This window comes from Mytilus californianus, unplaced genomic scaffold (assembly GCF_021869535.1).
Source record: "Mytilus californianus isolate M0D057914Y unplaced genomic scaffold, xbMytCali1.0.p SCAF_64, whole genome shotgun sequence".
Classification (NCBI taxonomy): domain Eukaryota; kingdom Metazoa; phylum Mollusca; class Bivalvia; order Mytilida; family Mytilidae; genus Mytilus; species Mytilus californianus.
The window spans coordinates 683,872-755,960 of NW_026262717.1; the positions used below are offsets into that span (position 1 = coordinate 683,872).

The 72,089-nt window shown below is 33.3% G+C and overlaps 1 protein-coding gene across 4 annotated transcripts; it reads right to left on the reverse strand.

The window, feature by feature from the left end:
• Window positions 1–7,596: 7,596 nt before the first annotated feature.
• Window positions 7,597–60,193, reverse strand: LOC127707325 (hemicentin-1-like). Of its 4 annotated transcripts, XM_052211838.1 has the most exons (14): window positions 60,115–60,193; window positions 44,240–44,614; window positions 39,859–40,122; window positions 34,697–34,957; window positions 32,672–32,935; window positions 21,952–22,263; window positions 20,809–20,934; window positions 18,432–18,462; window positions 18,019–18,095; window positions 16,713–16,737; window positions 10,446–10,519; window positions 9,760–9,784; window positions 8,884–8,995; window positions 7,597–7,828 (listed from the first exon to the last, which is right to left on the reverse strand). In XM_052211838.1, exons 1-13 carry the CDS (start codon window positions 60,167–60,169, stop codon window positions 8,923–8,925), a joined length of 1,962 nt encoding a protein of 653 aa, XP_052067798.1. In that variant the 5' UTR covers window positions 60,170–60,193; the 3' UTR covers window positions 7,597–7,828; window positions 8,884–8,922. The 4 variants fall into 4 exon arrangements, with proteins under 4 accessions (XP_052067798.1, XP_052067799.1, XP_052067800.1 ...); XM_052211839.1 differs by lacking the exon at window positions 9,760–9,784; XM_052211840.1 differs by lacking the exons at window positions 7,597–7,828; window positions 18,432–18,462 and having other exon boundaries at window positions 8,887–8,995.
• Window positions 60,194–72,089: the final 11,896 nt, after the last annotated feature.

Sequence of the window (72,089 nt, forward strand, 5' to 3'; positions counted from 1 at the left end):
ATACAACTAACTCTCATAAGTCTTGTAAATAGAAACATTTGTGCATCGATAACCCATGACCTACCTAAAAAAAGGTCTTTGATTCTAGCATTGACCACTGTTCAAGAGGGACAGAAGATAAAGATGAATTAATTTATGCTTACTGAACGTCTAAAAACCAAATATGTTATGCATATCAGAACGAGAATGACTTGCCAATAAATCTGAAAAGTGAGTTCTAGAAAGTGAGTAGACGATACGGAATTTTGGATCCTCGGACAACACACAGAAAACAATATCGTGAATAAAGGCAAACGTTTGGACTTGCAACATGCTATGTATGGATCCATTTCTTCACAAAAATCAAATGTAATGATTGCTTTAAAATATGACAAATTAATGCAGATAAGCAATTTTTTTAAATGCACTCAATGGTGGAATAATCAAGGATTATTTAACGGATTTCTGCTCATAAGAAAGCCGGAAAACCAAATATTCTTGTTGAAGTTGAAGTCATCAACGCTGTCACCGAAGTAATTGACACTCGTTCCTAGTAAACGACGTGTATTACTTAGGTATGAGTTACCATCATATGACTTTAGCATGACATACACAATATTATCAACACGTTAGGCATACAATATAGAGGCAGAACTGTTTCTGGGTTCCCAAGCTCTTATTTTAACAACAAAACTTGATGTGATTTGATATTAAGTTTTCTGTGGAATGTAAAGCTGACTACTGTATGAATAAAACGAAATGTAGGGTATACGTCAATGCGAGAGCAAAACCGACAAAAATAACCAAAATAAATATAGAGGACTGCATTGACATGTTAACAAATATACACATGTCTACATTGCGATGTCAGGGTCTAAATCGTCCCGTCTCTATCTATACAAGTGGTCCGGAAAATAACAAAAGTAATCAAAGATCAGCCACAAAACAATAAATTTAAATATTAACACAAAACATTGACTTGTCACAAGGCAACTACTTACTAGATTCCTGACTTTGGACAGGTACATGCAAATTAAGCAGTGTTAAACAAGTTCTTTAAGATCTATATGCTCCTCTTTTACAGTCTCGATAATTAAGCTAACAAAACTTACATCTCGTCGATATTAATATTATCATGTAGGGCACAATGCACATTGTAGTGCAATCTTGTTACTTTTACATCACTGTCTTTGGTTAGGGGTCGTTTTGGAGACCACAAACATATGTTTAACCCTGTTGCATTAGGTAATTACTTATCCCAAGCCAGAAATTTGTAATTCGTTTGTAAATCATTAGTGGCTGTCTGCCTTTTTTTTGTATTTCTTTTCATTGTTTTAATATCCATCTGGGCGTTGGAGATCTTCTTTAAAATATTTCAAATTTTGTCATAATGCATGCATAACATTTGCTTAGTCGACGCAACTGGTTTGGTTTATAGTTGAAACATATTGTATTTGATATAAAAGCAATATTTTTGTGACACAAGTAAATCATACGTATGAAGTCTTCTCTCTTCTTAATAAAACAATATAAAAATATACAGTACGTATAATGATATTACGAGAATGCTTGTATTGCTAACAATATATTGGATATTATACGAACTAAACATTAAAAAAAGAAAAGAAAAAGAAGAAACAAAGATTGAGCAAATAATATAATTCTGTGATGATAACTAAGGTTTTGATGATGATGATGTCGACGATGATGATGGCCCTTGTCCGTATCAATTACACTTATGAAAGTTCAAGAAATCTGTCTGACCTTATCTAAAAAAAGTTTACGGAAAGCCAATACAGTTTTATGGTTTGTTCTTATATGTGTGCTGTTGAATAGATATCCAAGGTTAGGGGAGGGTTTAGCACACCACATTCTGTTAAACATGTTTGTGAGCGCTCAACACAACCCCTAACCTGGGACAGTGGTGTTACAGCACAACATAAGAACATACTATAAAAATCAGTTGAAAAAGACTTAACTCGTCATTAGATGTTTGTACTTTGTACACATTGGTGGACAATATTACATAGGTACTTTGGTGCGTGTTACTTAAAGACGTAATACTCGTTTTAGGAATTTTTTATTCTGACATACGTATGTAATCTTAATCGAAGCGTCATTGAGCTTCGATGGCGTTTCGCCTCAATGTTTGCCTATCAAGGACCCTTACACTGCATGCAACGACACGTGTTAAACTTGAATTTCGTGCAATGAAGGACTTTCGGGACTTAAGAAAGGTAAAAAAATATAATAGCACCAGGGGGAAGAAAATAACTCAACAAAATTTCCTAAAGATAGGCTCGTCAGGAGAAAAAAAAATACCCCTACAAATAAAAAATTGTGCTCCCCCACGCCCTAAAAATTACAACTAGCATTATTTTACCTTAGAAAATACCAAGGCAAATAAATTGGCTTCTCCTCACACAAAAAATAAAATAAGATAAAAAAAAAACAAATAATTCCTAAGTTCAAAAATTTGCAACCCTAAAAAAGTAAAAATGAAGAAAAAAAAAACCAACTCCAAAATATAACATACCGGGGTTTGTTTAATAACTTGCAGAGATTCCCGCCTCCCATTTAGTAATACTCATTGTCGCCTTGTGGTGTGTCCAAACACCCGAGTTAGGGTCACCTATGGAATCGTTCTTTTAGCGTATAATTGCGTTTTTGTCCTGAACATTCATGAATAATCATAAATCTGACAAGCATGTTTTCCCTTTAATCGTCACCTTCAAATCCAGAATATATATTAGTGTAAGATTGCACATTTATTTTGAAATTCTTGATATACATTTAGTTGTGAAAATGTGTATGTAAATGAATAAAACATCTATAATCAGTCGATCTATTATTAGAGCGCTCAAGGGCGGATTTAGGAGTGTATGCAGCCGAGTGTCTCTACTCATCAGACATATTCCTAGCCACCTATTCTAGATCTTCGCCTTGGTCTGTTACATGCACAGCTAAGTCAGAGACAGAGACGGTTTAATTTTCCGACAAACCCAAGTTTTCCGCTTTTTCTCTGAGTATAACTTGTTGTTTGTTTTTCTTTTTTTTTACCATTTAATGCATGTTATATAGTGTGCGCGTGAGTGTGTGTGTGTGTTTGTTCTCCCTCATGGAATTGACATTGAACTTCACATATTCGCTCGTGTTAACATCTTCTGTGAATTCTAAATGCACCACTGATTGGTCCACAATTATTAGATGATTAAAACAAATTAACGATGTTTAATTAATTGATCCCACATCAGTTGATTATCTAGCATTAACTGCGGATATAGAAAACAGCCCATGAAAATCATCTGTGGAATACTAAGGCAACGACCATTTAACTTCCAAGAAGGGACTATAATTTTTGTTCCGTTTCACATTTGTTTCCTGCGATCGCAAGTGTCACATCACAAAAAAATATTTCCCCAGATTTATTTACATTTCTTTTTCAAAACATTGTAGTATCCTTGTCTTGCAAATCTCCATGATCCGCAAAGTCATTAAAATAAAAATAATTGTTTGTCTTGTCGTTAAATTTAGAGAATCACACTTCAATAATTTCATTAACATGTTAATGGTGAAACGCACGCTTGAATAATTCCCGCGCAAATGTGTGTAATCGTGGTTAACATATTGTAGTGTATCGGACGAAAGTGTATTTGAAACTATTTTTCTTTATTTTTAGATATCAAAAGCATGTTTTATTTGCGATATGCTTAAATTTTTTAATATACCTTTGACTTAGAAAAGAATGTTGTTTTACCGGATAAAACATAGAATCTCAGTGTTATCGTGGAATTTTATACATGCTCCCTTTACGTTTGTTGGTACCTTTCGTCGAAATGTAAGAAAACTCTATTATAACACATCTGTAATTTTCTTCTTCTTCTCTCAATTCAAGATTCCCGACCAACCTCAAATTACAATTTTTCAGTTTTAGTGAAAATTGGCAGACCTTTTAAATTAGTACGGTTTCCAATTGCAACTGGTTACGCTCCGTTTGAAGTTCTTGCGATTCTCATAGGTTTTTTTTATCTTGATTTGTTATTATAAATGGAGTTACAATATGGAAACATTTGAGTTTTAGCTAACTATTTCAACGCTCTATTATAATTTAGTATATTTCTCATGCTTGTGTTTCTTGCATGTTCCTTTACACAAATCTAAGGAGATGTGGTATGATTGACAATCAGTTAACTTTGCATAACGACTTAAGGTCACCATATCATTTCCAATTCGCTATTGTGTTATCCATAATAACTTAATATAAATGATCAGAATATTTCTCATGCTTGTGTTTCTTGCATGTTCCTTTACACAAATCTAAGGAGATGTGGTATGATTGACAATCAGTTAACTTTGCATAACGACTTAAGGTCACCATATCATTTCCAATTCGCTATTGTGTTATCCATAATAACTTAATATAAATGATCAGAATATTTGGTGGGATTCCTGTTGCTAAGTCTTTAGTTTTCTATGTAGTGTTTTGTGAACTTTTTCGTCTTTTCGACATCTTTCTTTTTTTGCCACGGCATTATAAGTATACCTCGATTGATGAGTTGTGAATGCCACCTTTCGCCTCTTCTTTCCAAGCATACTCATTTGTCTCTTCTATGTACCCTTTTGCTATGAAAGTAAAGGCAATTGTCTCTGTGAAATATTTCTCCCCTTCTAAACTGGTCAAATGAATTATACGTTTTTTTACGCTGCTCTATGTGCAATATGTGTTCCTTTGCTCAATATATGAAAAAGGAGAAAGGTTGATTTAAAACAAAAACACATAAATAACGCTAATTGTTAAATAACCCGTTTTGCAGTAAAAGAATAACATGCATGTAGATTTATTGTAGTGTGCGATTTATAAAAATAACACTTTGCTTTAATAAAATAGACATCATCAATTCGAATTTAAATTATTTATTCGGAATATGTAAGAACGAGTTTGATACAATTGATATACTATTAAAATAGAACTAATGTTATAAATAGTTACTGTAGAATAAATGCATAAATTAAAACAATTGGATAATATATAGTACCTTAATCCAGCAAAATATGTAAATGCGAATTAAGTAGGGTAAGTTGTATCATGGCAATATTTATTATTTATATAACTAGGTCAGCATAATAAGACCGACATGCTTAGTTAAATTTACAACGTACTAACTCGCACATTAAAAATCAGCCGAAACCATAACGCCCTACCCGAATAAATCATGGTTGTTTCTTATCTTATACATTGTATCATGAAGTCGTCAAGTATTCAGAGGTTGAAACCACAACAATCAAACTAAAGGCGAAGTCACTACAATATCATCGGGTATTTATGAAGACATTCAACTGCCTTACTATACTTATTATCGCAGTGAAGTAATCTCATGGTTTTTTTTATAAAATGTTTTAGTTTTTAGATAGACCTGGAAATATTAATGCAATATGTATAGCTATAATCTGTCCTGGTAACGTTAATGGGATGTGGAAGTCTGGTAAAAATAATTCGATTTGTATGATATATACATCTAAACTGAACAAAATACATATATCCTACATAGTCTGTTATGTATTTAACCTGATCGGACGAAAACCTGGTGGCTTAGGCGATTTATTTTGTGATCATTTCAACAATTATAATGTCAGAGTTGTATAAATGCACAAGAATTAGGGGTGTCAACTCGGTGAACAATTACTAATCGAGTACTCGTTGGTTTTATTGAGCGATACTCGAGTACTCGCTCGGGAATATATCTACAACATGGAAACACAAAAATACATACTTTATATTCTATGGAGTGTTGTTCAACGGACGAAAAACCATCTACATAGGGGCAAGGAGTTACACCATAATTAATAGCTCATTACCTACAAGTACTAATTAAGTAAAATACAATAATTTAATCAATATAATTTAATGAACACCTATTTGAAAATTATAGCAAGGAAAAATATTAAGCAATAGTATTTGGTAATCGTTAAGAAAACACATTTAATGTTTACCAAGGCATAAGGATTAGAAGTTTTAACTATTCACTGATGGTCACCAGAGGATGCAACGAATTTATTTTATTTGGAAACATTTTCTTGTAAACTATTATTGGGTCAGTCGGTTTTGCAACTTTGTAAATTACGGTCTTGCAGACGAAAATATTTGCTCTGACGGTACCAATGTGGCGGAATGGCAAAGACATGTTTAGTTTAAAGTGTTAGCCTAGGTATAGCCCACGTATTTTCGGAGGCATTTTAGATGACAATTTAGCACAAAAATTCGAAACAAAATGTCTTTTATTTACTAGTATGATTAAGCAGTGATACCTATTTAATTTTCCGAAAGAGGTTCGCAAGAAGATCAATTGTATATAAAGAAAACAGCAATATTCTAAACCGATTAGTCGAGTATCGTTTTGGTATTCGATACTCGGTACTACCGAGCGATACTCGAATACTCGAGTACTCGTTGACATCCCTAATGAAAATACATATCCAAATCAGATTGAAAAAAAAAAAACCTGCCAAAACCAACTAAATAAAACACTCAACATTTGATCGGCAGAAATACTATTTGAAAGACTTGAAATATACGCGGCATGATAGTCTTCATTTACATCAGCGATGCATGTAATGATATGATTATTTCAATAAAATTCGGTACATATTACTTTGTGGATGTTTCTTGTTTGTATTGTATACTAGTTAGATAATATTATTTTCAATATAAAAAAAAAAAACTACTGTGTAATCTGTAAACATGCAATTTAATTTCTGATTAATTTCTTATGTTACAATACTGTATTCCAAATCCATCTTATTTGAGTTTGTACTGAAACCCTGGAAATTGCCTTCTGCAAGCATAAGGGATTTCAGCGTTAAATGTAACTTAATACTAGTCGGATAATAACAATGTATAGAAGATGCAAGTATGAAATGGCGATTGAATCAAACCGAAAGAGATCCACATACATTTTTACAAATACAGAATTGTTTTATTTTTATTTATTTTTGTTTTCAACTTTGCCAAATAAGGGACATAACTCAGATAATTTAACTTTAATAAAGGAATATATTAGGAATTTATTTGTTTTGTTTTGTAACAAAAAAAAACAAGGCCGGTGACCCCAATTTTAATTTTCATTTTCAGAAAGCACATCATTCGAGGTATCTTCTATCTTATCCTAAAATTCTATGTTTTACTTTTCTTTCTATCATTGGGTTTTTCATGCATAATTCATACAAAATCTGACAATTTTAAACAAGCTGAAGCTTAAAAACAAGTTCGGTGATCTTTTTATAATATTAAAAAAAAGCATGACATAATCTGCATTTTGGCAAAATATCCAAAAAATCTATGGATCTTGATTAAGATCCCCCCCCCCCCCCCCCTCATTGACCTTAATCTATTTTAATAAGAACATTTATGCAAATAAAGAGTTTCAAATTTTGGGACACATAAAAAACACCAATACAAAATATTTTTCGAATGATGGTACATTGTATTAATTGGATACAAATTTTGGCTGATATTGTTAGTTAAGGTAATCCATAACATTTCAATTTGCATTATAGTAAATGAAACTGTATAATATATGATAATATATGATATCATACAAAATGTAAAAGTGACAAACAACATTGTATACGTAATTCTGGCAACAAAAACATTCTAAATATTGACACGATGCTTTGAGATTTTAAATATTATAAAAAATCATACACGTTTCAGTATAATCAGAAGTTAAATACACAGTCTAACATATCGAAATAAGCCTTTAAAATGTATACACAAATCTCATTTCAATTTATAAGATATCTAAATCTTTAAATTCCAAATACCCGCTACTTTTTTGGATGTCCTCTTGCCCTGAAAAAATAATATTTGCCATCATATATGATATTTGACAAAAAAAACAGAAAAATGATAATAATTGTTTTAAAACTACTGAAACTGGATATGCATACACCAATATATAGTAGGGAATTAAAGTTATGAAAAATGATTGTTTCTTCCTAAATGAAAAACACACACAAACAATAAATAATTTCGTTAGACACCATGACCAGTATCCGAGAAAGTTTATACTACACGTGTTTTTTGTTGAGTTTTACAGGCTTATTTTGTACAGTTTCTCATGAATTTGTAGCTATTTTGACACTCTACGAATAGGAGTGTTAAAATTCTTTCGAAGCTTAGTAGATAAACAGTGTTCTTCAGAGGGTCGCTTTATCATAAACTTTAGGTTTTCTTTTATAGTCATTCTATTATCTGAAATCTTTGCTGAATACGTTAATACATAGGAATGAGCGCTAACAAAAGTGTTTAACCCCGCCTCATTCTTGATTGCCTGTCCTTAGCCAAGAGCCTGTAATTTAGTTGTTGTTGTTTAGTTAGTGAATGTCTGTCATATTTGTCTTTAGTAAATTGCATTGTTATATATGAGGCCGTTGGTTTTTTTCGTTTGAATTGTTTGCCATTTTTCATGTCAGGACTTTTTTTAATTACTATACGGTATTGATGTTTCTCAATGTTGTAGGCCGTACAGTGACCTATTATTGCTTTTATCTGCGTCACGTTAACTCGTTTGGATAAGCGTATCATTGGCAATCATAACACATCTCTCTATTTAAGTTCTTTTCAAGTTTATGTTCTGAGTAAATATACTCAAACAATTAACAACATGCACATTTAGTTGAACATCTGTTTTTATATAAGTTTTTTAAAACATAATTTTCCATGCATTACACTGATACATGCAGAAATTTTATACGTGAACCAGTTTTCATTGTGCATGCACTGTAGACGCGTTGGTAGTGAACAAATTGATTGTAGATGTTCATACGCACTGCATGTGTTTCTCTCATAGTCGAGGTCAAAAGTTTGTATAGCCGAAAATGTAAAAGTTTTGAGGACATACAAACCTTATTGAGCATAGTAAGTATTTGTTTTCTCATCTGTCTTTATTTGTCTAAAGTATCATAAGCATGTGCTTCGAATTCGTTTCTTTTCCCACATTCCTCATATGTATTAACACTGTTAGAAAATAATATACTTGATACATAATGATTGCAAAATATTTCCGTCATTATTAAAAGAGATACAAATAAAAATTTCAAGCTTAATTGATGCTCTTGACAAAACAAACACACGGAACAACAAAAATGCAATAGTCATTAAGGTAGTTTTTAATGAAATTATATCACCAAATCACAGTTTTGAACTCATTGCATTGTTCACTAAACATAGAAATGTGAAAGAGTATACTTAGTACGCAGTAAGGTGAATTTTTGAATTATATGCCAAAAATAATTATTATCCCGACTTCATTGTTCACTGAACATAGATGTATGGTAGTACGAGTGGGGCATGATGTCCTATGAACGCACATTCTTGTTACACTTCTAATCAAATATGGTAAAAAAATATTACATGAGGAAAACATTTAAATCATCCCAATAAATCAATATGAAGTTTCAATGATAAAAGCACTTAGTTTTAATCTTGTTGTGTACTTGTATTTCCCGATAGTTAGGTATTTTTGGTAGTTCTCTCCTTATCTATTTTCTTTTCAATATCATCGTTTATTTCTATGAATCTGTACTACTAGTTTTCTAAACTTAATTGCAAATCACAATTTCCATATTTTTACATGGAGACGATTATAAAACCCGAAGTTTTATTGGAATTGACAGTGCAAATATAACCTCCTTGTTTTTGTTTATTAGTTATCTACGATGTATCGCAACATATCGTTTCCGAATATCAAATACACAATGAACAGTATTCAGTATACATACCCATGATGTTGAGGTTGACTTGGGTCTGGAAAAAAATGTGGATTTTTAGAGTTACGTGCTATTCCGAAGGATCTTATTGTACGTGTTTTTTTATTTCGACTTTGGGGTTCTACTTATCATGCTTATACATAATTAAATAGGAACAATTGAGATAAAAAAAAACTTGAAAATGACTATGTTCACGTACCTGTCCAAAGTCAGTGACTCTTTCACAAAAATATCTTACGAGAACAAATACGCTATGAACATTTCAGTATAAGTAACGATCGGGTATTCTTTTTTAAAATGTTTTCAGGAAAAGCCCATGTACCCTTATCAGTAGTTATCTTTTGGAATGTTTTAGTTATCAATGACGACAGAGGTTTTGATATCCATAATAAGTTTAATTTACAATCTGGTGGATTAAGATAGAGCTTGTTATATTGTTTACACACTTATCTATATTGAGTATTTATTTACGAGCCTTAGTCAAAGAGCGATTGCGCAATTCGTGATCTGGAACTTTATAGACAACACTAATTATTTAAATCGTATACTTATAGAATGGTTTATTGGCATATGGTAATTTATAGGACTGATATTCTGCCAGCAAAAATATTGACCCAGTGACATAAAAAAACGTTTGCAGTGAGTATTTCTGGTGCTTTTAAACCAGGTTGGCGGCCCCTAAAGAGTAATTTTCTCACCAGACTCCATTTTGTCTACTGAACTGTATGTATGTGCTTCAGGATTTCTCTCACATTCCTCATAAGTGTTAATACTGAAAGAATATATCAGCTTGATACAGTATATGTTATGTCATGGTAACATATATAGTGCGCATGTCGTAAAATTACAATATAAAACAATAGAAACATGTACAGTATAGCCATCAACAGCAGGAAGACCTCTAACTTTAAGAAGGAAATAAAAAATGACACCACATAAATAAGACAAAACAGTGTTTGCTTCTAGAGGAAGCTTTCAATTTTGTATAAAATGATGTGTATGTTATCTTTTATATTGTATACCAGGAGAAGAATATTAATTTATATTAATGTGTACGGTATAAAGCTCTTTAATGTTACAGTATTATTTCATTTCGATAAGTGTACATGTACGTCTGTTCGAGTATTAAAAATTTTCATATTATACTGATATGGTCCGAGGACACAGTTATCTACCTTCAATTTTCGTTGTCCACAAATGTAGTTCCCTTTAATTTCAGTGTTTTTTTTCTTATTTTTTTTCTTTGTCTTTTTTTGGAATTTTTCATTATTTGTTTGCATTTAGGTGAAAGATAAGACTTCAAATATACTGTCTGGAAAAAATCTTTTTGAAATTTTCTGTAGAAATGAGTGATTTGGTCAGGTAAATAAAGGTGGAATTTCCTCTTCTCGGAAGCTCTCTGGCTTCATCCTTACCGGTGTCCTTATGTTTGGGGTTACCAGGAGAGAATGAGCTGGTAGACTTTTCTGAATTTTTGATATGTTTTGGGATAAAAGTCAAACTTTATGCACACCAAATCTTTTTAGAATAGAGCAGGTGGAATTTTTTTTAATTGCCATTATGTTTTAATAGACAAATAGGGGAAAATAACTGTGTTCTCGGGCCTAAGAGGCTGAACCCACTGTACCCCAAAATGGACATTTTGGTCCCCTGATTTGCACAATTTGCCTCAAAATTGAAATGTAAAGATATTTCATTGTTAATTTATAGTAAATAATTGGAAAATATTTTTAGATGCCAAAAAAATCCTATTTTGCCATATTTTTGGATTGTTATTTATATGTTGAAACTTTTGGGGCAAATCTCAAAACAGGGGCTCATTATTTTTCTATTTTGAGCAAATTCCTACTCATTCTGATAAGAAATAGTTCTTTAAAGTTTAAATGGAGGGATTTATTCAAAAATATTTAGCAAAATTACAAGAAAAATCTGCCCCTGGCCAAAATGGGCACTGTCTGATTTGGACAGGGACTTGTACGCCTAATGGCAAATATGGGGTGATAAATTTCAAGCATCCCAATGCCGGCGGGTGGAGACAAATACATGTGCACAGACTTGCGTACATGATAAGGCATCTAAATTTTCATTTACCTAATTTTGATGTCTCGCATCTGTGCCACAACTCAAAATGCATTAATGTTGATCATCTGGTGTTGGAGCCACACGGCTTCAACAACAGTAGAAAAACTTGCATTTCATGTGGCCATTGCTTGGGTCACCCAGCTCCATTGCCACCTTGCAAGTTGGACTTAAAGATGGCAAACAATAACCTTGGTATTATTCATGTTTTAGGATTTACAAATTAAATATTTACTTTATTTTATTTTATTGATGTAAACAACAATTTCAGATATCTTTTTGAAAGATTTGGGTGGTCCTTAAAAGGACCTTTGGTTGAGTTACTGTGTTGCTGGGTTGCTGTCTCATCTATGGTGCTGGTGGTAGTTTTCTCTTGCAGTAGGTACTATGGCTAAGTAAGGCAGGCACTGGGTCCAACTGCCCTTTTCTGTAGACATCGCGCTCTTTACTTTTTACCTTGGCCTCTCTATGTTCTACTATTTTTTCACCACTCTGTGTGAGACGTCTACGTTTAACTTCAGGTTTTTTTTCATACTCTCGCTTGTAGGTAAACTGTTTATCCATACTGTCGAGGAACTTTAAACTGGAATCAGATAAATTAACCCCCAGATGTTCACACTTTTGCTTTGCTGAGGTTCCTGGCATGTTGTTGTTTCTGTGAATTCCAGATGCTAATCTGGCCTCCATGCCTCTTGAGAAGATTACATTCTTGGGTAAATTCACACTCAAGGATCTGTGCACAGCTTCATTCTTGTTTGTTGTGTTGTAAAGCTTCATACTACTAATCGCATCTTCACTAAGCTTCATTTTCAAGATCTCTTGCAGTAACAACTTGTCTTTTTCGTCCATTTGCAGGATAGTAATGTTATAGCAGCCAAGATACTTGGAGCGGGTCCACCAGTTGTAGCTCTCATCACCTGCACATACCACTGAGTGCTGTTTACACATGGAGCAGTCACCATCATAACACCTGATTGTCGCCTGCAGAGCCTTGGGTAAGTCTTTACATACGTCATCTGTATTTCTTTTGTACTGTTCCATTAGCTGTCCCACTATCATCGAACTCCTACATTTGACATCTTGACTAAAAGCTTTCTTCATTTCTTTCTTTATCTCTTTTGTACGCCCATAGAACATGCCTTCGCTGAACTGAGCTCTCAGGGATGCTCGGAACTGTGACTGGCCAAGGTGGACATAGTCAGCTAGCCTTTCGACCTTCCACATGGGATGTAGGGCTCTGGTTGCGTCATCTATCCCTTTGGCAGCCCGTCCGTCTCCATCTGTTGTGGCATTCTTTACAAGGATGTCTTGAAGTGCCAGCTGTGAACCAATTTCTTTACCCATCTGGTACTCTGACACTGGAGCTGCTCTGTATAAGTTTGCAGTGCAGTCTTCGTGGCCATTGGGACAATTAACATCGAAACCTTTACCCCTCAGCCAGGCTCCTTTCCAGCACATCTGATTTTGGGCAAATGATGCAACAATATATTGCCTCTCTGTCATTGTCTCAATGGCAAGTGTGAAAGCTTGGGTGGCATTCAGTCCCGGTTTCTTGCGGCTGGTAATGGTCTGACTGTTGTACCTTCCGTCGACTGTAACATTAATCACATTTTCTGGTAGCCCCCTCTCTCGATTTACTGACTTAACAATCTCCAGTTTTTCTGACATGTCTGTCCTGTTAAGTTTTACTAGCTCCTTTCCAACATTATGTGACATTCTCTGCATGCTTGTTCTGGATGGAGGAGGACAGTTCATTCTAGCAAACAGCTCCTGGAACTTTGTACTACCAATGGGACAGTCATGTAGGACTGCAGCTACTGCAACATTGGGTGCTCCAGGGTTGGTACCAGGTTTATTGGTGACAACTTCTTTGTATAACTTTATAACTGGGCTCATGTAGGTGCAGTTCTTACATCTAAGGGTATATTTCCAGCAAACTCCCCATTTAACTTGTCTGTGTGCCAGTATTTCTGGATTTTTGCAGTACTTGAATTCTTTTGTGTGAGCCTTTATAACAATGTTCAGCATCTTCATCATCTCTTCATGATCGACGAACCTCATACCAGAAAGTGAACTCCAATCTTCTTCTTCTGTTTTCAGGTCATAGGATGATACCAGTAGCTGGGAACGAGTCTTTATGCCATCATTGTGTACAGCTGAAGTAGAAGTGATTGTAGGTTCATCTTTAATGTCCTTCTGTTCAACATTCATTTCAACAACAGGAGCATTATTGATATCTTGGTCTGGTGTAGTGGACAACTCTAGTACAGGGACAGGAACAGGAACATTCCATGGAATTCTGCCATTCTGGAATCTACACACAGGTGCAACTCTCCTTCTCTGCAGCCGTCCAGCTAAGCCTTTGTTGAATGGCCAGTAACCTTTTGGATACATGTTGAGACAAATATTTTGGTGGTGCAGTGTAAAGCGTCGAAAGAAACTTGGATGACAGACCATAGAAGTGTTAGTTTTTATACTTTTTGTCATTATGTAACTTTTGATTCAGATTTTTAATTGGCTAAGTGATGCTGTCAATCAATTCTGTGGATTCTTTTGATCTATTTTTAGCTGCAGATTAAAGAAATGACCAACTCTGGCTTCAAAGGGTTTGGTCCAGTTCAAACAAAATTCCTTATTTTGGCCTTTATTTGTGAAATAAAAGTTCTTTTCCTATTCAGATTTTACAAACGTTAATTTTCCAAATTTTAGAAAGTTGTTTTGCCATTGAAAAGTGATTTTGTAATTTATTGTTAATTTTTTGGTTCTATTTTTGTTTGATTTTGAAAAAAAAAAATTAATTCTAAAAATCTGTTGAATTTTTTACTTTTTTTAATTGAAATGAATTTTTGGCATCTTAACCTTTCCAAAACACTTTATTTCATCTCAAAATTGCAAAAAATAAGGATTTTACAGCATTTTAAAGTTTTTATGACATCTTGATTTTGCCTTTGGCAGATGGTGTAAAGGGGGTGTTGAATATACAGGTAAATAAGCCAAAAGTTTATTCAAGACCCCCATAAAGTTAAATTTTGTGTATTGTAGTATGACTGTAGAATTTTTTAATGCAATTCTGAAAACTGTAGGTTGAGTTTTGAATTTTTCATTGATTTTTTTAAATATTCTGGTTTGGAATTTTCGTGATTTGAAATGAATTTAGAAAAATAACCTTAGTTACACAATAATGCGTTCTAATTTTGGAAAATTTTATCAATGATTAAATTTTATCAATGTTTCTACTTTAACAAACACTTTAGTTTTTCGTAAAAATTGCACTAATAAAAAAGTTATGAGCGTTTGAATAAAGATGGTATTTTGAGGAAATTGAAAATTCCATACCAGAAAAATGATAAAATTTGGGTGTGAAGGTAGGGGTGCAAGAAATGCATTTGCTGGTGCATGCATTGTCTGATTGGTCTGAAATTTGGTATGTAGTCTTGATATATATTAAAGTTAATGTATGTAAAATTTTATTTCATTTGGACTACTGGAAGGGTCCTATTAGGTCCGAGGACACAGTTATCTACCTTCAATTTTCGTTGTCCACAAATGTAGTTCCCTTTAATTTCAGTGTTTTTTTTCTTATTTTTTTTCTTTGTCTTTTTTTGGAATTTTTCATTATTTGTTTGCATTTAGGTGAAAGATAAGACTTCAAATATACTGTCTGGAAAAAATCTTTTTGAAATTTTCTGTAGAAATGAGTGATTTGGTCAGGTAAATAAAGGTGGAATTTCCTCTTCTCGGAAGCTCTCTGGCTTCATCCTTACCGGTGTCCTTATGTTTGGGGTTACCAGGAGAGAATGAGCTGGTAGACTTTTCTGAATTTTTGATATGTTTTGGGATAAAAGTCAAACTTTATGCACACCAAATCTTTTTAGAATAGAGCAGGTGGAATTTTTTTTAATTGCCATTATGTTTTAATAGACAAATAGGGGAAAATAACTGTGTTCTCGGGCCAAAGAGATGTCTATATCGATATCCAGCTAGTTTTGAATACTATAACTGCAACCACTTTTTATTACATTACTGTTGAAAAATATACATGTACGTGTATATTTAATCAACTCATTCTCTATTCTTATCTATAATAATTTTCACACCTATTTACCTTTGTTGTTCTCTGCAACTAATTGTATCGAATATACAACTGTTACAACATATTGTTTTCTATTGATGGGGAAATAGTCGAAATATACCGACGGGACATTCAAAACTCATAAGTCGATAAGAAACTGACAATAACCTTGCCAAAAAAAAAAAAAACAACGACGACAAGACAAACAGGTCAATAGACACTACATAGAATAAAGGTGATATCAGGTGCTCAGAAAAGGTAGGCAAATTATGATTAACTAGTGGCACCCATCATGTTGCTCATGCTCAAAGTCAAGATAAATTCGGAGAAAAGTCTCATTTGGAGATGTCACAATCAAGGGAAAGAGAACGGGATTGTGATTATGGCAATTGGTACAAAGTTTACAGTGATCTGTGACAGATATTGATTACGGTAAACCAACTCGTGATGGCTTCCGTGAAACTATTGAAGAGTGATGATTCCTACTTTACTACGCTAAATAGTGTCTTTAATGTCTTCCTTATAAGTAGAATCCTCTATTAAGAACATCATGATAGAAAAACAAACATAGGCTTTGAAATATCGCATCAGACTGGAGATATAAACTCCATCTGCAGGCACTGCTTGAATGTTTCAATATTGAAATAGAAAATTCAGAATAACGAAGTTGAAACTATTCCTTGTGTCGTAATGTTTGTTCTTGATCGACCCTGACTATAAATTGCTTGAATTATGTCAAGATATAAGGCTGGTTTAACCGTATTTGTGGTATCATTTCGTTACAAATTGAATTTACAAAGGTATTCGTACATACATTTGCTCTGAAGGTACTGTTGATTCTAAAAAGTAAAGATAGGAACATTTACAAAATGACTCTTTTTTTTTCTTCCACATCCACAAGATCTTAGACTGGTTACTTATCTGCCTCGAATAAAAAAGGAAGGTCGATAGATCATGTAAAACCCAGTAAGCTAAATATTGATGATCTCTGTTAAGTACCATTTCAAGTGGTGTAAGAATAATAATGTGTTCAAGTACAATGACATTTCTTCCCGAAAAGTGTTAAGGCCATAACTAGTTTGTAAAATATTTTGATCAGCTAGTCAGTCTAGTCAAAAAAACGGATAGCAGTAATTGGACATGAACAAGTGATTGTCTTAAATTGTAAAATACAAGTCGTATTATTTTTCAAGCACGTTATTGCCGCAGTAACTTTCAATTCAAAATATTGTGTTTTTGCAAAAGGAAATTATTTTACAATACTGGTTTTCATTTGATTTTGTCATTTGATAATTGTTTTTAATTTTCCTTGTAGCTCGATATTTGTGTTATTTTACATTTTACTTTTTCCCTTAAGAAGATTGTATTTGAGAAGTTTGACTAAACTAATTGTAGAGAAACAAGAAGAATGTATTACAATTGCAAGTTTCAATTCAATTTTACACAACACTCACGAGGCCTACTGTCCTCATCGCGTGATACATCAAGAGGTAAACGAAAATAAATAATTGGTTAAGTTTTTTTTTTATTATTGTGAACTATTTATCAGTAGCATCCTCGAAGAGAACGTGCAAAACATTAAGGATTTAAATTGTGCAGTATTTGAAGGAGTTGTCATTTATACAATTCCCCCAAAATTTAATTGACATATATATTTAGTAATGGTGATTAAGTCCCTTTAATGTTTCGGTAATTGTGATTGCTTTACCAACCTTGAACCTTTGAATTAGCAAATTGTATTGTATCATCAATGAAAAAACCACTTATATAAGTTCAACGGTTTTGATTACTTTTGTTCACGAAAGTTATTTTGTTTTGTTATATTATACTACAAATTGTACTGTAAAATACAACAATTAAAGAAGATGAAAAATATACACAATTTTAACAGCACTACATCAGAATCAGATATATTTACCTTTTTAAATTTTACTGGTTGTTCTTTACAGATTTGATACAATCAAGCTCCCCAACAAAGCACTTTCTGTGTCGATATTTTGAATTTTATAATTGACGATATCGGAGGAGTGCTAATGTGACAACTAACTAATATAAATTGAAAAGTGAATGTGTGTCATTATACCCCCGCTAATCTACGTACTTGTTTAAAATATACATACCGATATTAGACTGTAACGTAGTGTATGCATCTGTAAATGCAGGATTGCTTCTCTGCACATCACTATAGTCAACAGATCTAAAAATGTTTCATATACACTAGTTGATATATATCAAGTGATTAATTGTATTGATAGAATCCGAAAGTACGCTTGTATGTTTTGACTGAAAATGCAATGCGAAATTTTTTGGAATGGTTTTGATTGTACTCAAAGATTACAGGAACTTATCATTTAAGATTTTCACAATTACACAGATTATGCATGCATTCTATACGTTTTTGAATTTTAGTTTTATCAATTACTCTATTACTCTATCTATATTTCAGAAATTGAACACTTTGCTATGTGTTTTGGTTTATGAACATTTCTCTGAATTGTGTTTGAACGTGTAAGCTACGTTCCGTTATACATACTTTGACGAATTCAGAGCCTTGTTCTTTAAACCTTAAAATATAAATAAAAGTAAAAGTTACTGTAAACATATATCTTCGCATCTTCAAAAAAAGAATATAAATACTTTTTACTGTGTAAATAATAGTGATATTCTTGTATGTGTTTTTTTCCGTTTTTTTTAATTTTGTTTAAATAGCTCCATTTATATTTTAGAATCATTAAGTATAAACAAATATGGCTTAATGTAAACACTAATCTTCTTATATTTTATGCAAACGAAAAACATTTAAAAAATTCATCGTTATCTCATAATAAGGAAAACTTGTAGTTGTTTCGTGTTCGTATTGAATGTGAGTTTAACATTTTATTGAAACGGACCATGTGTTCTTTAACAAGACTGTCTGTATGAAGAATGCAGTGTACAATTTACGAGTATATCATGTATCAGGATTGACCAAGCTTTGAATTTTTGATATTGTTAAAAAACTTTAAAACACCAAAGTAGACATTTATGTCTTTAAGAGTTTTTGGTTCATCGGTAGGCCTAGTTTATTCTTACAATTATGTCTCATACCATTGATTCTGGTGCTTAAATAGACTTAAGACGTTTAAAATGTGTTTTTTGCATAAAGCGCCAATGATATATTTATGAGATTGCAGCCGCGCCTGAAATTCACTTAGTTTGTAAAAATATGGGTCCATTTCATAAAGTATCAGCGTTGTTACATTGACAATAGGAATATGACGAACTGCTTTACTTGAAATTGTAATCCAACTTCAATGGACTGACCTGTTAACTAAATGACAAATTTTAACAACAGTTTCGTGAATGTTTAGAAATTTCAGTGTTAATCTTCTTAAATAAATTAACAGAACTCCAATTGTGAAATAATTTTCCCCAAAGGAAAGCGACTGTAATCAATACATCATTGAAATCAGATGTATTGGTAATAAAACAAGTGTGATTTCCATTTGCTTAGTTGTTCCAGTTGGGAGAGAGAGAGAGAAAAATCTTTCCTATACTAAACGCGCCCGAGGTATTTTCTAATAGTAGTATTTGTTTTTAATTATGTTCTATATCAGGTTGACTAAAAGCAAATGTATTCCTGTATTCTAATTCTTCACTTAACAAATGCCTATTAATAACTAGTTTATGCTAAACTCTGTCTACTTCACTAACGTAGAGTCAAATGCTAATATATTTACGCTTTCTTTCTTTGAATTAATTTTATTACTAAATAATCTTGATTTGCTTTTTCTAAATCCGTACTGTTGTTTGTACTGATAAAACACACAGTTTTTTTGGCAGCATTAGGTGCAATTTAAACGATATTATTATTAATCATGAAGAGGTTATTATACCAATATTATGTTGCAATACCCATTTTAATAACCAACTGACCAAAGTTCTATATGTAACAGATTTTAAAATTACATAGAATACGTCTGAGAATTTTTTTGTAAATAAAAAGCGGTGTAAGGGTCTTTAAATAATTTCTAGAATTGTCATGTTCTAGGAAAAATAAAATTCATTCAAATAGTAATTGTTGTAGTCGTGGAATCTTATGCTCCGTGATGAGAAGTTGACTGTTACATAATGAGGAAGAACAGTTCCTGTGTGTTTTGGTTCATATGTTTGTAAGTGTTGTGTAACATTATATAAATAGCACATAGCTGTGAGGGTGATAGAACCGATTGTTACCCCAAAAAAATCATTGTCAACTGAGGCAAAGCCAAGTTTGACAATGTCTTTTCGAGGGGTAACAATCTGCTATATCGCCCTCTCAGATGTGTTTTATTTAATTTATTATACTGAATGTTCTGTTATTACTGTCTGTTAAATTTCAAATTCAAAGTAATAAACTATGACGTCTTGTACATACCAACCATCCGTATCTAATACAGCACACATTTGATCAAGCGTCTCAGTGAACGGTAATACATAATTTGCTATGGGACAGAGTAAATTATCTCCCTTGTATTAACCAATCAAAATCTGGCATTTGAACATGAAGTATAATAGTTATTAGTATACCACATCTGTCTTTTTAATTTATTGACAGTTACCATACATACATGTAGCTGGGAATCTACATTTTGTATGTAGTGCATTTATCAGGCATATACAATTGATTGCTTGAACAGATTCGTTAAAGTTATTGCTATTCGTTCATATTTTTAAACTGAAGACAAAGGTTTTATTGAAAAGAATATTACATGTATTCAGTAATCAATGTACCTTACAAAACCTGTGAAAATCGCGTGAACGTTTACAGTTTACAATTGATACGTATAATTATATTTCCCTTCGATTTGGACAAGGCTACTGAGAATACTTAAATTTCTTGTTTTCATATGACTTTTTTGAAATCAATTTTTGGGAAATGAATGACTTACCGTTTCTGACAACAAAAATTACTGCTCCCGTTAGGCTCACCAAACCGATAACTAATGTTACTATTCCTGCTACAAACATGCCAGTATTTTCTTTCGTGATTGGACATTTCACTTGTGTTAAATATACTACAAAAAAGTCGTCAATTATTACAGTAAATACTCTTAAATCTATGAATATCGATAATGTATTTTATACTCCAATACCTCTATTTTACTAATCCGATAAATGTATGTAATGTAAACCTAAGTTTTAAATCCCAAAGACCTCAACTGATCTGTGAGTGACGCCGCGTCCTTGACAATTATGTCCAAAACGAATCAATATTGCATTAATAATGTTCGCCATCACCGCTCAACGATTTTCGACACTGTCTAAACAAATACATTCGTTTGGTCAAAGTATAATTATTGATAATATAGACATAAGGCAATGAGTAGTGATGTTTTCATTCATTTGTTATGATTATGTGAAGTATATGAAAGTAATCCTTGAAAATTCGTCAATGCCATAAACCTTTCCAAAATGTCGTCTGCTTCAACTTACAATGACATAATATTAACGAAATAATATGGTTCGATTTTTTTTCATCAAATAACTATATATAGTATGTATCTTTTCTTGATGCGTAATCGATTACATCGTTCGTAAATAATGTAAACTATAAATACAACATATTTTCACATGCAGCGTTGCAGCATTTAATTGCGGATTAATTTCATAAAACATTTATTTTTGTGATACATGGTTCGTCTGTATTCATTAATGTCATACGAATAATATGGAAATAGGCCTTCGAAATAAAGAAAACAAGTTCAGTGATGCTAATAAATAACTTTTGTAATACAAGTTTGTTTTTCTCAAAAATCGGATAAAATATCTTTTAAAGTGTTGGTGTTTTACATTCAGCATGAAATATAAAAGAAACAGTCATATGCAAGTAGAATTACATTTCGTAGTTCGTTTATAATAGTTATAGTTAAAGTATTTTTTTTATAATGTTTAAGTGCATGTCAAAAGTAGAAGTGACAAATTAATAAATGCGCGTTAACTATTGACCAAACGGAAACATAGATAATTATATGCTTTCGAATTGCTATACTCTTAATCAAATGAGTTTTTGGAAGATTTGAAATCAAACTCACCCTCTTTCATGACAACAAATCTACGTAAAAAGGTGCCAACTGTATTATTAGCTGCAAAAGTATACTCGCCGTAGTAATTGCTTTGTACATTATCGATCAATATTGATGATGAAGTGAGGAAACTATTGGTTGTTGTGTTGGACACAATTGTAATAAAATTGCAAGAATTCCAGTCCGCCTCTGCCCTGAATGTCCATTCTATAGTTGGTGTCGGGTTAGCATTTATTGCTAGTTGTAAGCGAAGAGAGTTGTTTTCTGCCGCACTAACATAAGGTGGAGAATATGGTCTGGTGTGGTCAAGAAAGGGTTTAACTAAAAAAAAAATGCCTTACATATTTGAAACATTTGGTAAACTATAATTTCAAATAGTACAATTTTTACGGGTGAAATAATAGGGTTGTTGTCACAAAATAAATAAAGGTTTCTGCATCAATTTTATTCCATTTCAATAGTTATGAGACTGCCTTTGTAATCACTTATATCAAAATCAATAAGAAATCTCCTCTGGTGATGTTTTACAATATGTGTGCATGTTTCATTGATTTCCAAGTGCATGTCTTGACGTATCACCCCCAATTTAACCCATTGTAAACTATAAAATATAGCAGAGAGTATTTCCGTTTCTATTCCTTGAAAATGATGATTGTCGATAGTTGAAATTATTTTGTAATGCAATATATATTTCTACTGAAGATGAAGTCAAATCATTCAAATGTGATGCGCCTAAAATGTAAATGTTAATATAAAGTGACACCTCTCATTTATGATATTTGAAACAACAGAAAACATTTCAGTGCGCTCGTGTATTTTTTTTTTCAAAAGGGTGTGGAACCATCTTTCATCTTGCTTTTTTTCAATCCAAATTTTCGACAAATAATCTCGATACGCAAAGTGGTTTATTTGAACGTACAGATAATGGTTTACCCTATCCACATTTTGTGCTAGTATCATGCAACCTATCCTGCCTATAGTGTGCGCTGTTATTTTTCGCTTCGTACAGCTGTCTGTTCGGATGAATGTGATGTAGGTGGTTAATGTGGTCTGTTGAGTTGTGGTTCCATTATGTTTTGATAATTTTTGCTATCCTTTGTACGAATGTAAATGTTCGTATTATTAAAACAATTTGGATAGTAGACAACATAATTCAAATTGGCTGTGCAAAAGTTTTTTAAACCAACAATAACAGTTATATTTACTGAACAAATGTGATTGTGGATATTTTATTTTAAACGTGATTTATACAAACAATCCGGAGATTTTAAAAAAGCTGATTTATAGTGACAATTTGTGCATTTCAAATACATAGGGGAAATGTTGGTACTCTTAACAGATGCTGACAAAATTTGTTGCCATTTTGCTACTAGTAAATGATGTTAAGTCTTAAACGGCACTAACCCCACCAAAAACTTGGGGTGATCTCTGGTGCTCAGGAAAGGTAAGCAGATCCTGCTCACCAGATGGCACCCGTAGTGTTGCTCATGTTTGAAAAAAAAACGGTAATAATTCTAATTTGGTAGGTCACATTCGGGAAAAAGGAGACGAAATTAAAGTTACGATAACTGGAACTTACCCATTATCACCTGTGAAACAGATATCTATACCGATCAACCAGCCCGTGATGGCGCCAGTAAAATTTGCAGGGATGATTATTATGAGATATTTATTACAACAATATTGGTACACAATGACTACATAATTCGGGTTGCCTTCAAATCGAAGAATGTCAACATTTCCTCCTTTTATTAGAAACACTGAACCGTAGTTATATATCAAAAGTGATGATATCTAAACATTGTTTGTTCATTAAGTATCCTTGCCACCGTTAACAAACACCGGCTATATTTGTACTTTGTAAGAAAAAGTATATGGCGGTATCAATATCGAGTAAATATGGTAAAATAGGATGGATTGTACATAAAGGACAATAATAATGGTACACCATGACTTCGAAATCTTGTCTTATCTAATTAAGAGTGCCAACATTTCCTCTTTTAATTTAAAACAGCGGAATTGTCATTAGATATCAGTGGTTCTGATCCAAAACCCTTTACGGCACAAGTCAACATTGGTTATAATTGTATTTTATAATGAAATTGATTTGCCAGTATAATTTATAGGTAAATTTGGTACCTCTGGATGGATTGTATAACATTAAAGACAGGAATGGTGTTACACTGAAATGTTGTTGGTATCAATTTAGCCAATATTACATCTTATTTTTGAAATACTGAAATTGCACTTCAAATCAGATTAGTTTGTTTAACAAAAATATTTGCCTGCCTCAATCATCACCGCAAATATTTGAACTTTATACTGGAAATTATATGCCGGTATTATAAATCAGTAAATAACATAATTCAACAGAGGGGGATTTTGAAGAGGCAAGGGGTCAGCCCACTTTGTGGAGGTACAGATTTGGTTGCCGGGGTCCCCTCTTTTCCATCTGCACCTGCTCAGCATATATCATACATGACTTCATAATAAACAAGAGTGGACACACTGAAATGTCTCGCCTGTTTTAGTGTTCATAATTGAATTTATGTTGAAAGTAAAAAAAATAAGTTTATATAAGCTTTATATTAAATTAACATTTTAATGATGAATGAACATGAAGTCAAGGTGAGATAAAGTTAAGGCATTGCAGAAACTGGATAAATATTTGTCAATTCCTTGAGATGAACCTGAAAGACCCCCCCACCCCAAAAAAAAAAAAAAAAAAACTAAAATTATCTTCAATCTTTGATCAAAATATTGTAAAAAGTCATATTTTCATATTATCTATTTATCTATTTATGTTGCTATGCTAAAATATTTTTTACTTATCTCAATACTTATCTTATTTCATATGTATCAAAAATCAGTAAATGTGATTCTGTTGTGCAAACAAAATTTCAAAAGTTCTTCAATCTGTACATATTCAGCCAATTAATCTTTATGAAGGGACTGGAGTGAACTGTATTCTATGTTAAACGTTCATGCATGAGTGACCTTATTTTAACATTTTCACACCTTCCAATGTTTTTGTTAATCACGGTTTATTAATGATCTCTTAAAAGTTTTTATTATTTATTATCATTATTAATGTTATTTAAAGATTTTTATAAAATAATCTATTTCAATGTAAGTAATCAGCAGTTAAATAATAAAATACATTCCATACACCAAATATAGTTGACCTATTACTTGTAGCATCTGAGAAGAAGACCAAACAACAGAAACTTAACATTGACCAATGAACCATGAAAATAAGCTCAAGGTCAGATGAAACCTGTCAGACAGACGTGCACACCTTACAATCATTCCATACACCACATGTAGTTGACCTATAACTTATAGTATCTGAGAAGAGGACCAAACAAGAGCAACTTAACATTGACCAATGAACCATGAAAATGAGGTCAAGGACAAATGACACCTGCCAGACAGACATGTACACCTTACAATCATTCCATACACCAAATATAGTTGACCTATTGCTTATAGTATTAGAAAAACAGACCAAAACACAAAAACTTAACATTGACCAATGAACCATGAAAATGAGGTCAAGGACAAATGACACCTGCCAGTCAGACATGTACACCTTACAATCATTCCATACACCAAATATAGTTGACCTATTGCTTATAGTATTAGAAAAACAGACCAAAACACAAAAACTTAACATTGACCAATGAACCATGAAAATAGGTCAAGGACAAATGACACCTGCCAGACAGACATGTACACCTTACAATCATTCCATACACCAAATATAGTTGACCAATGGCTTGTAGTATTAGAAAAACAGACCAAAACACAAAAACTTAACATTGACCAATGAACCGTGAAAATGAGGTCAAGGTCAGATGAAACCTGCCAGACTGACATGTATCCCTTATAATCATTCCATACACCACATATAGCTGACCTACTGCTTGTAGTATCTGAGAAACGGACCTAATCACGTAACTTTAACCTTGATCACTGATCCATGAAATGAGGCTGAGGTCAGGTGAACCCTGTCTGATGGACATGTAGACGTTGCAAGGAACCCATATACCAAATATAGTTATCCTATTACTCATAATAAGTGAGAAATTTACATAACAAAAAAACTAAACTTTTTTTTCAAGCAGTCGCTGAACCATGACAATAAGGTCAAGGACATTGGACATATGACAGACGGAAAGTTCGTATCATAAGGTATCTGCATACAAAGTATGAAGCATCCAGGTCTTCTACCTTCTGAAATATAAAGCTTTATACAAATAGTTTACGCCGCCGTCGCCGCCGCCGCCGCCGCCGGATAGTAATACCTATGTCTCACTTTCTGCGACTTTCGTCGCAGGCGAGACAAAAATGACAGCATTATTGGTATAAATACCGACCATTTTTTTAGGGTTGAAATTAAAGTGTTAATATTTCTTCTTTTTGTTTAAACTACTGATCTGGTCAATTGTATTGGTACGTCAGGAAATATTGTATTACTAATGTGTTGATGATTCTTTCCTTTTAGCAAATATTGAAACGCAAATAAACCAAAATTAACAAGAAGGTTGAAAAGTGTCTTATAAAATTATGCAATACCTTTCTATCCTGGCAATTTACAACATTTAGTAAGAAATAAGGTCGAAAATAGGATATTAAATTAAAAGCAATCCAAAGTGATTTACAAAGAAAAATACACGTGCATATAATATGCTTAGGAGCAGACTGTATAATATGGGGAACGAAGCAAATTAACACATTTTGTTTCTTTCCCATCGAATAATCTATTGTTCCAATGCATCTGATAAACTGTCTCTCCGTTTCGAATTAAAACAAACGTTCCCTTCTTTTATGGTATCTGCATGCATAAATATGCCGATCAACAAAGGGGACTTTTTATTAGAATCATTTTATTTATACAAAACTGAATGAAAACAATTAATATGTGTAGAACTGTAGATATAGAAACGTATTTTATAGAGAGTAGTATTTTGATGTACTGGAAAACAAAACAACACGATTCTTGTTTAAAGAAACAAAGATCATGCCTCACATGACATGTATGAAAAGGGAAAACACGACAGTCTGTCTAAAGCAACATGTTCATTTGGATAGTCGAGAGATCATCTATTCACAGAACTAGTCGAAGGTAGACATGTACACAGGTCTGGTCTCGTCTGGAGTAGACCTGTTCTACGTACTGGTAAAAAACCGACATGGCCACAGGTCTGATCTTCAGCAAACTGGTCAAAAGATCTGGGTCAGTCTTCAAAAAGCAGACCTGGGCTGGTCTAACACGAATAGAGTTAACTTGTTGGTCTGCTAAAAATTATTTCCGTTAACTTGGAACGCAGTCAGATACTCTGTTCAGCGTTTACCTTAGTAAAGGTTACGACTTCATCTATCTTAACCTATCAAATGACACCGTACGTGACATTGTGTAAAACGAAAGTAACAAATTATATCCTTTTTTTAGTCGAAAGTAAGTAGCAGCCATATATTTTAAGAAGTGGTAATCTATTCATAATTTAAAGCCAGAATTGACTTGAAGTTATCCGGACGTACATTCTGTAGCTAAGTGTCCCCCTTTTACCACTTAAAACATTGTAATCGATGATATCTCCTTCCACCAAATGTTAATTTTTAAACCATTAGTTAATATTTTCAATCTCAATTTTTTATGAACAAATTAGAAGTTGATGTGGGAACGACTTAAACTATTGCTGAACTATTGCTTTATCTATACCCGAAATTAACACTGCATCCTCGATATATAGTTGACGCAGATCTAATAGTTTTGAACAATTAATTATTTATCTTGCTGTCGTCACCTGTATATCAGTTACATTTAAATTTTACAATCGAATTGAAGTGTTTGGAAACTGTAATTTCCCTACTTCTAAAACTTCTAAAAAAAAACGCAATTTCCATGCCGTTTCAAGTTAACAATTGTTGAAGCGCTTATGCCACATTACTCTTGGAGGTCACTTGTAAGGTACTTTGTTTGTTTAAGGTGCGTCTTGAAATCCAATTTTAACTTTAAAGTATATGTTTGGAAATATTCAGCTATGAAAAAAGTGCTGTTATAACACGTATCTACTTATATGTTGTTATAAATCACTGGAATCAAAATCAAAGGTCAGGATCAAGTTCTACATTTTGGCTTGTTATTACTTATAAGCAGAAACCTTATAACATATCGTCTTATTATCGACAACATGTTTTTACTTAATTTTTAGTTGCGACATGTTGTAACACGTTTAAAGGGTACATTGACATGTAATGGGATTTTTCTCCCTTCTTCTCTTTAAAACAAGCTGTATGGTGATATAAATCATTTACCTTATATAGTAAAAAACCTAAAGTCTTTTGATTTGAGATCCTTGATGTATGACCTTGAAATTGAGGTCAAGATCAAAGTTTAATTTAACGTTCTACATTTTGATCTTTACCGTTACTTATTATTGGTTCATGATGAAGTCATAGGATATTTTACATTGGAGAAGGGCAGCCAGAAGAGACCTTTTGTAAACCAGAAGTAGTAATGTTTGCATTATTTTCATGTCGAAGTTACTGGAACTTATGTTTTTTGGAAGTCAGGTTCAAATGAAAACAGAAATTAAATTTTGTAAATCGGAAGTGCATACTGTTCTACCTTTTTTAGCAAAAGTATATATATGCCATGCATTTTTTAAATCAGTGTGATTTTAGTAATTATCTGACACTAGAATTGACATTTTAAACACAAGTGAATATTTTCCTATCAAAATATATGCATTTGTGGTGAAAAAACCTTCAACTGTTCTTTTTGCATTGGTTTTTAATTGTATGTGTTTTTTCTTTTGTTTTTAGGCAGTTGGTATTGTAGTTCGTTATTGTTGTTGTTGTTTGTTTTTTCTAATTGTTATTTTTTGTGTGTGTGTGTGGGGGGGGGGGGGGAGGGTCAAAGGTCTGGCGTGTAATTATTCGAGCGAAGCACGATAATCTACGTGCATTTTCCATTAAAAGGAAACCGATATAGATTCTAATCTTTTGACAAAGATGTACCAGAATATTACACGCTTCAAAAATTCTCGCGCTTATTTCAGTACGGATGTAATAGAAGGACTGTCAAACAGAAAATTCACTATGAAAATATGCGAAAAACAATCTTGATGTTCATATTTTTTTTTCAAAGACCACTTTTGAAAGTTATATTATTTTTCAACTATCTTAAAATAAATTTTATTGCACACCAACTTTCTTAATTAACAAATTCACCGGGGCCGAATTGCGAATCCAAACTTCTCACTGTGTACTGCTACCCTATACATACAGCGGTCGACTTTACATTTTGAGCGCCAGTCTTTACTTCTCCAGCGATTACTTAACATCTTCGGCTCTTCAGCGCTATACTTTAAATCTCGTTTTCAAGGCTTTAAAAACCACTATTCCTTAGTAGCTGTATAAATAGACCAACAGGATTTGATCACACAAAACCAATGTCAAAACAAGAAGCAAGTTATAATGACAACCACTATACAGAGAGTTCGCGAATTCTGACGGTCGTATCCGATTGACAGTAAGTTAGTTGGAAGTTATTTTTTGACCGAAGATCCCAACATTGTTCCAGAATATCGTAACCGATACCAGACAATCTCAATCCGACATACTTTATAACATATTTAGCTTAATAAAATCATATTCGTAAAGAAATAGAAAACAAAACCTATTTATAATGACAAAGAACACTTATATACTGGTATATACGTTACGTTTTCAAGAACTCAGTGTCATATTGTCAAAAACTCACTGAGCTGGCCGCTCTTATACCTGCGGGAGATAAGTCATTACGATGTCATTTTAAATTACATTGGTCCGAGCAATGAACGCGACAAGCTCTCATTTAGTTATCTATGGCAATATTTACAGATTGACAATGCATTGATGAAAAGTCGATCTACCCTATCTATATTTTTGATATGTTGTACCAGAAAAGCTCACCAGGAAGTGTCAGTAACCTTTTTTCTAGCTTAACCATTTGGTTGAGATTTGATGGGGTACCAGGCGTGGAGATAGTGAAATAAATAAATAATTTAAATGTGCTGCGTGCACTGATTGATCCTATTGAAATTATAATTTCTAGTTTTGAAATATAATTCGGTTCGATCGTACATTATTTCAAAATAAAAGCTAGTTAGAGTTTTACCTATTGTAAACTGCATACATGCATCTATATATAAATTGATCAATAATGATTTTTTTAGATAAATAGATAATGAGCTATGGCATGGAACAAAATATTTGTATGATATGTCGTTTGTTTTATTTCATGAAGCATGACTAGTTAAATCTGGCGTAAGGAATGGTGATTACTTACCCATGATATTATATAGAACATATTGGTAAATGTACATACAAGTTTTGCAGTATTTAAACTTGGCATAATTTCTTAAAACATTTTTGTGAATCGATATTTGCAACTTATGAAAAAGAAAATATAGAAAATCCGCTATTTAAAGTAATAAATAATTGTTAATATTTTGAATAAAAAGTGTTTTTGAATTGTAACGGTTTTACTGACGTAAAATACTAACTTAAAAGTAATTTTAATAAAATAAAGAAATGTACAAATGTACACAAATTTGTTATATAATTTACACAATCAGTGAACCGGAAAAGTAAACGCACGTTTACTTTCAAGTGCACGTAAAAATATACTTGCGACATCTGTAGTAAAGGCCCGTTTACTTTCAAGTTGACGAAAAAAATATACTTGCGAAATCTGCATTAAACGCTCGTTTACTACCGACTAAACGGGCACAGAGTAAATGCGTATTGACTCGGTAGACATTCGAAATTCCCATTTTGACCGCGTTAACATAAATATAGTAAACATGCCGTTACTAGTAAATGCGAAAATTGAAGTCAACAATCGAAATATGTGCACGCAGATTTAACGTGCATTTACTCTATTAAATGCTTGGTTTGCACCCAACTGTACTAATTAAATAACACAAATGACTTAGTTACTGGTTTTTAATCGGATACAATCATCATATGCCATTTTTATAGAGATGAAGTAAGAAAACTTTCACTTTTCTTGTAATCTGCCTTAGTTGAAAGGGATATGATATTAAGTGTTTAGATTTACTTAATGATATAAACATGACATCAATATAGAGTATTCAACAGTGTCTTTTCCATGCTGTATACTAAATGTACTATTTATCGTATCGGGTTTTTAGCAAAACGTCTGGGAAAATAATTAATCGAGGAGGAATCAATTAATGGCAGTAAGAAAACGAGACAAACTGAACCTTCTATGGAAACGACTGTGCATGAATTTTCCTCATCATGATCAAGTTCTCCGTATGTAATACTAAAGCATGTATTAAAAAAAAACAAAAAAAAACTCCTAAGTTCATTTAAAAAGATCGACATCCATAAAACCTGAAAAATTAAATGATCGACTAAATCAACCAACGGAACAAATGGAAAACAACTGTCATATTCCTGAATTGGTATGGGCAGTCTACGAAGTAAACAGTAGGATAAACATGGTTGTATAGCTAGCGTAGACAGTTAATTATATTACTACCACTTGGAAATGGTCGATACCTCTACTGACGGACTGTTTGTCTCAAATGATATCATGAGCCCAATATGCAGTACCTAAGTACGGGCATGAACATACGGATATTTTACTGTGATATTAGAATAAGATGTTATACAATTTTAAAAATTATTTGAAATAAAGGAATATATCTCATTCATGTAAAGCTCTGATTCCATGCCCAGGTTTGGCTTTATCTTTTGTCTTTTTGGGATTTATACGCTCATCAATGTTTTAATACGTTTTGGATATTCAAATGTGTGGGTCTGATTCTTCTGGTACCGTTAGTGCTATTGTTTATAGTTCCGTTATTTAGAACAAACAGACAGAATTTGTCTCAGACATGAATTACAATATTATTTTGTACACGCTATGCTAAATCGTAACACCTTAACACATATTTTATAGGAGTATCACGATGGGTGTCGCTTGTGGAGCAGAATCTGCTTACACATCAGAAGCGTCAGAGATCACTCCTGAGTTTAGGTTGGGAAAGGGGGGGGGGGGAGGGTTGTGGTGTTGCTCTATCTTAAGTTTTTCTATGTTGTGTTTAATATACTGTTATTTGTCTTCTGATCATTTTTCATGCCATGGCATTGTCATTTTACTGTAGACAGATATGAGTTTGATTATCCCTTTGGTATCTGTTCCCTTTCCTTTGTGGCGTAAATAATTGAGCAACATGTGCAAATTTCCAATAGTGAAATAACTAAGCAAGCCTTTTTAAAAGATCATGGAATTGTATATAATTATAAAAGCAAGCAAAATATGTATTAAATTGCTACATATATGGACCACTTAGTCCAACAAATGCAAAACAGAACTGCGGTCAGGTGATGCAAATTTGATAAAAGAACATAGAAATGAATACATAACGACTTCATTACGAGTCCTTAAAGTATACAACGATGCGTGATTGCTCCCGACGGTTTAATACATATTTAGGTTAGTTTCACGGAATGCAACATTGTCAGTCATGTATATTGATTCCATTACAGTTGTGTATATACTACAAACAAATCATATGATTTTCATATATGGTTTTGATATCACATCTCTCTCCTTGTACTAGTATTGCTGTCATTTAAAACAGAAATATTTTCAATTGAAATATTCAAATTGAAATGTTCTAATATATTTTTTGCCATTACTTACAATTCACTGTTACATCCAGGCTTTTATTCTGAGTACCACCAATAGTATTTGATGCTGTGCAAATAAACTCTCCACGATCCGCAATGGACAATACCGTTAAAAACAATTGGCCACCATTGATAGTTGTTGTGTCTGGTTTAGTCCACGTGTAATGACAAGGAGGATTACATGTTGCAGCACAATTAATTGGACCAAGTTTTTCCCCTTTAGTCTTTGTTAATGAAATGTCACTGGGTTCAAATTCAAGACTTGATCCTGGACCGACTGTGGTAATAAAAATAAAATAAAAATTACCATCTGATAAGTCCTTGAATGAAGGAAACATTATATATCGGCATTTTGCGTATTTTTATTTTGATCTATCATTGTGATAAAATATTTCATATCATGCTACTCGCCTGAAATAGAAAATGATCGTCAGAAACTAAGGGCGCACGTGCCGTTGTGAATGTAAACATCAATGACGTCATCGACAAAATAGCGATGAATAGATTATTAATGGTCTTTTAAATCGAGGATGTCTTTTGGCCATATTTTATCTCAGGGCTCTCGCCCTTCGATGAGATTGTAGCTGAGGAACTCCCTCTCGTTTGAAAACAAAACATGGATATGTAAATCATTTTTAGACTTATACCTCGAATTTGACATAGCTGATCATGTCAATGACAAACGAGACGATTTTAAATTTCCTCTGACCTAACAGCGAAATACTAACTTCACTTCCATATCGGTTTACATTTTCCAACTCATTTGGTATTCAAGACCTTGCAGCTGCTACTCAGACTTTATAAAACGTCACCAGTTTCTGAGCAGAAAGTTGATGAACCAGTGTTATGTCAAAGAGCATCTCGTCCTTTTTGTAAATAAAAAGTAAATCAGAAAATACTAAGACATTGATGTAAATATTCCGAATCAACTTCACAAAGAATACATGATGGTCTTTAAGTAAAGATTCTAGGAACTGACTTCTTAACAACGTGTTAAAGCGTTCTTTGTAATTGTGTTTGTTTATTTTTTAACATTTATTGTTTAGTCTATTTTTTGTAATATCCTTTTTGGCTCGATATTTATACATCCCGCAATTTTGTTATTGTGCTGTTTTTTGTATTCTTGTCTTTATTTTTGCTTATGTGCTTTGTCTATATGTCAATTTCTTTTTCTTTGTTGACATAGTTTTTTTTATAGTGATTAAGATTATAAGACAATCATGTTGACTGCTGTACCCCAATATCTGACATTTTAACCTATTATGGCTGTTTGGTTTGCTCACACATTGTTGCTATATATAATGGAACTCTATGCGACTGTCATAACAGTGAGAGGTTAATCTGGCTGTAAAACCAGGTTTAATCTACTATTTTCTACAAACGGAAATGCCTGTATCAAGTCAGGAATATGACAGTTGTTTGCCATTCGTTTGATGTTTTTGAGCTTTTGATTTTGCCATTTGGTAAGGAACTTTCCGTTTTGAATTTTCCTTGGAGTTATTTTACTTTTTTTCATAATGTGATGATTAATCTCAGAATGATGAAACGTACATAAGAAAGTCTCTATATTTAAATTAATCGTAAAAAAGTTAAAGGGTACACAAAACTAATTTCAGTTCAATAAAAATTATTTGAGAGGTCAACATATTATCTAGAAATGAAACCAAACTTGTTTCCATACAATATAACTACTGTTAATCCATTGGCATGCAGCAAGTGTGTGAATATATTTAGAAAGACTACCAGAGATCTGGTACCAACACCATGATTTCCTCATGACAATATCAGCTATACTTTCTGCCACGGTCCTGGACTAGACACATAAAAACGAATATGTGACCGTGTTTATGTAGTTTCTTTTTTAATCATGTTTCCTCGTTTAAAATATAGGATCTAGACAATTTTAATAAGGTAACATCATGTACACTTAAAACCAATATGAAATCATTCTTAACGAAAGCACCTAGATAAATGATGCTATTTAGCTTCAAATAAAAAAAAAACATTCGTCATAAACAAAGCAAACAGTATTACTTACACTGAACATTTATATTCACATCGTCTGATTTCAAACTACCAACGTCGTTATATGCCGTACAGTTAAAAACTCCACTTTGATTTTTCTGTATATTTTGAAGACTGAGTACGTAAGTTGTGCCAGCGGGAACGTTAGGACCAGACCATATGAATTTACAAACAGGTCTACAGTCTGCCCTGCAATTGATTGGTTGTATATTGTTTCCTCCTGTTACACTATAATGCGTGTCACGTGGAAACAGTGTAACAGACTCGGGACTGTCTGCAAAACAAATGATGTAACGGTTAAAATTCCGCATGAACTTTTAACAAGAAAGGGTCTCCAGTTGTATTCCTTGAATAGCAATAATTTATGTCATTTTATTTCGCATAATTATTTTTTTAGAAATGTGTCTTGCATTCTGTATTCGGTATTTTAGGTTCATAATACCGATGTAGAAAATCTGAAATAAAAAAATCATGACATCTAAGTGTATGATGCATTTGCAAATTATTGTTAATCGAATTGGAAAAGCATATTCGTACTTTTTATTTCAGTAAAACAAAACGTAGTTAGTAATACCCATTTTATTACACAAGCCTTGCTAACAGTTTCATTACCTCTCTTTGCATTCGATATACAACGCAAAGAAAAGAACAAAAGTAGGTAGACTTTCTGAAATTAAGTCTGAGTTCATTTTCAGGAATAGAAATTACAATGCTAACTACACTTTTTAAAGTATAAAAATAAGGAGATGTGGTATGACTGCCAATGAGACAACTATCAACCAAAGTTCAAATGAAGTGGATGTAAGCAATTATAGGCAACCGTACGGTCTTCAGCTATGAGAAAAATCCATAGCGTGTGGTTGGCTATAAAAGGCCCCGACATCAAAAATATGAAACAATTCAATTGAGAAAACGGCCTAATTTATAACAAAACCGTTTACGAAAAACAAATATGGCAGACATGAACCAACGACAACCACTGAACTACAGGCTCCTGACTTGGGACAGGCACATGAAGAATGTGGCGGGGTTAAACATGTTTGTCAGCGTTCAACCCTTCCCCTAACCTGGGACAGTGGTGTAACAGTACAACATAAGAACAAAATATATAAATCACTTGAAAAAGGCTTAACTCATCAGATGGATACAAATAGAAATACATCTAACAAAAACACAAAGTGGACGTGGCCGGGTACTTGTACATCCCCCCCCCAAAAAAAACAACAAAAAGACACTAAAAAAAGTACAGATCTGAGAGTACTCGCAGTTAGTGGCAGCTAGTTCAAAGTCAATAACAACTAATGAAAAAAATGATGTATCTAAGACTAAAATATATATCAGTACACATCCAATATCCAATGGATTTAATGTAAAGACGTCATTAACAGTCAGAGAAAAACATGACCTTGTGCAATGCCAACTATATGTATCGACAGATTGTAGTACCGTGAAAGTTTATATGTGTAATATTTAGTATGGTTTTAATTTTTTGATAACAAAATCAATATTTACACTAATGAAAACAATATTCAAAGATTTAATTACAGTGTTGAATAGGTAAACTTTTAGAATAAGTCCATTTAAAGGATTGATAAGTTTACCCGGATAGTATCTAAATTTCCGGGCTGTCAATACCAATGACTAGATCATATTTTACCGTATGACTTTCGGTTTATATAATGATGGCACTTAGTTTCATTAGTTAAGGAAATACTTCCATAATTAAATGCCGGTTATTCTTGTGAGTCTTATTGATATTTATCAGTATTAACTTCTTTCATCAAACTTTCGTGTTGCTTTCGTCTGAAGGACTTTCATGTTTACACTTTTATTATCGATTATTGCTTTAGTCAATGGTCAAATCTGTAAACAAAAGCAGAGAGTTAACCGCGCAAACGTTGGTCTGACGCAAACTTAAAATAGATATTTATGAATACGGCCTTGTCATTTCTAATATTTTCTCAATTTCAGTGTAAATGAATTGACTAGCTGATAACTTGTACGACTTTGCCCCCAGCAGAGCTATAGAAAAACAGTACATTAACGGGTGTTACACGGACACTTTTTAGATGATACACGGACACTTTTTAGTTGTTACACGGACACTTTTTATGAATAGAATCACTCGTGCATGATCAGTGAGTTCATGGGCACTTTAAATTTCAATTAGATTAGAACTTTTTGTTTTACCGACATATTTCCTGTCTTTTTAATTAAAATATTTACGTTAGCATCAATAACTATATTTTTCTTCAAACAATTCCAGTAACTATTCATATTAGTACACTAAGGGATTGACCATTTAACTTCAAAAGGTGGGTTATGGTTTTTTCCTTAAAAAATATTTTGATCCCCAATTTTATGAGAAAAAATATATAATATATTATATAGTTGAAAAACTAAATAATTTTCTTACTCAGAAAAGAACACACCCCCTTTTAAAGCTAAATGGTCGGTCCGTAAATATTTTTTTTTTCAATATATGGACATGAATAGTATTCTGGACAATGCTGAAAGAAATACTGGTGCCAACGTTTATATTTCAATAAATAAGACAGCATATATATATAAAAGAAATCAAATCTAATCAAAAGATAAAATCCCTATCAACTCACCAATGCACGATTGATCCTATAAATAAAAAGTGTCCGTGTAATACACGTTCAAATAGGCAGCAAATCTTGAAGAAAATCATTCAACTTATGTCATCAATTTTGGACGGTAAGGTCTGATTGGATCATATAATGACACGTGTTTAATCCTGATCAACACTATCAGAGACATATAAAAACCTATAAGCATGAACATTTTTTTTAATCCAAAATATATGCCTATATATATCTAATAACAAGACAAAATCCATTTTTTCATAACATTTCATTCACTAATGAGATTGGAAATTCATTCTTTCGATACACTTATATTGTTATTGAATTCATATATTTGGCGGCGTACGATTTTTACGAATTTTTTAGGGGGAATGAGGGGGGGGGGCAGGGGCTGGAATGGCACAGCCTGCATTCTTTCAACAAAAAAAGGATGAAGCCTATTTATTTAAAAATTTATTTTAACTCCCCTTTTTCCCCCAATAAAAATCAAATGGTAGCTTGCTTACCTCTGAAATCTTTTTTTATACATTACTTACTTGCGAAGTTGCATTTCAAAAAGTCTCAAATGTGTATAACATTCACCTTTAACTTGAAATGGTTCTTTTTATAAAGTTATTAGATTCTTGATTTTTTTAAGAAAAAACTCTCGGCTGAAGGGAAGTGAGAAAAAAAAAATTGAGTTTAAACTGTAACTTACATTAACTGGTATATGGCCATTTAAGTTTCTAATATCTTTAGTTTTGCTACCTCTTCTAAATGCAAACTGTACTTCTTCCTTCTTGAAACGTCGTACAAGTCAGATACAAAACAAAGGTAACAAAAAACAGGCCGGAAACAACCTGCCGTATAGTTTGTCTGCACTTGTAGTCTCAATGTGAATAATTTGCACACTAAACAAGGTTAAAACATAAATGCGTTTAAGTACCTAGTATGAATAGTTGTGACGAAGAAGAAATTTGCACTTTTCTCTGCCCTTCTTTAATTAGATGGGATATTAACTTATTGGGTTTACTAAACATGATAAAAAACATCAAAATAAAGAATGAAAAATTGACTTTTTCTATGCTGTATAATTCATGTAATTTGTATCATTTCATTTTATGAAAAGAACGTCTGCAGAAATCAATTATTCCGGAAAACCCCTTTGATTACAATGGGACATCAATGAATTGGATGTTTACCAAGCCTGATCTCCGTGTGTAATATTAAAATGGTACCAGACATAGATTACACCTTTTTTTCAGGTCAATGCAAATTAAATGCTCATTATAAAAATAAGGATATGTGGCATGATTCCCAATGAGGCAACTATACACCAGATTCAAATTAGCTTATATGACAACTGATAGTTTTACAAAAAGAGGGGCGAAAGATACCAGAGGAACATTCAAACTCATAAATCGAAAATAAACTGACAACGCCATAGCCAAAAAAGAAAAAGACAAACAGACAAACAACAGTACACAAAACACAACATAGAAAACTAAAGACTAAGCAACACGAACCTCACCAAAAACTGGGGGTGATCGCAGGTGCTTCGGAAGGGTAAGCAGATCCTGCTCCACATGTGCCACCCGTCGTGTTGCTCATGTTAGTACAAACCCGGTAACAAGTCTAATTCGGTAGGTCACATTCGTGAAAAGGGGACGGGATTGTAGTTACGACATTAGGAACATATCCGCTATCATCTGTGAAACGGATATTCCATAACGGTCAACCAACTCGTGATGGCGTCCGTAAAATTTACGAAGGGATGATTTCAACTTCACCATTTGGAACTGTTGGTTTAATAGCTTCCTTGTGAGCAGTTACCCTCTATCAATGACATCATGATAGGAAATACAAGCCCGGGAATATCGTATCAATTGGGAGATTATATACTCCGTATGCAGGCGCTGCTGGAATGTTGCTACATAAAAATGGAATGTTCCCAATTGGGAAGCTGAAATCATCTCTTTTGTCGTAAAGTTTTGTTTTCAACCGACCCATATTGTCAATTTCTAGATGTAAGTTAATTTATAAGGCAGACTTAACTGTATCTGTTGTATCCTTTATCTCAAGTTCGATGGGATAGATGCGTTCAACATAGTCACCAAATTTTGAATTATTTAGTGAGAGAACATCATCTATATAGCGGAAAGTAAAGTTAAAGGATACTGCTAACTTCTTTTCTTTCTTCCGAAGAAGTTCCTGTATGAAGTCAGCCTCATAAGAATAAAGGAACAAGTTGGCAAGAAGCTTAAGCGGGGCACAGTTGGTTCACATGGGAATGCCGATAGTTTCTTGAAAAATTATGATTATATATGCAAGGAAAACTTGTATTCAACAGTGACATATGGAGACCATTTAGTATAAAATGCAAAACAGAAGTGAAACTGGTCAGTTGTGCGGTGTGCTACATTGTCGGTCGTCTTCATAGATTTGATCACAGGTATGTCTACACTTCATGTTTAATTTTCACATCTCCCTGTCCTTGCATTGGTGTCATTTTAAGCAGAAACATTTTGAATTGAAATATGCAAAGTAAAACGAAAAGGACTAGCTATCACTTTTTACCAATACTTACAATTAACTGTTACATCCAGACTTTTATTCTGACTTCCACCAATATCATTTGATGCTGTACATATAAACTGTCCATGATCCCCAATAGACAGTGATGTTAAAATCAACTGACCACCATTGATAGTTGTTTTATCTGGTTTAGTCCATGTGTACTGACATGGAGGATTACATGTTGCTGAACAATTAAATGGACCAAGTTGTTCCCCTTTCGTCTTTGTTAATGAATTGGTACTAGGTTCGAATTGAAGACTTGATCCTGGACCAACTGTGAATGAAACTTATATAATGGAAAATCATCTTTACTGTTGAATTATTTATTTTCGTGGCTACCAATTTTTCGTGGATTGAGGAAAACTTGCCTTTTTCGTGGATATTTGATTTCATGGCCTTGCAAAATCTGCATACAAGCCTATAGAAAATTTTTAATTCGTTAAATATTTAAATTCATGTTTCTCTCGTATCCCCGAGATCCTCGAAAATTGGTATACCACGAATTATACTGAACAATATTTAAACAATCTTGTAAATTCAATAATAAAAGAAGCGGGTAGAGGCTCTTTTAAATTTTGGACACTTACTTATAATCTAAATCTAATGATTACATTTTAAGATAGAGCATTTTGAAGTAATATCTAAATATTTTAGGCAAGTCCTTAGGCCCAAATCTTGATATATGTAGTTGAAATTGTTCGATTCAAACATCAATAGTAAATACCCAAAGTTTAAAACACAAAATGTCCTTGCTTTCTTTGATGTACATCTAATTGCCTTGAAACTTAGTCAGCTGTATCATAACTTCCAAAGCTTCGGTCATGCCACGTTTTATTTATCAGGAAATAGTTATTGTCCTTTGATTTTTGTTGTACACTTATAGATTGGACAGTGTATAATTTAGAATTTGTTTTCATACACCTTTGAAATTTATTTCTTTATACTTTATATTTCTAAAATTTTGTAACTACAAATGTATGGGAATGTAGTTACATGTCTAAACAAGTTGGGGCATGAAGTTAAAGGTAAGCTAGTGGTTTGTTTCAGTTGAAGAAGGTCCACAATAAATGTCTGAAGCTATCAAGATGAATTATAACCATACAATTATAAAAATAAGAAGATGCGGTTTGATGGCCAATGAGACAAGTCTCCACAAGAGAGCAAATGACACAGTAATTAACAACTATAGGTCACCGTACGGCCTTAAACAATGAGTAAAACACATAGCACTTAAGTCGAATTGACTTAATGTTGATTTGATAATGATCGAAGCTTACTAGATATCGATATTGAGAGTGATTAGCCTTCAACGGCCGTCAACAATGACTAAAACCCATTCCGCATAGGTAGCTATAAAAGGCCCTGAAGTGACAAATGTAAAACAATTCAAACAAGAAAACTAACGGCCTGATTTATGTACAAAATAATGAACGAAAAACAAATACATGTATGATATATATAGGCTATTTGTCTATGTTGCGTTATTATTTAGTCTAATGTATTACAAATGTACATTTGTTTATTGTTATTCTATGTTTTGTCTTGAAAATTGATAAATGTAAAGCATGAAAACATACAATGTATACATGTGTTTGGTGAGTTATCTACCCTATCTAAATGGTGAGAGCTTTTACCAAATTCGCAGTCTATTTTGGGTTTTTTTGGGAAAAATTTGGTCTGTTTATAAAGTATGATTGTGGAGTTATGTCCCCTGAAAATGCATATAAAAAAATGTTTTTACTGTAAAATTATCCAGTTTAATTAAACCACTTACTTTTAATAAACAACGTACAAATATATCAAGATAGGCATTTATGCAGACCGGCCTTTACAGAACAGACAATGTTAAACTTATTACCATAAACGATTATCATAGAAAATAAAATTTATCTAGGACAACAGATGAACATTATATTGAACAAATTTACACCATTGAGAAAGACATTGGATATAAATGCATGGTTCTGTCTATGTATAAATATGTAAAGGCAAACATTTCTGTATGTTCACTGGTATTCTAGTTAAAAATGCAAAGGAAAGGGCTTCATATGATACTAATGACAATTGGAAAAGTATAATAAATATAGCCCACAAGCGCAATGACAATGCGGCTTTGTATTATCATAATTTAATATATGTGGTGTTACTGTTCAAATTTCTTGTACACATACATATCATGTACTTAATGCCCTGTTTTGTGTGTGATCACGCCTAAGTGCCCTATTTAAGATACACGCCTATCTATTTTCAAATTATAGCTGGAACACTGACATACATATCATATCAAAATTATTATCTTATTGCATAATAGCTTTAGAAATCTTTTATCTCCAACAATATACTACAATTATTTTTTTCTTAAGAATGTCAAGTTTAAAGGTAAAATTAATTCAAAATGAAATTTCCTTTTTCTTCCAGTTAGACCAAATGTTGACCAACATATAGATGCTACTGAATGTGAAAATGTTAGCCAGTTTTCTTGTTATGTCATACCAAAACAAAAACACCAATATTACCTGGAGCAGAAGTAACAGGCATTGTGTGGAATTAAACCAACCTAGCTAACAGTTAAGGGTAAAGAAGTCATAGCATAACAGCTTTCGGCAACTTCTTATGGCTACAGAAGTTTGATAATGCTGTCCTGGTATAGCCATTAATGGGATAAAGTTTTACTTTCGGTTTTTGTCAAAGTCAAACTGCAAATTCAAACTTGTTTAATCCTTATTTGCAAAGCTGTGTTGCTTGTATTGATTACGTTGCTGTCATAAAATCTATAGTTCCAAAACTTCAGGAGTATCGCAATTTAACTTGGCAGAACCCATTCGTAAGAAAGTGCAAATGTTTTTTTAATGTAAATGTCTCTCTTATTATGAGTAATAGGATAACTATATTTGGTATTGCATACATTGTACCTTACAATTAAGGTCCTCATGTTTGTCAAATAGTTTTCACTTGACCTCGACCTCGTTTCATGGATCAGTGCATACGGTTAAGTTTCGGGGTCTAGTCCATATCTCAGATACTATAAGCAATAGTTCTACAATATTGGGTGTATGGAATGATTGTAAGGTGTACATGTCAAACTGGCAGTTGTCATCTGATCTTGACCTCATTTTCATGGTTCAGTTGTAAAAGTTTAGTTCTTGTGTTTTCATCTATTTCTCAGATACTATAACCACTCAGTCAATAATATTTATTGTTATGGAAAGGTGTAAGTTGTACATGTCTGTCTTGCAGTAATCTTCTGACCGTGACCTCATTTTCATGGATCATTTGTCAATGTTATGATTTCCTTGTTTGGTCTGTTTTTCAGATACTATAAGGAAAAGGTGAACTATATTTGGACTATGTTATGATTGTAAGGTATATATATTTGTCTGACAGATATCAGCTGACCTTGACCTTATTTTCATGGTAACTATATTTGGTGTATGGAATTATTGATGTAAGGTGTATATGTTCGTCTGGCAGATGTCATCTAACCTTGACCCAATTTTTAAGGTTTATTTAACATTGTTAATTCTTATAAGTTTGGCCAGTTTCTCAGATACTATATAACAACATAGATCTTCTGAATAACGCATTTGACGATTTATTTTGGCTTATTGTTGTACACACATGACCAGGAATGCTTTTTGTCGTTTCTTTTTGTTGCATTAACTAAAGGTAATAATAACTGCCTTCCGTTAATTGCCCATAAACGTTGATTAGTGAAAGAATCTCCCCTTTCACATGTTTCAGCAAAAATACCATAGCAAATCGTGTTAAGGTTCCATGAAATCAAGATATTTTTTCTAGCAACACATTGCAGACTTCAATGCTGGATCGTATGCTGTTTTAAGTATATCTCCAAATATGTATACTTCAACGTATTTGATACGATTGGATACTTTTTAAATTGACTGACATCTATTAAAGTTCATAAGAAGGAATTCAAACCTACGACACGATTTACTTTGAATAAAAAAATATCTGTTCACCTGAAAAATGACAGGAACTAGATAAATGAATTTTAAATGTTTATGTTTCAGAAAATTATAAGCTTACCTTGATTTTGATATCCTTTTTTTTTCCTAAAGAAGGTGCCAAAGTAAACAAATTGAAACACCTGAATTCATTTGATACAATCCATATATTTACACAGTTGAAATTATCTGTTGGTGTGCAGATTTCTGTTACCCATCTATTTTCTACGTCAATCAAAACAACTTACCACTATTATTAAAAATTCAAGGGGAGCATCTCAATGTTTTTCAGACTTAGTTTATTTTGGCACCTTTTGTGGAAAAAAAAGTAATCTTGAAATCCAGAGAGGTTAAATTATGAACGTAATAATTAATGACACAATTCTAAGAGTGTTCTACTGAAAAATTTGTTATTTATTCACTTACGAAGAATTGTCGGTACCAACACGTCACTTTCAACAATTGTAGATTCATTATCTGAGGAGCTACATGTAAATATCACTGATGTTGGAAGATGTGAAGGTGTGTCGTATGTCCAGTGCGTGGTTAGTCCATTATCATCACAAGCACATGATGCATTTTTACAAAGTATAGACACAGGGCTCATGAATTGAAAACATCCATACTTTTTGTAGTACCAAACAGTAGTTTCTTCGAGATAAGTATCTGCGGTTCTGGCAAAAAATAATGTCCGTCTATTGTCTTGATATTCATCAACTGTACATGAGACATTGTATGGCACGCCTGGTTCAATGTAAGGGTGTCCAGATATACCAACATTAAGACTGTGAACAGTTTGCACTAAAATGAGTAAGAACTTTACAATAATTACAAGTTTTAACGTATTCATATTACCAAGATTCTGCATTTTTTATTTCATCTAGTGCATTTCACAATAATTCTTATATGATTTGCATATCTTCAAATAGTTGAATCGGATTGATCCGTAAGAATGTTTTCCCTTGGTTTACACTTCGATATACCATGTTGCCAAAACTACTTTCGTAACCTACTGAGATTGAAAAATCATCCAATGCTGCTATTCCTACTATAATGCATACCAAAAATAAGAAATGATTGTAACAGGATGCTGTAACGAAGTCTCCCAAACGAAGCTCCCATAATTCGTCATTCCCAGGGTCGCCTGACATCACAAAGTCCGGTGATAATTGGTTTGGTCCTGTATAGTTATATGCATTAGTGATGCCTTGGGACTGACCCTGTATATCATTCAAATCTTCTTGACATGACGAATAGGACTATATATGGTTTAGGTGTGGGAATCTCGACCATTTACAAGATATTAGATCATAGGGGGTGGGGGGACCCCTGGGGACTGACCCTATATATCATTCGAATCTTTGTGACATGACGAACAGGAATATATATGGTTTAGGGGAGGGGATCTCAACCATTTACAAGATATTAGAACTTTCTCAAATGGCAGGGGGTGGGGGTGACCCCTGGGGACTAATACATTATTTTATTTGATGTGCTGTATCATGACTAACCAGAATATATATGGTTTAGGGGTTGGTATCTCGACCATTTGCAAGATATTAGAACTTTTTCAAATGGCAGGGGTGGGGGTGACCCCTGGGGACTTACCCTTTATTTCATTTGATGTGCTTTATCATGACAAACCAGAATATATATGGTTTAGGGTTGGGGATCTTGACAACTTACAAGATATTAGAACTTTCTCAAATGGCAGGGGGTCGGGATGACCCCTTGGGACTAACCCAGTATATCATTCAAACCATCTTTGCATGACACACCAGAATATATATGGTTTAGGGGTGGGGATCTTGACCACTTACAAGATATTAGAACTTTTTTAAATGGCAGGGGGTGGGGGTGACCCCTGGGAACTAAACCTGTATTTCATTTGATGTGCCTTATCATGACAAACCAGAATATATATGGTTTAGGGGTGGGGATCTTGATCACTTAGAAGATATTTAAACTTTCTCAAATGGCAGGGGGTTGGGATAACCCCCGAGGACTAACCTTTTGTTTCATTTAATGTGCTTTATCATTTAGAACATTTTCAATTAAAAAGAATGTGTCTATCACAAATGGTTTTCAATTTATAATCATTTGAAAAATTTTTTAAATAAAATCCCAGAGGGTTCTTTAGTAAACCCCTCCTTTCTTTTTGCCCCTTAAAGTACCCCTTTACAAACCCCATTGCACAAACAAAACCCTTATTGCACCACTAGACATGTTAGTCTAACATATTGTAGAACCCTAAGTTAATCTGACAAGCGGTTTAGGAGAACCGTTGCGGACAAGTTCAAATTTAAAAGCGGCAGAAGAGGAAGAAGAAGAAGAACTAGAATTGCTATTGCAAGCAATAGCGGATGTCACCCCCCCCCCCCCCCCCCCCTATTTTGGAAATTCCGCAGTCAAAAGCCTCATCTATACTTGCCAGTTAACATTTATATTAAGTTTCAATAAGTTTGGAGCATTTTGAATTTTTGACATTTTTTCTGTTTCCATGGTAACGATGACCATTTTCAAAATTTTAATGACAGATGCCACATTGGTACATGAGAGGGAACATACCATCAAAGTTTCATTGGGTTTGACCTACCAGTTTAATACAGCAAATCCTACTTTAAGGTGTTAGGACCATTTTGACATTTTTTGCATTGTTTCCATGGTAACGGCAGCCATTTTGGAAATTCCAAAGTCAGATGCCACATCTACACATGCCAGTCAACATTTCTGTGAAGTTTCATTACAATTGGAGCATTTTGAAATTTTTGACATTTTTGGTGTCATTTCCATGGCAACAAAGTAGTTCTGATGATTGTCAAAATCATCCAAAACCTAGTATATAATGGACATCTACATTGTATAAAAATTTAATGATTTAAAGTTCAGGCATACTCAAATAAGTCACCAAACCCATAAATTTTATTTTTTGTCATTTTTTCCGTTTCCATGGTAACGGCAGCCATTTTAAAAATTCCAGAGATGTCCTGCAAAACTTCAGATGGTCGTCTTCATTATGATAACCATTCATAAGAATTAGTTCACTAAACTCCCAGAAATCCGTCGGACAAAAAAGGTGGCAGAAAAAAAATAATAACTAGATTTGCCATTGCAAGCAATAGCGGATGGCACCCTTCCCTCATTACCAGGCGAGCGGCAGCCATTTAGAAAATTCCAAAGTCAAAGAGGGCATCTACACATGCAAATTATAATTTTTGTAAAGTTTCATTAAGTTTGGAGCATTTTGAAATTTTGGACATTTTTGCTGTTTCCATGGTTACAGCGGCCATTTTGAAAATTCCAACTGCAAAATGCAACTCTGCCTATGCCAGTTACCATTTCTGTAAAGTGTCATCCAGTTTGCAGCATTTTGATTTTTTTTGAAATTTTTGACATTTTTGATGTATCCATGGTTACAGTGGATAATTCCAAAATTTTAAAAGCAGACATCTCATTGCCACATGTCATGTTATATATCAATACAGTTTCATTGACTTTGGTGAAATACTCTTTAAGAAAATGCTAATTTATTGCATTTTCCCATAGGGTCAATGTTAAACTTGCCCCCAGTTTCCATGACAACGGCGGCCATTTTGGAGTATCAAAATATTGTATTGGCATCTTGGCATACTGGGTAACATTTTCATTAAGTTTCATCCAGTTGGGTCTTATAATGGAAGAGTTAGAATTTTTGATATTTTAGTTGTTTCCATGGTAACGGCAGCCATATTGAAAATTCCGAAGTCAAACTGCAAATCAGCACATGCCAGTTACCATTCCTGTGGAGTTTCTTCCAGTTTGGAACACTTTGACTTTTTGGCATTTTTGCTGTTTCCATGGAAACGGCGGCCATTTTTTACCATTCCATAGCAAGGTGCACAACTTTACATGGGGGTCTTCATTATAGTAGAGTTCCATCAACATTAGTCCATTGGATTCCAAGAACTCGCGCGGACAAAATTTGTGCAAGAAAAATAATAAGAAAAACTAGATTTGCCATTGCAAGCAATAGCGGATGGCACCCTTCCATCATTACCAGTCGAGCGGCAGCCATTTAGAAAATTCCAAAGTCAAAGAGGGCATCTACACATGCAAATTATAATTTTTGTAAAGTTTCATTAAGTTTGGAGCATTTTCAAATTTTGGACATTTTTGCTGTTTCCATGGTTACAGCGGCCATTTTGAAAATTCCAACTGCAAAATGCAACTCTGTCTATGCCAGTTACCATTTCTGTAAAGTTTCATCCAGTTTGCAGCATTTTAATTTTTTTTGAAATTTTTGACATTTTTGCTGTATCCATGGTTACAGTGGATAATTCCAAAATTCTAAAAGTAGACATTTCATTGCCACATGTCATGTTATATATCAATACAGTTTCACTGACTTTGGTGAAATACTCTTTAAGAAAACGCAGATTTTATGCATTTCCCCATAGGGTCAATGTAAAACTTGTCCCATGTTTCCATGACAACAGCGGCCATTTTGGACTATCCAAATATTGTCTTGACATCTTAGCATACTGGGTAACATTTTCATAAAGGTTCATCCAGTTCGGTCTTATAACGAAAGAGTTAGATATTTTTATATTTTAGCTGTTTCCATGGTAACGGCAGCCATTTTGAAAATTCCGAAGTCAAACTGCAAATCAGCACTTGCCAGTTACCATTCCTGTGGAGTTTCTTCCAGTTTGGAACACTTTGATTTTTTTTTCGCATTTTTGCTGTTTCCATGGAAACGGCGGCCATTTTTTACCATTCCATAGCAAGGTGCACAACTTTACATGGGGGTCTTCATTATAGTAGAGTTCCATCAACATTAGTCCAGTGGATTTCAAGAACTCGCGCGGACAAAATGTGTGGAAGAAAAATAAGAAAAAAAAAAGAAACGTAGAACAACAGTATGTTACCCCAACTCTGTTGTTGAGGGTGCCATAAAAAGAAACGTAGAATAACAGTATGTCACCCCAACTCCGTTGAGGGTGCCATAAGAAGAAGAAGAAAAAAAAGAACGGAACAATAACAATACGTCACCCCAAATCCGTTGAGGGTGCCATAATAAACAGAAACGGAGGAAAAGCAATATGTCACCCGACATTGTCGATCGGTTGACATAATAATAATAATAATAACTGAGCAAAACCAATAAGTCTTCCCAAACTTTGTTTGGGAGACTTCAAAATTAAGCATTAGAGCTTTACAAAATTATTTGTGCCCCTCTTCTTGCCGACTTGTTCATTTATTCATATGAGGCTGACTTCATACATGAACTTCTTAGGAAGAAAGAAAAGAAGTTAGCAGTATCCTTTAACTTTACTTTCCGCTATATAGATGATGTTCTCTCACTAAATAATTCAAAATTTGTTGACTACTAGTATGTTGAACGCATCTATCCAATCGAACTTGAGATAAAGGATACAACAGATACAGTTAAGTCTGCCTCATATCTTGACTTACATCCAGAAATTGACAATGATGGTTGATTGAAAACAAAACTTTACGACAAAAGAGATGATTTCAGCTTCCTAATTGTGAACTTTCCATTTTTATGTAGCAACATTCCAGCAGCGCCTGCATACGGAGTATTAATCTCCCAGTTGATACAATACACCAGGGCTTGTATTTCCTATTATGATTTCCTCGATAGAGGGTTGCTGCTCACAAGGAAGCTATTAAACCAAGAGTTCAAAGTGGTAAAGTTGAAATCATCCCTTCGTAAATTTTTCCGACGCCATCACGAGTTGGTTGACCGTAATGGACCGTTTCACAGATGATAGCGGATATGTTCCTAATGTCGTAACTACAATTCCGTCCCCTTTTCCCGAATGCGACCTACCGAATAAGACTTATTACCGGGTTCGTACTAACATGAGCAACACGATGGGTGCCACATGTAGAGCAGGATCTGCTTACCCTTCCAGAGCACCTGAGATCACCCACCAGTTTTTGGTGGTTCGTGTTGCTCAGTCTTTAGTTTTCTATGTTGTGTTTTGTGTACTATTGTTTGTCTGTTGGTCTTTTTTTTTAGCCATGGCGTTGTCAATTTATTTTCGACTTATGAGTTTGAATGTCCCTTTAGTATCTTTTGCCCCTCTTTTAATATCAAACTAAAATCAAATTCCGCTTTTTCATGAATGATCTAGCAGCAATAACGTTATTGCAAAACAGGACGTCATACAAATTTTAAAAAACTCTCAAGCTAGAGGTTATTCTGTTATTATTACGCTTCAAAATCAGAGAATATCTCATTAAAGTGGTATCTTTTAAGTAGGAGTAATTTCGGTTTAGATTCTATTGCGTTAATCGAACATGTGTGAATTGCAGGAAGTCAACTAGTTACAATATGTCAACTGAGGATTGCAGCCAATGAACATACAAAAAGTAATAACAAAATGTATATTTTTGATTAAAGAATTAAAAGGATTAAACACTTTTTTATACTATTTTTATCCTGGGTCACTAACTCACAAACTTTATATAAAAGTCCGTAGGACGTTCATTCAGTTTGCTAGTTATTCGCTCATCCAAAACATTTAGAACAAGAGGTTCTCAAGAGCCTGAATCGCTCAACTGCATTTCAGAGGAGAAGATTTTTAAATGTTAGCAAACTTGATGAACAAATTGTGTAAAATTGTCTTTAAAGGGCAATAACTCCTAAAGGGGTCAATTGACAATTTTGGTCATATTAATTTTTTTGTAGATCTTACTTTGCTGAACATTATTGCTGCTTACAGTTTATATATATCTATAACAATATTCAAAATAAAAACAAAAAATTGCAAAATTTTGTTAAAACTACCAATTCGGTGGCAGCAACCCAACAATGGGTTATTCGATTCGTCTGATAATTTCAGGGCCGATAGATCTTGACCAATTAAACAATTTTACCCCATGTCACATTTGCTCTAAATGATTTAGTTTTTGAGATATAAGCCAAAAACTGCATTTGACCCTTATGTTCTATTTTTAGCCATGATGGCCATGTTTGTCGATGGATACAAACTTCGGATACAATTTATAAACAAGATACCCTAAGGAACATTTAGTTAAAGTTTGAAGGTAATTGGCCCAGTAGTTTCAGAGAAGAAGATTTTTAAATGTTGGCAAACTTGATGAACAAATTGTGTAAAATTGTCTTTAAAGGGCAATAACTCCTTAAGGGGTCAATTGACAATTATGGTCATATTAACTTTTTTGTAGATCTTACTTTGCTGAACATTATTGCTGCTTACAGTTTATATATATCTATAATAATATTCAAAATAATAACAAAAAACTGCAAAATTTTGTTAAAAATACCAAATTCGGTGGCTGCAACCCAACAATGGATTATTCGATTCGTCTGAAAATTTCAAAAGCTGATAGATGTTGACCAATTGAACAATTTTACCCCATGTCAGATTTGCTCTAAAAGCTTTAGTTTTTGAGATATAAGCCAAAAACTGCATTTAACCCTATGTTCTATTTTTAGCCATGGCGGCCATGTTTGTCGATGGATCAAAACTTCGGATACAATTTATAAACTAGATACGCTAAGGAACATTCAGTTAAAGTTTAAAGGTAATTGGCCCAGTAGTTTCAGAGAAGAAGATTTTTAAATGTAAGCAAACTTGAACAAATTGTGTAAAATTGTCTTTAAAGGGCAATAACACCTTAAGGGGTCAATTGACAATTATGGTCATATTAACTTTTTTGTAGATCTTACTTTGCTGAACATTATTGCTCACTACAGTTTACACATATCTATAATAATATTCAAAATAATAACAAAAAACTTCAAATTTTTGTTAAAACTACCAATTCGGTGGCAGCAACACAACAATGGGTTATTCGATTCGTCTGAAAATTTCAGAGCTGATAGATCTTGACCAATTGAATACTTTACCCCATGTCAGATTTGCTCTAAAAGCTTTAGTTTTTGAGATATAAGCCAAAAACTGCATTTTACCCCTATGTTCTATTTTTAGCCATGGCGGCCATGTTTGTTGATGGATCAAAACTTCGGATACAATTTATAAACTACATACCCTAAGGAACATTCAGTTAAAGTTTGGAGGTAATTGGCCCAGTAGTTTCAGAGGAGAAGATTTTTGAAATAGTTTAAGACGACAGACGACGACGACAGACGACGACAGACGACGACGACAGACGACGGACGACGACGGACGCCAAGTGATGGCATAAGCTCAGATGGGGCCCTTCGGGCCCCGGTGAGCTAAAAAATGTGTGTAATCCTATAATGCATTTCATATATTACTATTTTTCCAGCATAGTGTATGTGCACTATACATAGATAACAACAATGTAAAGTATTTGAAAGGAGGATTACTTTGCAGGTTAGCAAGTGGATATTATTACATAACACATTTGTTTCAAAAGAAAAAAAGGTATTTTGCGATACTAGTATTGCTATCGACTAAACGTTATTATGTTCAACAATATCTGATGAAATAACTAAGGATCGGGCAGGGTTCAAATTAATTTAATATGTTCTATGTTTCACCTTTTTGATAAAAGATTTTATAAGAAATACGACTTTGACCCAACTCTGTAATTCAATCAAAATGTCACCACAGACATGAAAATCATGTGTGACACATTTTAATACCTAACACCTGAAAAATCAAAAGCGGGACGTTTCAATCTATCTTCTGTCCAAAACACACAAAATCAATAATCCAGGCAGACCAATAACATTTGCAAATGACCATCCTATAAAGAAAATATCAGTCTGAGAATATTTTTACTTTCATTTAAGACCACTCGTAGAAAATATACAATAATACATGTACATATAAGATACAACACATTATCGTAAGAAAATGGAATTCTTGAACCCTCTCCAATTGGAACAATCCTTGTTTCGCTTGACGTTACCTTTATCTATAGTTCCATTCTCCCCATGGAATTGGTATTGAAGCCAGTAGGGAAGTATCGAACTACCTCACACCCACCAACTTAAAATACACCTGTGACGTAAATCTTTTGTTCAAACTCTCCATTATTTTTCAGGAATGGAGAGTTATTTTCTATTGTTCATTTTCGTTCATCCGGAAGTTTTGCTCTTTGGGTATTTCTATGGGCACGTTCTTTAAAAGTGTTCACCAATAGAAATAATTTTAAAGGACGTAATGCGATATTGAATGAAGATGAAAACTTACGAAAATGGTTGATACTGGATTTTTTTTTAAATTGGGATCGTAGTAATACAATGAACACCAAATATCTCATTATTAATAAACACCTTTATTTGCGAGTCGTAATTCCATCGTACAATATACAGTATCGTTTTCACTAAAATTCCAAAAATTTATCCAAAATTTGTTTTCCGATGCAAATCTTGGCTGAATTTCTGTCACGGATAGTATCCATGTGGGTAAAAACGAATATTTTCCAGTGAGTGCCATTCCTCTTCTGTGCATCTACAAAATATCAAATGTGTTAACTCAGTTGAATTCTTTTGTAATATTGAACACATTAACATTTTTCAATAAGGAAAATTAGAGAAAATTATATTTCACTTACAGATTTGCTTTTAATTTTACCGTTAAAGATATCATGTGCTTGAAATTTAAAGTGTTGTATTTTGATTTTCTACAGCAAAAATCGTTTTTTCCATTTTAATATGTTCATTAAAAAAAGAAATATTACTCAGTTTCTACAATAATATTGTGTTTAAATAGAATAAATAGTTCAAGAAGCTGAAATGGTCAAAATGGCGTATTCTGATTTTTGTTGTTATAATTTGAATATGATAGTACAAATGAATAGAATTTGAGGGGGTTTGGATAACATTTAAATAAGGCTTATTCAGTTCTCAACAGAAACGCGTAACATAATCGAATTCCTTCACTGTTGTTATATGTCCAGTGGCAAATATAAGTTATATCGGCAATACAAATGACGGCGTTAATCTTGAAATGTTTAAATAAAATCAAAAAGTAGATTTCCTCTTAAGTAAAAGACATACAAAACGCAATCTAGAAATGTTTTTAATCACGCTTTTTTTTTCTAAAACTGCTTGCCTCCTTTCTGATAATAGGTAAGAATGAAAAATATTTTCAGTTTGCTTGTATTGCTATTCAAGACTCATCTAAAACATGCATAACGTATTTTTGTTTTTGTTATGAGCAAAGGGAACGAAAAAAATGTTGGCTTATGCATGAAACATGAAACGATGTTTTCTTGTTTAATTTTATTTGATCTAATAGAATGGTTTGAAATATAGAATCATATTTTGTTTCAGATATGATTTATAATCGAGCACAACCTTATTAGTTAAATAACCTATACTAGAGTGTTACATACCTGGAAATTTATTGTAGTTGTACCATCTCATTTTTCTCAGACGATTCTACATCCAAGATTCATCAAACGAAAAACACACATAATCCATTAACATATATGCATACATACTAGTTTTCTCTCTCTCTCCCGAAATACCACTTAAAGATACAAATAGATATCCTTTCAATCCACCCACAAGAATTACATCCCAACTCCTTTGTTCTAACAGGGGTCTGAGATCTGAGTCAGATCACCCCTACCAGATCACCCTACCTTGAGTTTCTTTGTTCTGCATGCTTTCTTTTGTTCTGTAACATTTTGGCGGGAATGTCGAACACACAATAAAACTTAGAAATATTTAAGTTGAATACAAACTAACTTTCAAAATTATGTAGAAAAAATCCACTCAGTAAATTTCCAGTGTCTCCGCGGGGAATCGAACTCAAGACCTTTAACATGTGAAGCCACGATTCATACCCCTACACCAGGTTGACTGGATACAAACTCGAGCTCACTGTTAATTTAACATATTTAAACGTTGTATCCGGGGCTCATAACGGGTATACACTATATAGTAATATATGAAGTATATTATAATTATTGTATGGGATTCTGAACTAGATGTTATGAAGCGTAAATGTTTTTTCATATAGTCTAGAAGAGCTGGGATGTAAAATAGTTATCCCACTCGGACTTGGTGTGTCAGTGTAAGATCACCCTCGGGCCTCCGGCCGTCGGGGTAATCTTACACTGGCACACCGCTTCCTCATGGGATAACTATTACAGACATGCTATTCAATGACTTAAAACATAAATCTTATTTCAAAGTCTTATTAAAAGTAATTATTCTACTGTTCATAAATACTTCGTTAAGTGAGTAGATGGTCAGCTTGATCTTAGATTTTGCCTGTGGATTATAGGGTACAACTCGGGGAAAATGAAAAGTAAACCATTACAAAATGAAATAAAATTCTTTAAAATGTTATAATCTGAAGATTCGTTCTTAATATTTAAGGTGTATTTTAAGTTAGCGAAAGTCCAAATAACTGTCCATTCCTGGAAAATAATGGGCGTCGGCTCTACGGGCCTCAGCTCCCTTATTTCCGAGGAATGGACAGTTATTTGGACTTTCTCTATAACTGAATGTTTAGTCTAGCCTCTAACTTGGGTATCGATAAGAAATATCTGCACATTCAAATGTGAACACCATCTCCAAGTTAATGAAACAGCAATGGGAACAAAGATGGCCAATGTTTTTATGGCCAAATTAGAAAACCATATTACCAATACTTCACTTTATCGAACTCGCTTGGTTCGGATTCATTGACGATATTGACAGGAATTGAGATAACACTGAAAAAAAATTCAATCAGTTGATTCAGCAAGCAAACAACGCCCATCTCTCAATACCATTTACTTATGAAATCTCTTTAAGACCACGTTCCTTGAAACTGCCAAACAAGTGAAGAATGGAATCATTTCTACAGATCTGTATTGTTAGCGAACAGACATTTTTGCAAACATCAATATATTTCTCACATGAGCACTGCACTAAGAGCATTCCTGACAGCCAGACCATCATTATAAAGCAGATTTTCTACCATAACAAGACAACTGTGGTCAAATTTATGATCAGGACTTTCAAGCAAAACAGTAAAAGTAAAGTTCAAGGATAAGTTAATATTGATATTAAAAGACGTCCGAACAAAAACGAATGATCGGGTTAATATGAACAGCTATTTTTGTGAGAAGGTTTTTTAATATCAATATTTTTTTAATTCCAACTTTTCAAAATATTGATTTTTATATTATAAATGAGTAAATTAAAACCCTATACAGACCTCTTTAACAACTGACCAATGTTCTGCACAAGAACTTGTTGTTATATATATTTGATATTCTAATCTGTCGGTAATCATGTCATGAAGTAGATTCGTGAAGACCAGACCATATGAATACAGTTAGTAAATCTCCTCCAATATATAGTTATTTCAATAGCTTCTTACACAATTTCTAATCGAACAGACCTAGATGAATAAGGTCTTTCCGAGTATTCAGGTAAATGTACATTTTTACGGAGCCCCGGAAGTGACATTTTGTAAACCGGAAGTATCTTCTTATCTTTTTTTTTTAGCTCACCAGGCCCAAAGGGTCATCACTTGGCGTCCGTCGTCCGTCGTCGTCGTCGTCCGTCGTCGTCGTCGTCCGTCGTCCGTCGTCGTCCGTCGTCCGTCGTCGTCCGTCGTCGTTAAATTTTACAAAAATCTTCTCCTCTGAAACTACTGGGCCAAATTTGACCAAACTTAGCCACAATCATCATTAGGGTATCTAGTTTAAAAAATGTGTCCGGTGACCCGGCCAACCAACCAAGATGGCCGCCATGGCTAAAAATATAACATAGGGGGTAAAATGTAGATTTTGGCTTATATCTCTGAAACCAAAGCATTTAGAGCAAATCTGACGGAGTAAAATTGTTTATCAGGTCAAGATCTATTTGCCCTGAAATTTTCAGACCAATCAGGCAACACGTTGTTGGGTTGCTGCCCCTGAATTGGTAATTTTAAGGAAATTTTGCCGTTTTTGGTTATTATCTTGACTATTATTATAGATAGAGATAAACTGTAAACAGCAATAATGTTCAGCAAAGTAAGATCTACAAATAAGTCAACTTGACCAAAATGGTCAGTTGACCCCTTAAGGAGTTATTGCCCTTTATAGTCAATTTTTAACCATTTTTCGTAAATTTTTGTAATCTTTTACAAAAATCTTCTCCTCTGAAACTACTAAGACAAATTTAACCAAACTTGTCCTCAATCATCATTAGGGTATCTAGTTTAAAAAATGTGTCCGATGACCCCCCCCCCCCCCCCCCCCCCCCCCGCAAACCAATATGGCCGACATGGCTAAAAAATAGTACATAGAGTAAAATGCAGTTTTTGGCTCATATCTCTGAAATCAAAGCATTTAGAGCAAAGTTGACAGGATAAAATTGTTCATTAGGTCACTATCTGCCCTGAAATTTTCAGACCAATCAGGCAACACGTTGTTGGGTTGCTGCCCCTGAATTGGTAATTTTAAGAAAATTTTGCAGCTTTTGGTTATTATCTTGAATATTATTATAGATAGAGATAAACTGTAAACAGCAATAATGTACAGCAAAGTAAGATCTACAAATAAGACTCATGACCAAAATTGTCAATTGACCCCTTAAGGAGTTATTGCCCTTTATAGTCAATTTTTTACAATTTTCATACATTTTGTAAGTTTTTGTAAATTTTTACAAAATATTTTCCACTGTAACTACTGGGCCAAGTTCATTATAGATAGAAATAATTGTAAGCAGCAAGAATGTTCAGTAAAGTAAGATCTACAAACACATCACCATCACCAAAACACAATTTTGTCATGAATCCATCTGTGTCCTTTGTTTAATATGCACATAGACCAAGGTGAGCGACACAGGCTCTTTAGAGCCTCTAGTTTAGCAATAGTACATAGAAATCATATATACTTTGCAAAAAAAGAAACGCACAATGGGTTTTTAAGAATTTTAGTACATGTATTTCGAAAAGGAAATTTTACAATTACTAATAAAGATATTCACTCAAAACCTGTTTGATTGAGAAGAGGACAGTCAGTTCGAGATTGATGAATTTATCACAATTAGAGTTGCTTCTGGTGCCATTAAAGTAAGTACCGTATATGACCACCTCTCGCTGCTAAGATTGCTTTGCATCTCCTCGGTATGGATGCTATGAATGTTCTAATGTTGTTGTGTGGAATTTCTTTTTTTGAACAGTATATTTTTGGAATCAGTGTAAATTATTCTATTACCTAACATCAAAATTTACATTTTAAACCAAAAGTGAATATATTTGTATCAAAACATGTGCATTTGGGGTGGAAAGACATTTAATTGTTCTATTACTATTTATAATTCATTTATCGATATTCATAATTCATTAATTAATAATTATAATTCATTTATTAATATTTATAAGTCACTTACTAATATTTATAAAGATGAAATGAATTATTGATATTTATAAATGAATTGTACATATTAATAAAAGAATTCGGAATGTTTATAATTATTTATAAATATTAATAAATCAGCCTTTTTATCTACTTTCAAATTGGCTTGCTTCAAGTTGTGCGTATAACTTAAAAAGTTGTGCACACAATATTAAAAGTTGTGCGCACAAGATTAAAAGTTGTGCGCACAATTTTTAATCTTGTGCGCACAACTTTTTTCAAGCTTACGTCCAGTGGCAAATATTTTTCTACCTTACGTCCAGTGGCAAATATTACATGCATGTTCATGACGAGAACACATCAATGTTAAATACATTAGATATTTCTTGCAATAGGAGGTCGACTGTGAGGTTGAACGGGGAACTTCTAAGGCCATTGGAAAATGAGGGTATCTTGGAATTAGTATACCAATATACTAGGATCGTGCTCGCTTCGAGTGCAGAATTTCGTTAGTTTGAACCCCGACCGGATCAAACAAAGACGTTTACATTGGAATTGGCTGTTTCAACGTTAAACACGTGGCATTAAGGAAAAAGAGCAAAGACTGGTTGACTCTGAGTCAGAAATGTGTTCGGGTAAGTCTACTTTTCTGCGAACTGTTACCTTGTGACCTAGCATGTTAAAAATCCGTCTCAGCTTGTCGGTCTAGTACAAAGAAGGGTAAATATTCATATTACATTGTCTGTTTGAATGAACCTAGCTAACAATTTCTAAACAGAGTAGTCTTAGGAGAAATTAGAGTCCGCTTTCCATGAATATACATTTTGACTGAAATGCACGTTGTATCAATGCTGAAACTAAGGATATTTAAGACCATGATTGTAATTAATGATTTTGACACAAAAGGAATGCCGTTTTTTGGCCTTTAAAAACTTGAGCTTGCTTTTGAACGACTGAATACCAAACAACGACCTAGAGTTATTGCAAACGCAATAGACTGTGTTGTCAGCACTGTTAAAAGTTTGCTGGAAGTAACAACCTGACAAACAACACATAGTACCGTCCTAACAACACGACAAACAGCAGACATTACCGTCATATGAACTAATACAATGTCATTTAAGGGTAGAAATATCATTCACCAACACTTGCAAAATAGATTTGCAAGATCAAATCAAACTACACAACATATTATTGGAAATCATCAGCGACCATTACCAGCAGATATTGTTTGGCGTCGCCTAGACAACAACTGAACGATATTTCGACTTCAAAACAGGGTCATGTAAAAACAGCTCGTCACATAGAAATAGATTGCAATAAGCTTTGCACGTCCAGAAGATCAGTAATTTCGAACTATCATCTTCTCATATGAAAGCAGATATTGCATTTAAACAGCAGATGACAGGACAAGATCCTGGCGACGACACGGCGAACGATATGCTGACTACTGCATGATATAGAGGTTGCTGCATCGGGAGGTCAAAGTGTTATGGTTTGGGGAGACATGTGATTTAACCAGGAACTTGGAGCTACTGTCTTCCAGAACATTTGATCAGACGGAGGCTTCTAATTATATAGACCAAAATTGGCGACCACATTTTGTGCGTCACAAGAACCACACGTCCCAACATGACAACACAAGAGACTTTTGCAGCATACACACGCTACTTTCATGCAATGGCCTTGTCTAAGAATGAACTTCAAAAAAGTCTGAATGAAGAACAGCTAAAACCGAAACCTGCAGCTGAACTAACTAGACAATTGTCTTCAGAGTGTAAGTCGTTATTCCAATGATATTTATCAACCGTTAAATGCATTCCTTGCAAAGGAGATACGTCATCGTCATCATTGCGTGTGCAATAAACATTCCAAAAACATTTTACCTACACCATAAATTATGCACTTAAGTTGATGTGAAATGATTTTGTTTTAAAAAATTCAAAAGTTAACATAAATGTGTGTGATACTCTGATCTTGTACGACGTACTTTTGCGATTCAGTATATTTAGATACGTAATGTTACTATGATATATTCTTACCATTAGAGAATTCGTGAGGGAACAGGAAAAAAAGAATGAATGGAACTGCGTCCATTACTCCAAATACATCATATCAAACTTCCTTGTCGATCACATAGAGATATAAATATATTTTGTGTGTGTTATGTGTATTCACCGTAACGTATATATACCTGTTTAAATCCATGGAGTATTGGGGTTTTAATTCATTTGAGGTATATGTCAAGGACGTCATTCGGTTAACCGAGTGCTCAGTCCGTTGACCTACGTTTGTATGAAGTACAAAGGAGAAAGTCCATTGATCGAGTTGCATTGGCTATTTGCCTGCGTTTCACAAGGAATCTTACGACTAAGACTAAAATTGAACGTAAGTATATCGAAATATTCAGGACTTACGCTTAATTTTAGTCGTAAGATATTTTGTGAATCGAGGGCCTGGTCCATAAAGAATAATTTGTAAAAATATTGCTACTTTTTTAAACTTTTTAAATTTTCTAGTATTCATATTTTTTCCCAAATAGTATTGATTATCTAGCTAAAGGATTCATTATTACACACAGATCAACAGTAAATTTAAGTGTTAAATGTGTGTAAATTACTGAATAAAACTGAAAGACAAAATAGTCTTCGTCCAATCTTCATCATTCAGTGTCCTTAAAAAAAACTGTTGTGTAATGTATATCAACCCTATAATTCGATTTGAAGTTAAGGCATAAACTGTGCTATAACTAAACAGGTTGGAACGCATTTTTTGCCTTTCTAAAGATTTTTCAGCTAGGGCAAAAATAAATAGTTCAAAATAAAACATGGTATTTTTTATTTGCAAAAGCAGTGAATTTTGGTTCTAATTGCCAAACCGCAGTCGCTTCAAACATTGAATGAATACTTGTAACACTTGATTGATGTTACCTTTAACTGCCAAAAGACCGATTTGGCCGATTTATATGTGCTTCAACTGCCAATGGCCGATGTCAAATGTTAACAAAATATAACATTGAGTTCAGATGTGAATTAAGGCATACCATAATAACATTCTGTCAATGTTCTTTCAATCTCTCCCAATTATTATCTTTTCATGACATCATTAGGCGGTCGCATTGCATTTGCGCTAATTTTTACTAAATCCAATCTTTCATTTGCGCCAATTTTTACTCAATCCAATCTTTCATTTGCGCCACAAGGTTACTTCTGAAAGTGGCGTTCTAATCATCAACAATCAATTAGTAATCAATCCATCTACAGATTTCAAATTGTCAAAAGAAAAAGTTTACAAGCATTATCGTTAATTGACAAAAAAGAAAAAAAAAACATTAGTGAAAACCCATTGCTAAATCATAATAAACAAAAAGATATGCATATTACCACAAAAAGACGGAAATGTGAAAACTACTTTACTAACATCGATCTCTTACGACATAGAAAGCATAAAAAATGATATAATTAGAAATAAGAGGAAATTGAAAGAAATGCAGTGAAAGGAGTATCCAAAATTAGGAAAAATCAATTCAATATTTAATTCATAGTAAACACAAAATTTTTACATTTGGAAATTAATGTATGCATTTATTAATGCGAACTGTTAGCAAAAGGAAATTATTCACTTAAAGTTACATTAGTAAAACATATGCATTATTTTTTGCCAAACTGAAATAGACATAGACATAGAAAACTTTATTTTGATTCGACAGAGCATAAAACATACAAACATAAGCTCTGGTCTTGCGGTCATAAAAATGTCGAGTACGATTATCGTGCTCAGAATCAGAATTCAACCAACCAAAATACTGGATTTGGTGTTTCGGGCACAACTTATTTACTCCGAGCACTGAGTAAAGTTTTAATGACCGAGAGCCCTGGTGAGAGTTTTATCGAATATAAAAACATATACAAAACATATAAATTTATTGCTATTCCGTTATATTTGGATCTTCCCTTTTCTATTTCTATCTTTAGACTGTGGATCTAGTTTGCAGTGTATATAACGTGCGAATCCTGAAATGCCATTTTTACTGTATCCGTGATGCATTTCTAATGTAGAATGATAAATAGACAGACGACAAATTCATGATTTTTGAATAAAATAAGAAACAATATATAATGTGTACTGTTTTTATAAATTCATGATATAGGTATGAGATGCCGACGGGTTTTCATCGCAGCCATCCAGGTGTAAAATTGATACACAAATAGATAAATATTAAGAATAGTTCACGAACAGAGCGTGCAAGAGATTTAAAAGTAGCAGTTAAGTTTCATTTGCTGAAAAATGTTCCCTTTAACATAATTATTAATGTTGTATAACTTAAAACAGGTTTTGTTATTCAGCTTGTTTATATTGAATCAAATTCCCATATGCTGTTTTCGTTATGCGATTCAAGTTTACTGTCGAATAATGATACTAAACTTTCATTTTCACTGTAGGGGCGATTCATTTCTATTGTACATTAATTAATTTTCATCATATAAAGTCTTAATTCAGCCGACTCTCTTACAAAATTTATGAAGTCAGAAGGATTGATTATATATGCATACTTAGTGAGTGAAAGTCTGAGGTAATATATCAGTAAATGCCGTAAAAATGGCATTTATTGCTAATATAGTCAATTCTATTTTCTCTAATAATTTGTCCAGATCAAGATCTATATGTAGGATAAAATTTATCCTTTCCTATGACACGCCATCAATGAATACTAGTACATATATCTTGGACAGTTAAGCCAATCCACGTCACCTAAAAAGCAAAGTTTTCGGTTTCGGTCAAAATCTACATACCATACTAATAAAACGTCAGAAGAGCTATTTTCCTAATGCTTGTAGTTTAAAGGTGTGGTTGGCTTGCTTTCTTTGTTTGTATAAATGTTTGCTTTAATATTGTAATTAAGATAGAGCAAACATTTATACAAAAAAAGCAAGCAAGCCAACCAAACCTTTAAACTACTGTCACGAAATAGAATTTCCTTCATAATATAAGTTCCAAATGGAATAAATATTCTGGAATATTATTTCCACTGGAATAAATATTACAGTATATGTTCCTAACGGAATAAATGGTATAGAATATTTGTTCCATCAGGAACAGATTCATGACATTGTTTATAACAAAGTTTCCAGTGGAACTTCTGTAAGGTGGAACAAATGTATGTTGACACTACAAGCATTAGGAGAATAGCTCTAATGGGTGCATCTTTAATAGATAACAAAGAGCAGTCACAAAACGATCTTCATTTCACGATTGAGTGAGTAGTAACGTTTTTATCTCGCAAAACAATTGTCTTACAATTGACGCTTGGATGACTGGATAATTGATATTTATTATGCCATTGTGTATACATCTTACACAGTAAAGAAAGTTCGAGCAACAATCGAGTCACTTTAATTTATGTTTGAATTTCTTATAAATCGTTGTTACAAATAAGCAAATACGTAAATGTAAGAATACTAAGGATATATTGAATACAGTTTATTGTTACATGTTTAAATGGTTCTATACCACGAGGTATAAGCGCCGTACAATTGATTCCGGACGTAATCGCTGCATTGCGAAGCGATTTTCGTAGATAGACCGTCCTAATATTTTCACAAAAGACTAATTGACGAACTGTTCAGTTAAGTATTCAATGTTTATGAAAACAAAGTTTACTGCTCCTGACAGCATTGTATATTATTTATATTACATGAACACCCTGTGAATATTTTAAACAGACAGTATATATAAAAAAGAAGATGTGGTATGATTACCAATGAGACAACTCTTCACAAGAGACCAAATTACACAGAAATTCACAACTCTGGGTCACCGTACGGCCTTCAACTATGAGCAAAGCCCATACCGCATAGTCAGCTATAAAAGGCCCCGAAATGACAAATGTAAAACAAGTCTGTGAATTACTTGTTAAACACTCTACTCAAACTTGATTAAACTACAAACAGAGCATATAGTTGGTTGGCTCTTACACCAAATGCGACCGTGTATTTTGTGATTTGTTGTTGTTTAAAATACATAATGCGAATGAGAAACCCGTTGTTTTAATTTTTTTGCAGACATTTACTTGAAAAACTGACCTCAGAATTTTGGCACTGTACGATTCATTCTCTTTGTAGTTTGTTTTCTTTCATTAGTACCGTTCGTTGTACATTCTTGTACTGTTCTTTGTGCAAAAGCCTATCAATATGGCAGAAATATGTATGAAACGGCGTGACAAATTTTCAAAGCGTTTTTAAGCAAGTACTTAAACTTTTCAAGGACAATTCGCCATAAAAATACGTTATATTCATGGAGGTTCTGCTCCAGTAAATTTTCGGATCCATGACACACTAACAGCAAACTCACCAAAAATATTTGAATATGCATGATATATACGGGATGTGACGCATATCACCCTGACCTTAGTGTGAGCTAGAACTTTGACCTCAAGATCAATATACTGGATTTCTAAGAAACTGGATTGCAATCAGGCGCTCCCAATGAGTGGGCTTCTCTAGCTCCAGTAAGTTCTGTTTCACGTCAAACAAATACAAAATTCAGGTTGTTTTACTTTCAATATGAAATGTTAGAAATGTCAAATAGTTTTAGTAGTTGCAAATGCTTGCTAACAAAAAAATAAAAGATAGGCATTTCAATAGAAACAGCTAATTAAGTTCTCGATGTTTTACTTACGAACGGTACAGAACTATGACGAGAACATGCAACGAACGCAAACAAAAATAGACGAACGGTACACAACGCACAATGTCCGGAATCAACCATACGTTGGTTATACCCGTGTATATTTAAGTAAGCATCTACGACTAGCTTGCATTTCATATTGTAAATATCATCAGTATAAAAGTCATTTAAAGACTATTTCAATTGTTGCATATCGAATTATCATATAAAACAACAATGAAAATTCATCGCACCTCCAAAAATTCCACATCAGAAATGATTAATTGCACTTACAGTGATAATGCATCGCATTTATAGTTAAAATGAATCGCATTCGGTAAACAATATTATGGATTCATCTGCTTTAATTACACTTTTTTGGACTTTAATCCTGTTATTATACATTAAAAAGTTATATTCTAATGAAATTGTGTTAAAACATACATTCAAATCAATTATTTTGTATTTTCAAAAAGTAAACAAACGCAGTTTTTCCCATCATCCTTTATTCTACAATAGACATACTCGCATACGACAGTGAAAATGAACTAACTGGATTTGCACTTTATATACACTGGGTTTGTAGAACTAGTTTGAATTGAGTTTGTGTTAGTACTGCGCGGATATTTCATTGGCTCTTTTACGGGTGGGGTTCTATAGTCATATATAAGTCCGATACTTGTATAATATGTATCGAGGTGCTCATAGTAACTTCTCAGTACAACACGTTCTGCATAATATATTATTTACATAATCTTGTATTGATTTAGTGTAGAATAGCGAGATGTTTGTAATGTTTTGTTGTTATCTTTGTTAAATATTGCATCGCACAGAAAATGATAAGATACCAAGTCTACTTTTTGACTTCCCTCTTATTTAGCCATGTAGATAGATTGGAAATCTTTTAAATTCGGACGAATTTATTAGGGAGAATTAAAAACAAAGCATCATGCACATACAACACATACAACTGAACTCAGGTCAACAAATTCATTATAGTTAACTAACTAAAGGTAATCAGATATAAGCTTGAAGTTGAGAAACGTTCTTTGATGATAAAAAGAAAACTTTGGTGGATAGCTGTCTGATCAGCAATCATACTATATCTCCTTATTTTTATATTTGGAACAACGTCAAAATTCTCATCTTATAGGCAACGTGTAACGCTCAATGGTAGCAAATAAACGCATCATAGATACATGTACCAAATCTGTACTCCAGACGCGCGTTTCGTCTACAAAAGACTCACTAGTGATGCCGGAATCAAAAATGTTAAAAAGGCCAAATAAAGTACGAAGTTGAAGAACATTGGGGACCCAAAATTCTGCAACAGAGTGCGCAACGTCTCAATATTTCAAAAAACAAAATGAAGAATGTGTCCATGGGATGTCCCCGTTTGCATATAACATTATAAAGTGGCATAATAATAATAATACTACTAATAATAATAATAATAATATCTTTATTTAAAGAGAGTAACTCATTTGGATTAAACCAATTTTCAATAAGGCTCTCTACATACAATATCAACTACATGAATAAAACATAATCAATCTACTATTACACACATATAAACAATAGATGTATATATACACAAATATAACAACAAAAAATTATACACCTACAATGTATAGTAAACATTGTGGTTTAACTTATAAATTTCACACTGTTAAAATATTATGACTTGTAAGAGTATTTGAATGCAGATACAGTTTTTGATTTTTTAATTTCACTTTTGGACCACTAAAAGAAAAACTTGATTTGTATAATTCTGTATTTGATTTAGGGATAATAAAATTATCTGATGATGAAAGTCGAGTATTGTACGATTGTTTACTATTTGTAGGCACACTAAGATTTGATAAATATTTTAGTGCCAGTTCATGTTTTGATTTATAGACACGTTTTTTCAATTATCACCCGTAGTAATAATCTTCGCCGCTTGGCGCGATATAATTACGTCCGCCATTACAGTAATGATAAAAGTGTAAACAAAGCATTCAATCGTAACGAGAAATATATAAACAAGTGAAGTTCATCATGTCTACTGAAGTTAAAAGTTCAATGCCAGAAATTTTCAAAGAAATAAAGGACTGGAATGACGATATGAGGAGTTGGCCAAATTTAATGTACGGTGACATTTATAACTACCTGATAAGATCAAAGGCAGTTGATGGAGAAGAAATGAAAAACTTAAAGAGTTTACAGAGTTACAATTATTTTCAAAGCGGAAATGTAGACAAAATATTGCATTTCAATGCAACAGATAACAAACTAGTTATGATGGCGAGTGTACGATCATCCCAGACTCTGAGTAGACTTAATGATGCTTATGTTATGTGCACAAGAGAAGGTGCCGTGGAACAAGCCTGGTGTACGTGCATGGCTGGTTTAGGACTTTCATGCAGTCATGTCGGAGCATTATTGTGGAAGATCGAGTATGCTGTGAGAAATAGCATGACTGGAGTGAGTTGCACAGACGAAACTGCCAAGTGGAACCGAGGAACTACCAGGAACATTGAACCAAAGCCACTTGTCAGTATTCAGCTGAAAAAACCAAAACTTGGTGAAAATATGATGGGTAACGAAAGTGTCCCTGGACTGCGAGATACACCATTTTATATTTCAAAAGAAGAATTTAAAGAAGCCATCAATGCCTCACCAATGCTACCTTTATTTGAAATCAAAGGAACAATCATAAACAAAAGTTTTAAAAGTAATCCGTCAGTTCGTACTAAAGAAAGTATTGAACAAGTTCATGGTGAACATAATGATTTGTCATCATGTGCTAAATGTGTGCAGTTTTTTTCTAAATATGTGTTCCTGACGGATTCCCAAGTAGTTAGATTACAGACTGAAACAACACTTCAGTCCAAAAGCACATTATGGAAAGACTGTAGAAAGTTAAGAATAACTGCCAGCAGTGCTCACAAAGTGCTAGTTAAGGAAACGACAGACAGCACGAACTTTATACGTGAACATTTACACCCAAAATTTGTTGGAAATAAATATACTAAACATGGCCAGCAGGGAGAAATAGATGCAAAAGTGTATCTGAACTCTACTGGACATCAAGTCCAAGAGAAAGGCATTTGTGTGTCGCAACAGGAAAATTTGTTTTCCGCAAGTCCAGATGAAATTTTTGATGGACAAAGTCTACTAGAAATAAAGTGTCCAGTGCCTTCTTCTAGTTGGTCAACATTAGATCAACTATTTGAATCTGGAAATATGATGTCGGAAAAGATGAAAATAGAGATCTTGTTGTAAAGGGAAAAGGGAGCAGGGGAATTTACCTACAAGTTCAGCTCACTATGTATTGTACGGGATTAAAACAGTGCAAGTTGCTTGTATGGCTGGGCGTAGATGAACATAAATATATTGATATTTTGTATAATGAGACTTACGTAAATAACCAAGTCACCAGATTAAAAAAAATTTATGTAAAAAAACTTCTTCCATGTTTAGTTAACGAGATCCAGGATGACCGTCTGATGATGAGCAAAGCTTTTGTAAAGTTTATGCATATTTAATAATATATATAAATACATGTACATTTGCTCAATTTGAGCAGTCAGATTTTGAAGGGAATGTATAATTTATAAATGAACACCAATGTAAGTGCTTATTTTCACTTGATATACCAAATCTTCTGCATAGATCGTCAAAAATTAAATTTAACTTTAGTCGCATGAGCACAAGGAGTAATTGATCTGCTACATCTAATTGAAAACTGAATGTATTGAAAGGAGTAAAACATTTCACCAGCGTGAAAAAGACCTCTTTTGTGACCCCTGTATACAATAAAGCGTCATTGTCCGTTATTAAATTTTGTGCAGCAGACATAGTTGCTCTATCAGATTTACTTTGAACTCCCTTTTCTTCCGTTAAAACTATATTTGTTTGAGAAAATTTAGTCTGAAAATCGGTCCATTCTTTCCCGTACGTGTGATCTTTCTGCGGTAAGAAATCCGATTCAAGATATTGTGTACTAACAGTAGATGAAGCTTCTAAAACATTAAAACTACAAATAGCCTCCGGTAGTTTCTCATACGACGTACTTGTGCCTGGTTCACTTTCTAAAGTAGTGTCCAATTCTGTTATTTCCATATCGGAATCGGAATCACCAGTTTCTAGTTTTCTTTTTTTCACTGTCAATTGATGTTTTACAATTTTTCTTCTACCCGGAGTTGTCTTGTTTTCGTACCCCATCTTTAACTTAGGAGAAGGATTCCGATCTGTAGGTTTTCCGTCAATAAAATGTTCAATGCATACATATACGTTTTTCGGAAGATCTTTCCGATTTAAAGCTTTTATCCACTCAAGTCGTATCAATTCTTTGGATGGCATTACATGTAGTCTGTAAGGAATTAAACAGGGACAATGGTCGTGCATTTCACCATGTAATTCACACATTGATTTCTTCCATAAAGTTATTTTTTTCCGATTATTGGAACAACCATGAACTGAACATGAGTTCCCACCACCTGTTTTGTATTTATTTTCACTCTTCATAACAAAACGAAAAGGAAAATAGTGGAAAACAAAATGTAAACAGACGATCGATATTGTTGTGATTAAAGCACGTGCGTTATCTATCATTAGTGCTATGGCTGCGGCACCACGTGATAGATTAATGGCAGCGCACATGATAATTATGTCAGATCTTGAAAAATGTGTCTATACATTGATAATGACTTGTGGTAATGTATTCTCTTAGTAACGGAAATAATTCCAGAATGCTTTTAGTTCAATAGATGGTTTACGGATATCGTGTTCGTTTAAAATAATTCTAGCTGCCCTTTTTTGCAATTTTAGTAAACTGTCAATTAAAAACTTGTTACAGTTTCCCCATACTGAACAACAGTAATCCAAATGTGGAAGAATATAAGCATTGTAAAATAGAATTCGTGCATTAAGATTCAAGTATATATTGATTCTTTTTAATAACGCCAATGAAAAATTACTTTTTTTGATAATATGATTAATTTGATCATACCAAGACAGAGTGGCGTCAACAAAAATACCAAGGACTGTTTTACAGTGACTTTCATTAATATGTTGGCCATTAATGGATATATTTAATGTGTCATTGCACACGACCGACAGTTTTTGTTTTGAACCCATACACATTGTCTTAGTTTTTGACACATTTACTAACATTTTGTTTTCATCAACCCAATGACTAATATTTTCTAATACAACATTGAGTGCCTGACTTATATACCTTTTGTCTTTTCCAATCACAGAAATAGTGCTATCATCAGCAAATAAATCAGTATTATGATTAGGGTTACATAACGGCAAATCATTGATAAATATTAAGAATAATATAGGACCTAAAACTGACCCTTGAGGTACACCTGCTTTTAATGTAGATACATTTGAAAAAGTATTTGAAATGGATACGACCTGATGTCTATCGGCCAAATACGAAGTAAACCAATGAATTGAATTATAAGAACATTTATATTTTTGTAATTTTTGAAGGAGCAGTTTATGATTTAGAAGATCAAAAGCTTTACACAGATCCAAAAATACTGCCCCTACTACATTTCCTTCATCAATGGCTTTTAACCATTTATCTAACAAAGACGTCATAGCAGTTTGACAGGAATGGTCTGTAGTTAAATACACCATCTTTCGAACCTTTATTTTTAAAAACTGGTATAACTTTAGCCAGTTTGAATAACGATGGGTATTCTTATTTTCTGATGCTTAAATTAAAAATATGACATAATGGAACTGAAATAAGGTGTGATGACATTTTTAAAAACTTTGCTCTGATATTATCAAGACCTGTTACTTTTGACTCATCAAGTGTGATTAACTGATGGAGTACAAATTCATTGGTTATTTGTCGTATGGTAAAAAAGACATTTTCTGGTATACGACATGAAATATAATTATCAAGTTTTAAGGAACAACTGGTGCTTGAGTATGAATTAAGATTAATATTTTCAGTAATATTTGTAAAATTGTTATTGAAAGTATCAGCAATGCTCTTTTGGGTCTGTAATCGGTTTATTGTTACAGTCATTTAAAATTGCATGGTCATGATAATTTTCACTACCATTTACACTATGCAAGTGTTTCCATAATTTACTACTGTTTCCTTTTTCATATTCTATTACATCAGTATAGAATTTTTGCTTTGAATTTTCTATGAGGTATTTAACCTTGTTTCTCCAGAATTTATAACTCGAGAAGGGTAAAGTGACGACACCCAAATTCGAACTTGATCTGTGTTTCGTGGTAATTAGCATTGTGTATAAGTTTCATAACATTTGGTTGAGGCAAACTAAAGTTACAGAACGGAAACGAAAAATTCAGCAATTTTTATGTTTATAAAGGAGCATAACTCATGAACGGTAAAAGTGACGCCACCCAATTTCAGACTTGTTCTGTGTTTTGTGGTAATAAGCATTAACTACAAGTTTTATAACATTTGGTTGAGGCAAACTAACGTTAGAGAACGTAAATCAATTTCGGGACGTACGCGACGGACGGACGGGACGGACAAGGGTAACACTTAATGCTCCCTTCGCCTAGCGGCGGGGGCATAAAAAAATCGTTATAATAAGATAAACACATATTTGTGTACCATTCATATGAAAGGAATTACAAATAAGTTACATTCCTCTCTCGGAATTCGCATATTTTATTTAAGACCTAAACTGAATGTGTTACATTCAAGAGGGCGCAAGACACCAGATGTACAGTAAATTAACATGGATGATAAATTCAATAAACAAAAGAAATGTAATAAAAGAACAGAGTTCCAATGTCCCCCGCCTTGCACATATTTTATCTGTCCAAAGGCAATAACTTGAAAACAATTTTTTTTTGTTCATTAACATTTTTATAAACATCTTGGAGAAATAAAGGCTTGAGAGCAAATGCAATGCAATTTCCGATATAATCTATATTTCCAAGGGGTATAACTCTAAAAATATTTGATCGACACTGATTTTCGAAATTTTCCAAGACATGATTGCTGATATAAACCGTTGATGAAATTTTATAAAAATCTGGCAAGAATTGTACACGTGAGAGCGCTAACAATGCAATTTTCCATATATATATATATACATTTGTAATCAATATGTGCAATGGGCATTACTCTTTTAAAAAATTGATCGGTACTGATTTTCGAACTCGTCCGAGACATTGCTGATATAAACCTATGTTATAAGTTTTATAAAAATCTGTCAAGAATTGTGTCGGGCGGACGGACAGACGCCCGGTATTTCTATGTCCCCCGCAACGCATAAATTTCTTGTCTTATATCACCTTTCGGGTTCGCAACATTGGAAACAAGACATAATGATTTCAAATATATATTCTGGAGGTG

Coding starts and splice junctions, on each gene's coding strand:
- LOC127707325 (XM_052211838.1), bottom strand. CDS start 60,169: ATGGACGCAGTTCCATTCATTCTTTTTTTCCTGTTCCCTCACGAATTC. Junction 44,615..60,114: donor CCCTCACGAATTCTCTAATG/GTAAGAATATAT, acceptor TACTCATTTTAG/TGCAAACTGTTCACAGTCTT. Junction 8,996..9,759: donor AGTCAACCTCAACATCATGG/GTATGTATACTG, acceptor ATTTTCTAACAG/TGTTAATACATATGAGGAAT.